The following is a 71,366-nucleotide window of genomic DNA, read 5'->3' as shown; positions in this document are numbered from 1 at the left end:
TTTGAATATAAGGTAGGAGAAAGATGCAACGCGCGCCCTGCATCCCTCGCTTTCCTTTCCGTGGGGAGGCCAGCAGCAGTCGTGTCGATGTTATCTCTTCACCCGCGATTTAAATCTGAAAGGACTTGTCAATTTAGAAGCTAACTCGTGTGTATGCTCTCTCTTTGGAGTTTTGTCATTGATTGAAATTGAAGATTTCTCTGGATGCGAGACAGAAAGTTTTTGTTGGTCTTTTTTTTTCTTTTTTTTTTTTTTTTGGCATACGCCAACCATTGATGTAATGCCTCTTGCCTCTCCCTCATTCTCATGTGTACCGTCCCGACAGTTTTTACCCCCTACTTTTTTAACCTCTGTATCTCCCGGACATGCTTCATTCACTCCAGCCATAGCTCCTAGTCGTGAAAACTCATGATGAAACTTTCCAAGCTGAAACGCTAAAGCCTTTAAAGCGTGCTTCTCCTTTCAGAAATATTTTTTCTTGTCAATATTACTCTTTTCTCTCTTTATTTTTTAGGGAGGACATGTAGTTTTTAAGGGCTTCTCTCAATCTGAGATATTTATTTTTCAGTTGTGGTAGCACAGATGAGTTTTGTTTTATAGCGGTATTTCGAGCAGTGTTAGTTTGATTACAATGTCTTATAAGTTAACTTTTTATGATTAGTCTCCCATTTTGTAGGAGGTGCCTCATTGTTGCGAAAGATTATAAATGGGGAGCTACTGCTTGGATTAAAGTATCGCTTCATCTGCTTAATTTTATGTTTTGGGGCTGTTCTTTTTTCAGGTCAGATAAAACTCTCCAAGATATTGTATACAAGCTAGTCCCAGGCCTTTTCAAAAGTAAGTAGTTATTTTTTTAATTATTATTCTAAGGAGTAGAAAAACAAAACCAGAGCTACTATCCTATATCAATACTGGGAATTACAGAGTATATACTAAAAGAAAAATCTATGCTTTTCTACCTAGATGAGATGAAAAGAAGAAGAGATTTTTATGCTGCTCATCCGTCGGCTGATGGTAAAAGCGTCTCATTCACAACTTTAATAAATTTAGCACTGACCTAGATGCTTTACTATTTCCCTTTGAACTTACAAATTATGTATTACCGTGACAGAATTTTAAGAAGTAAATTCAGCATAATAAAAGTTTATTGTTTAAACAGTTAGGTAGCATTAGTTCGTAATCTTACTAGGGAGTTGTTGGTTTTTTTTTTCTTGTTACTGAGAATTACCATTCTTCCTGATTTGAATTTCAAAATGTAAATTATTGTGGAAATTTCTGCGCAGCTGCCAATGGCTCTAATGAAGACAGGGGAGAAGTGGCTGACGAAGACAAAAGAATTATAACAGACGACGAGATAATAAGCTTATCCATTGAATTCTTTGACCAGAATAGGCAAGTTCCAAAATGGCAATATTTTATGTTTACCTGACTGATAGCCGCTTTATTTATTATTTGTTGTAATTGTTTCATTTCTTCTCACAGACTGGAACGAAAAGGAAATAAGGAGAAAGAAAAATCAAAGGAAGAGGTAAATAACTTTTCCTTACTCTAGAGAAAATGTAGCACACCCAAACATCTTTGGGGCAGGTTTGTAGCTGAAAAAAACTCACAGGTGTCTGTGTGGCTAGAACAAAAGCAGCACTCCTCCTGTTACGGTGCTAAGCATGGAAGAGGTCAAACATCTTCATACAGCTGTATATCTAAACAACTTTTTAAAATAAAAAAATACTTGCAGTGTTACTTTTAAAGCAGAATCTGTTTGGGTTTTTTTTTAATAAATAAATTATTTATAATTAATTTAAAAAATAAGTAATACGTGTGTATTCTAAAAAGATATTTACTGTGAAATAAAAATCTTTATGTATAAAATCAGTTGCATTTTTAATTACTTATTCTGGAACTTGAATTTACCACTTATTTCTGTTGCTCTTGTAAAGCAGCAGAAATTGTTATATTATAATTAATAACTTAATAAGGTGCATTACTTAAAAAATTAACGTAAAATGTTAGAGTACAATTTTAGTGGGAGTAATTGCTTGTTCTCAGTAGACTGATTTTCTTTATTATACCATCAGGTGAATGACAAAAGATACTTACGCTGCCCAGCAGCAATGACAGTGATGCATCTAAGAAAGTTCCTACGGAGTAAAATGGATATACCTAACACTTTCCAGGTACCTGCAGGGAAAAAGTGATTATTTTTAAGATCAGTCTTTCTATTCTAAGCTTGCTAATGCCGGTTAGCACTCATTGTCTCATTACAGCCAGTTCCAGCAAGTGCTAACTACCGAGTATTTCTGGTTTATACAATATGTTGATGGGGTTACAAACACTGTCTTTAAAATATCTGTCCAGAGAGTTTGGTGACACTCTGTAATTTTTTAATGCTGTAAACACCGAGGTATCAAGAAATTGCTCCTTAGCGTATTTAAAACACACCTAACAGATACGAAAATTCCCTATTCCCTGCTGAGTTTGGTATAGCATGTTTTCAATTTTCTGATACGTATGGCAGTGGGGCTACTTTCACCACAGAGTAAAGGTGGGCTAGGGGTAAACGCTTGGATGCTGCTTAATGCGTGGGTTTGTGTCTTGAACAGATTGATGTGATGTATGAAGAGGAGCCCCTGAAGGACTATTACACTCTCATGGATATTGCCTACATCTACACCTGGAGGCGGGTGGGTATCCCCGGTGTGCCTCCCCCGGGGGGGCGCGGGTCCTGGCCGGGGTGGGCGCTCACCGTGGTCTCCCCTTTGCCTTGCAGAACGGGCCTCTCCCCCTGAAATACCGGGTCCGACCTACTTGCAAGAGGATGAAGATCAGTCACCAGAGGGAAGGCTTGAATAACAGCGGGGAGCTGGAAAGTGACTCTGGGAGCGACAAGGCGAGCAGCCCGGCGGGAGGCATCCCCTCCACCTCCTCCTGTTTGCCCAGCCCCAGCACACCGGTCCAGTCTCCTCACCCCCAGTTCCCCCACATCTCCAGCACCATGAACGGCACCAGCAGCAGCCCCAGCAGCAACCACCAGTCCTCCTTTACCAACAGAGCGCGGAAAACATCGATAAATGGCTCCTCGGCCACTTCATCTGGTTGATGTGCCAACCAGGCTACCGCCCCCGCCCCTCCTTTATATAGATCTCTCCATGCCATTACAGCTTTATAGATGCTAATCCATGTGACTATCGTCCGAATTGCTTTCTTTTGTAGTGACACTGAACTTGGCTATAAAAGGCGGACTAGGTGACATTCAGGATGGACGTTAATGGAAACGCAAGATTGAAATGTAAATTGTTTTCAGAGGACTGGGAAGCAAACAAAAGTTACACCTTCATCTGTTCTCAGTGATGGGAGTTGTTTCCATCCCCATCATCTGGACTCTGGAGTCTCCGGAAGTCGATACGAATCCCGGGAAGTAGTTTGTTAATCCAGACTAACTCCTCCATTGCGTTCTCTTCGATTGTTATTGTTCTTATGCTGTTTTGTGAATCTGTAGAAAGCAAGTGCTTTTTCATCTTGAAATCCAACAAAACGGAAAGAATATGCATAGAATAATGCATATATGTAGCCATGTCACTGTGAATAACAATTTTTGCGTATTAGCCATTTTGATTCTTATGTTGCATCTTTTACTTCTCTGTTGCTGTGCAGAAACGATCAAAAGAAAAGTAAACTTCAGTTTTACAATCTGTATGCCTAAAAGCGGGTATTACCGTTTTATTTACTGACTTGTTTAAATGATTCGCTTTTGTAAGAATCAGATGGCATTATGCTTATTGTACAATGCCATATTGGTATATGACATAACAGGAAACAGTATTGTATGATATATTTATAAATACTATAAAGAAAATATTGTGTTTCATGCACTCATGATATGGTTGTTAAATTTCTAAACTGGTTCGACCCTTGCAGATGCCACCTGTTTGAGCTTTGCTCATACTGCAAGAAACACTTTGGGTGTGAAAGCTACAGTATTGGGAAAGCACATTCAAGTCTCTGATAACCTGGAGGCAATTGGCAATCTTAAACGGATTTTACTGGCTTTGTCTTTTTTCCAAGTGATATATTTTTACTTTATCAAATGTTGAAGTGATGCAGTGAAGAACAAGGAAAAAAAAAAAAAAGAAAAAAAAGTTAAGGGACATGGAAGTCTTTGACCTGTTTGATTACCTTTTTATTCTTTGGTGTGGTGGGATTGTGTTTTTAAAAGCACATGGAATCATTATAGAAGCCATAAACTATTTGGTATAAATTTTAAGGAACCAGCAAGTCGCTGGATGTGAAAGCATTTTATCTAAATTTGTTTTAATATATATGTATATGGTACAGTACTAACTTCATTAAAATTTAACAGGTACTTCAATATTTCCAATAAATTGTGGAGAATGCCTCCTCTTTAATGGCCTGCAAATAGGTGCATTTTATTAGAGGCTTCTAAGGGTATTTCTTTTTTTTTTTTCAGTAGAAGGAACTTTTCCACCATAAAATATGAACAGCCTGGAACACTTTTCAGTTTGTGCTTTGCTTTGGTCGAACTTTGTGTGTGTTCATCACCCATCAGTTATACATTTGTGAGGGTGTTTATTCTCTATGGATATTGTTTCATGTTTGTACGGGAAAATTGTAGTTAAACATTTCATTGTCTCCAGTCTGCAAAAGAAGCACAATTCTATTGCTTTGTCTTGCTTATAGTCATTAAATCATTACTTTTGCATATAAATTGCTGTTATTTGTCCTGCTCGTTTTTATAGACCAGGTATTTGCAAATCCTCCACAAGGTTATTGCTTATTGATGTATAATGTCTTGTTAAACAAGAGTTGATATTTTTTTTCCTGTAGTAAACATGTACAGTTCAATTTCAACAGTAAAAACTTCAGTTTTATATACACGAATAACTTTCATTTATAGCTGATCAAAGAAATAAACAAATAAAAGGGATAATTCATTGAAAAATAGCAAATGACCTCTGTTGCTAATGTGGGGTTAAACGACAGACGTCTTGTTCTCATCAGAAGTCTTTCTGGGTCTCCAAAAGATTTTAGTGAACAGAAAAGTAGAGTGCTAAAATAACAACCAAAAAAAAAAAAGCCTAAAAATCGCGATGATTTGTTTTGGGTGCCCACCTCGAAAACATTTGCTGTTCTTTATTTGACCCCCGAATTATTATTGGAAATAAGCAAACGGCGCAGGTTTTCCCTCTGGTCTGCTCCAGCCTTGCCCCCGTTAAACTGTGCTGCCTGGGGAAAGAGGAGCAGGATTTTTGTGGTGGTGAGTGCCGGGCTCCACCTGTGCTCTGGGTCATTTTTCTGAAGCCTCAGTGGAACCAAACACGTTTTAAGGTGAAGATGTCTCTCCATGCGACCCGAGTGTCTATCCTGGCACAATTCCTTCGGCTGCAGGAGTTAATGACGCTGTACTGGCTGCGTTAATTCACCCAAGGACTGGCACCGAACTTCAGCAGAGGGGGGTGTACCTTAGCACACTTGATCAAACTGCGCTTATTTATACTGGGAGTAGCCGACAATGACAACTTTTAGCATCAGATCGGAACTGTTCTCGGTCTTTGTAGAGTGCCCGGGAAGCATAAAGCAGTGGAACAGGAGGTGGATAATTCCCTTCGAGGTTTATTCAGCTCTTACAGCACTTTCGACGTCTCCCAATTTGACATCTCCCGTCTGAAAAAAAAAAAAAAAAAAAAGAAAAAACGTTTCCAGTAGCTCTCTTGCCGAGCTTGCAGAAGCCGCCGAGGATGTTTGTGCTGCCATGTGAAACTTTTCTTCAGCTGCTGGCCCTGGGCAGATGGCACTGCGATGCCTGTATGCTGAACTGGGAGGACGATCAGAGAGCATTTTCACGTCCTGCTTGCGAAGCTGCTGGGCCACCTCCCCGATTTCGCTGTATTTTACAAATGTACGGAAACCCTCCGTTTTTGGAGAGAAAGCTTAGCTTGGTATATGTAAAGAGGATCTGTTCATTACCCGACGTTGCGTTTCTAAGGATCGAGGGCTAAAGCCGAAATCCGCCGCGTTTTTTCTGAGCTTGTTCAACAAGCAGCCTGATCAAAGGCAGAGGCAGGGGCAGTCTGTGCCCGCTGGAAAGTTATGTTTTTCTGCCCGCGTCCGAACAAATTTTTCCGCCCTGGTTCAGCCACCCGCAGCTCCGAGGAGCACTTCTGTGCCCGGGCGGGGCGGGACGGGGACGGGGACGGGGGGGCGGGGCGGGAAGGACCCAGCCCCTGGGAAAGCAGAAAGAGCTCTCGGGGCTCCTGGAGGAGACGCGGGGAGAAGGAATGGAGGGACGTGCGGAAAGAGAAAGAGAAGGAGTACGACGAGCTCGCCCAGCCGGGGTGTTTGTCCCGCAGCGCGGCTCACAACGCCCAGCTCCGCCGGCCCGCAGCAAGCCGGTACTGGCTGGCGGGCACCGCCGAGCGACTCCCGAAAAAACCGTTCTCGTCCCGCGGGCGGGAGCGGAGAGAGCGGGGCGGCTCCTGCCGAGGGGCCGGGCAGCACCGGAGGGAGCTGCGGGGAGCTCCGCTCAGAGACGGCGTTCTCCTATTTTTGGATGAGGAAAGGGGAGCACGGAAACCCGAGGGCGGGTCTCAGCGAGCGGCCGGCAATGCCGCCGGTCCTTTTCGCCCTTCCCGGCTGCCGAGGACGCACCGCCTGTCACCTTCTCTGCCGCTCCGCTGCCGAGGATTCGCTCCTTTCGCCGGCGGCTTTCAAACGGCGGCCAAAGCCAAACCGTCCCGGGGCCGGCACTGGAGCGAAGCCTCCTCCCTGCCCCCCCACCCCCGCCACCGGCCCCGCGCCGTCCCGCTTCCCGAGAGCATCGCTCCTGGACTGCTCATCTCCGACCGCCCGGGAACTCCTGCAGTTCCCAGCTTTGCCACCAAACCGGTTGACGGGGATCGGGCTGTCTCGCCCGCGCCTGGCTCCGGTTTCCAGCCCCGGCGCGGGGCGGGCGGCGGCGGGAGGGGGGCGGCGGCGGCCCCGGCCCCGGCCAACACCTTGCGCCCTCCCGATTTTCATACGGTGAAATTCTGAGACAAGGTTTACTCAGATAAGTGTTTCCTGTTTCCGCTGTTAATTTTTAACGTTCTTGCTTCTACTCCGGGTACTTGAAACGGATTTCCTTTATTTTACTATAAACAGCCACTTTTTCATCTTTTCTGCCCGTCTCCTGCCCAGAGGACGCCCCGAGAGGGACTCACTCTCCCGTCCGAAGGGCTGCGGATCTCCGCTTCCCTCCCTCCAAAGTCGTTGCCCCGCTCCGAGAGCTCCGAGTCGCGGTTGCTCTGCGCTTTATTAATTCAAGAATGGGCGAGGATCCTGGCAGCCGGGAATTTTTTCCATCTCTGTCTCCTTCACTCCCTTTCCTCACGTCTAACAGAGGAGCGCCGCCGGGACAACAGAAAAACTGCTACAGCTCGGTGGGGGACTGTGGCGACTTGCGGTCTCACCGTCTTTGGAGATGGGGATATCTGTATTTATTTAACAGTGAGGATGCAGGATTAAAAAAAAAAAAGTCGGTAACGGGTGATGCACGACGGACACGTTAATTCCCACGGCAAACGGAGGGTTTCCCTATAGGGGTGGGCAGGGAGAGGGACTTCCATCCCCGGTCGCTGCCGCGGAGCCGAGCAGGAGAGCGGCGGCCGCGGAAAGTTCGCGAGCAGCGGTGCCAGAGGTAGGCACCACCGGAGAGGTGCGAGGAGCCCGCGGGCCGTCCGGCTGCCGCCTCCCGCGGGCTGCGGAAGGCCAGCGGGGAGCTGCGGTGCTGCCGCGCTTCGCTCGGCGCTGGCGGGGACGCGGGTCCCCGGGCGGGCGTGGAAACGCGGCGCTGGGCCCCGCCGGTGCCAAGGAGAAGGCCCGGCCCCCGCCGGCCGCCCCGGCCCCGCGCCGGCTCCGCGCCCCCCGCCGCACGCCCGGGCAGAGGCCATCTTGCGCCTGCGCAGCTCTCCCGCCTCGCGCCCGCGGAACTTCCCCCCGCGCGCCGCCAGATTCGAACGGGGCGTGCGGGGGGCGGCGAGCGGGGACCCACTCCTCCCGCACCTGGGCGCTCCGCGCAGCCCCGCGCAGCGCGGCGGCCCCCGCGGAGCGCTGCCCGCTCAGCCTCCACCGGCGCGGGTGGCCGCTGCGGGACGCGGTGCCCCGTTTCGCCGCCGGGCCGGGCCGTGGCGAGGGGAGGCGGGCACGCCCGGAAGGCAGCAGCCCCAGCCGCAGCCGCCCTCCGCCCGGGCGCAGAGATGCAGCCGCACCGCCCTGCGCCCCCGCCTGCCCTCTCCCCCGTGCCCCGCGCCCCGCGCCCTGCCCTTAGGGTGCTCCAGCCAGTCCGGGTATTTGGGGATGTGCGTGCCGGGAAGGGGGCACCGGGCCGTGGCTTTCTGACAAAAGCCGGCCCCCCCGGCCGGCTGCGGGGCGCCGCTGTCTCATGTTCACGTCCACTCGGGCTCCCTGCGAGGCTGCGCGGCCCCAGCGCTGCCCAGGGCACGACGGGGCCCCAGGGCGCCCCGACCTCCCCCAGAGAGAAGAGGGGGGCCGCGGTAGCCATTTGGCGCCGGTATTTTCATGGCACGCAGCTGAATATCGCACCTCGTCTAGGGAGACAAAGGGCTTGCACGCTCCCCATCGCCAGAGAAGGGCAGATGCTTGACCCGCTCCCCGCACCGGTGCTCTCGGCGGGGGATATTCCCCGGGGGGGTGGCCGGGTGAGCTCTCCCCGGTGGCGGGGAGGCACTTTCCCAATAGCGCGGGGCTGCCAGCAACCCTTCCTCCTCCGCGCCCACCTCCGGTGCTCCGCACCGCCGGTGTCTCCCGCATCCCCGGTGGAGGAGGCTGGGGTCGGGAGGCGCTGAGCGCGGAGCTCCCGGGCACATCCGCCGGCACCGGCTTTTCTCACTTCTCCCTCCGCATGTGCTGGGATGCTTGGGAGGTGCCGTTTCGACGAGGCACTGCCCGGCCTGTGAGGCAACAATCGGGCCAAAGACTCTGCAGCTGGCGGAGGCCTCCGAAATGGGCTGATCCTTAAAAAAAGGGAAAGAAATATATATATATATATAAACCACACACAAAAAAAAAAACCCCAAAAACCAAAAAGCAAACTCACCCCAAAACAGCCCCGCATACACAACCTCCAAAACTTCAAAGTGGATATGCGAAAAAACAAAAACCAAAAAAGCAAACCCAACCCAAACATAAAAAACTCAAGCAAAAAAATAATAAAAAAAAAACAACCCGAAAAGCAACGCGAAAACGGTGCTGGAAGGGAAGACGGCCAAGGTGCAGAGGTGATGTGGGAGCGATACCCTTGCCAGGTAGCTGTGGCTAAGCGGGGTGCGCAGCCTTGCGCGCACTCTCGGCAACTTCCCGGCGCCGGCAGCCCGCGCACCCGAGTTGGACTGCGCGAGGCGCGGAGCCGCAGCTCCGCCTGGGCGCTGCGGTGCGGTCCGTCGGAACGAACGTGTCCCATCCGCGGGGACGGGAGTTGGATTTCCAGGCGGGCCCCGCGGGGAGGGCACCGAGGGAGCGGCGGCCGCGGGGACCGGCGGAGGCCAGGCCGGCGCTAAGCGCCGAGAGGGACGCCTACAAGCCGGGAGCTGCCATTTTGTCTCTTTTAAGCGGGTTGCCTTTCCCCTCTCCCGCAGCTCGCTGCCCCTTACCCGGCCCCTCCCCGGGGAGGCGCGGCGGGAGGTCCCCTCGGGAGCGCGCCCGCCGGTCCCGGCCGCCCTAGCCCCGCCGTATTCCCCGCCACCTCCGCCCTAGGTGCTCGGGGTTTGCAGGCTGTTCAGCTGATTTGTTGCTAATAGCAACCACACGACAGCGATTTGCAGCCTTTTCTGCTGCTGGTGCCTCTCGTTACACCTTCTTCCGCAGACCAGGATATCGCCGGCTGGCTGCTGCGTGTCCCCACCCCACCGCAACCCGGGGGACAACGATGGGGCGGGGGGAAGGGCGAGAGGCGAGAGCGGCGCGGACCCAGCCCTTCCAGATCGAGAGCTAAATAGCGGCCAGCCGCAGCCGCGCAGGCTCCGCGTATTTCGCATTGTCTGGGAGCATTGTTGTGAGCTGGCAGGGCCCGCAATCCTGCCGGCGCGGGGGGGGGGGGGGGGGGGGCTGCCGGGTTTACATATGTAGATGCGGGCAGCGCTCAGCGCCAAGCCGGCACGCACCCTCCCCCGGAGCAACAGACACAAAGGAAGACCTCGTTCCTTTCAAGTCCCCAGAATAAATTAAGCTCCGGCTTTCAGTTTTGGAACGTTCCAAAAATATTTGTCTTTTTTTATTATTTTTTTTTTCAATGGCACTGCACAAGCGCTGACGGTTCCGCAGGAAACCAGAGGTGTAACCAGATGCACGTGGTAAAAAGGGCTCAGCCCTGCCAGCTAATATTTCCTGGTCCCATCCTGCAAGTCAACCTGAAGCGTTTTGCCCTTTCCCGGTTTTTTTATCTATCCCTGATCATTTTTCCTCTATCTTCGCGCAGTGCAATGGCGACGCACCAGTCTCCACGAGCCAAATCCACACCGTTTACGTATTTACGGTCACAAACGTCTGCTCAAATGCCAGCGTCGTCTTCTGAGGTGAAGAAAAAGGAGGAGTCTTCTTCCCAGTGCGTTTAAAGTGCCTCGACGTTTCTCTCTTCGCCTCGCAGAACTAATTAACTCTATAGGAAGGTGTCACAAATTAAACTCACTACCAAAAATCCAGAGAGAGGACCCCAGAATATTGTGGGTTGCTGGAGCCCCCAGCCAAAGCTCAGGGAAAGAGAGAGGGGGCTCTCCGCTGCTATGGTCCCTCTGACAGAGTTTTTGCTAAAATCAGGTAATGGCAGAGCCCAACTTAAATTTGAGAATTAAATTAGCCAAGGATTCAAATATTACTTTTTAGCAGAGGCTACACACGGAGACGGAGATCCCTCGCTGGGCACACTCTCTTCTAGAGGGCACTTCGGTTCCCTACATCCCCTTCCCTCCCACGAACCTTTCCTCGCTCAACCTCCCTGCCTCCAAAAACCCAGCGCTTTTCGACTCCAGTCCGCAGGAGTGAGCGGAGCAGCTTTGCGCGTTGCTCTGCCCACCCAACGCCCTCCGTCGTGCAAGCCCGCGATTAAAAAAAAAAAAAAAACACAAAACCCACAACCCACAACCCAAAAAACTAACCAAACAAACAAACAAAACCCCCCCAAAATCACAAACCTTCTAATTTCTGTAACCCTGTAAATATCTGCTCAAAGCCTCGAACGGTTTTCCGGGCGTGTGACAAGCGGGGGAGACACTGAGGGACAGATCGGGCCACCCAGTGCGGTGCCGAGGGGCTCGGGGGGCTCTCCCGGGGGGATCCCCCAGCCCATGGAGAAGCCACCGCACCGAGACGCGGGAAGACCTCACCTTTTCGTGAGCGTCGCGCGGTTTGAAGCCGTGGAGGAGCAGCCGGGACTCGGCGGGGCAGGAGCCGTAGAGGGGCGGCGAGCCCGGCCCCGACTCCGCCACCCAACGCCCTTCCAGCCGGGGGGGACCCACGGGGGGCCCGGCTGCTCCCCTGCGAGGGCTAAACCACCTGTTGCCTCGCACCCGCGGGGACGGGACCAAGCCGGGAAAGCCCATGGGAGGCCCCCCTCGGCACCCTCCCACCACCCCAAAAAAAAGAAACTCCAGGAGGAACTTCACCTCTCGTCGGCTTGGGGAACATGGTGCTTCCCCGCCCCATTACGGGCGTGTTTCCGAGTGAATCTAGGGCTGAGATTAAAGGACACCCACCAGAAAGTGAATGCACGTTGTTAATTTGGATAACTCTTGCCTATTCCCCTGATCTCCGGTTTATTTTTCAAGCTGACGTGTGCGGTAACGCAGTCGTTACTCACACCGCCCGCCTAAGGATACAGGTTTCCTACTGATGAGCACCACAGCAGCAGGCAATGAAGTCTCACAACTACGTCATTTCCATAAATGATTTTCCGTCTTCAGTACTTTTGCGAGAACCGGTGACATTTCCGTAGACCTCATTTGCATGGTCTTTATTCCTCATTATTTTTATTAACCATGTGAACAGACTCTCAGTATCAAGCAACGAAATGTACCAGCAAGTTTTGGAGGTACTCAGGGTGCCTTTTGTTGTGTCGCTTATCCGAACATTATACTTAATTAGACAGATAAATCAATTTATCTGTAATCGACACATCTGCTTTTTTAAAAAAACCCCAAACCTCTGGAAGTAATTCATCACCGTTTGTTTATTTTTTTTTTTATTTAGCTTAAGAACAGAAATAAGTATAAAGAAATGTGTTTAACAGCTGTTCCCTTCTCAAGTACACATGGTGATAATTTCCAAAAATATTTTCTGTGGCGAACGACCTTCTCACTAATCTGATTTAATTTGTCTAATTTATCTGTAAAGAACAGCACATCGCCTGTTTTGTTTGTTTACTTAAAGAGAGATTTTTTTTTTTCGCATTAATACTCCTGAAAACGCGTGGCTCATTTTAGACCATGGTATTGTTCACTTCTTTTCAGTTGAGCAAACCCAGATATGATTTATTAAATTTAGACGTCTTTCTTACACTTTTTCAAACTTTTAAAAGGCGGCTGGAGTAACTTCAGCCTTTCAACTTTAAGGTAGGAGGCAAAACTTTATGCTACTCATCAAATAATACGTTTGTAGAGTGCCAGTCGTCTGACTTTGTACATTTAGAGGTTTGCAGAACAAAGTACCAGCCTAGGAAACCCTGAAGCCACAGAGAGCTGGAGGGTGGCTACAGAAAGGGGCATTTTATTTTTTTTTTTTTGTCAATGGAATAGTAACTCTGATTTTCTGCTGTGGATCACAATTGCACTTGGAGCAGCCTGATCGATGACAGAGCTAACCAGTAACTTCACTCGCAAATATCCCGCGCCTTGGTAATCGCCCTCGAAAGATACCGGAGGAGCTGCAGAGTCCATTTCCATTCACATCCTGATAGCCCTGATTTCATTTTCCAGTCCCACCGTGCGCATTGGTTGCTGTGAAGACCTCCAAGGTTGTGTTTCCGCATAGACGTCCGGCTATGAAGATAATTATTCCTAATTAATCCTTCCAGGAGACATCGAGATGGGAAAAGTGGAAGGTAGCGCCTGGCGTATCTACCGGAATGATACTCTGTTAAAAAAAAAAAAAATACTGTTACGGAGCACAGCAGTAACCGGTACCTGTGCTTGGCAAAGAGAGAAGGCTGCTGCCGGACCGTCTCCGCCAGCGCTCCTTCCTGCGCTGCTCCCCACCCTGCGCAGAGAGAGCAAAACCCGCGGGTGGGTGCGCTCGGGCTTGTCATTAACTTTGCGCGGGGGCGTGGGGGGAGCAAAGCATTCCCCTCTGTCGGGGACGGAGCTCCCTCCGCGACACCACCCGCGTGGGTGCCGGCGGGGGCTGTAGCCCGTGGGCTGGTCCCTGCGCGCCCGCGCCACCGGAGATCCGCAGCGCTCCGCGGCTGCTGGTGGGTGGGGGCTCCGCGGCCCTGCGCGGGGTGAGTTTATTCCCCTTGTGGCGCCAAAAACCCCGGCGTGGGCTGGCGCGGCAGGGTAAGGCAGTAGCGGAGATCCCCGGGGAGAAATCTCAGTAGTGATAAGAAAGAAAAAAAAAAAAAAAAAAAAGGAAAAAAATTAAATCAAAGGACTCCCCTCCCCGGAGGATAAAGGCGGGGGCAGCTCCGGGAGCTCGGCAGCTGATTTTTCTTTTTTCTTCACCTTTTTTTTTTTTTATTTTTTCCCCTCTCCCCCGCCCACGGAGCGGAGGGGGAGCAGGAGCCGAGCAGGGAGACCCCGCAGGAGCGGTGCGCGGACTCCTCGCCGGGGCGGCGGGGTTCTCCCTCCGCGCCTGCCGGACCCCGGAGAGTTGCTCAGCACCGCGCCTCCCCCTGCGCCCGAGGCTCTGGGAGGTTGCGGAAAGGGGGAACTGGCTCCCTGCGCGGGGCGGAGGGGACCCCCTCGCCCACTCCGTCCAACCGCCGCCCGGAGCAGCGCGTCCCGCACAGGCACAGCGGGGGGGCGGCCACGGTACGCAGCCGCGTGTACACGATCTCAAGTAACTTCGTGTTGACACATCTCCACGCCGCTGCCCGCGTGTTCGTGGTACCCAGGCGTGAACCCTTCTCTGCGCAGGCCCTGAGGGTGCCCACACCCGCACCTATAGATAAACCCACGCGCGAAGCCTGCTGCCACCCCCCCGAGGCTGCATCTCGTCCCCGCCCGCTCACGGCCGCTCGCCGTCACGCACCGCCGGGCCCGCGGGGCTATGCGGGACGGGACGGGGCGGGGCGCGGCGGCCGGGCAGGCTGACGTACCGGGTGGCGTCAGCGCGGCCCCGCCCACACCCCTCCCCCCCCACCCGCGCGCGGCGGGGTTTCCGCCCGGTTGCCAGGGCGACGGGTACACAGTGCGGCCCTGCGCGGGCGCGCAGTCCGCCGCCATGAGCCAGAGGCAGGTTCTGCAAGGTAGGCCGGGGCGGCGGCGGCCGGGGACGGGGGTCGGGACCGGAGGGGCGGCCGCTAAACCAGTTCCCCAGGCGCTGACCCGGTGCCCCGGGCGCTGCCGCCCGCAGTTTTCGAGCAGTACCAGCGCGCCCGGACGGAGTTCGTGCAGGCGGTGGCCGAGCTCGCCGCCCGGCCGCAGAACATCGAGACCATCCAAAACGCAGGTACGCGCACCGCCGCTCCGGAACCGGCGGGACTGGGCGCTGCGCGGTCGGGGGGGCTTCTGCGCCTGACGGCCGGCGGCGGGGGTCGGGGTCCCGCGGGGGCTGCCGGGGCGCTTTGCTGTTTTTCTCCCCCCTCTCCCCTCGCAGCTTGGGCGGTTGGTTTCCGAGGATTTTGTTCCCTGTAGGAATCGGCCCGGTCCCGCGGCCCCGCGCAGGGCGGGGAGGGGGGGAAGTGACTTGCGCCGGTCAGCTGCGTGCGCGGGTCGCGCCGCTTGTCGCGCGGTTTTTTCTGTCTTTGTTCGGAGGTAGATGTCCCTGGCTCAGGTCTCACAACTTGCTTTTATTTCAGGGAAAATTTCTCAGTATAACCCACTTCTGCATGTATTTCCTCGTGCTCCCGATATAGCTCGATGTAGAGAAAACAATTCCCGGTTCGCCAGCACCGGCTTGCCAAGAAAAACCTACTTTAGAAGTAACTATTTTTATACTAGCTTTACGAGTTGTTCCTAAATTCTTCACCGCTTTTTTTTTTTTTTTTTTCCAGTGGAGGGAGGGAATCTCTCAGCTTAGGAGGGAATCGCTTTCGTTATATTGCTGTCGTGGGGTGTCGTGAACCAAATTGAGCGTTTTCAGAAACAGGAGCTGTGGGAGCGCTTCTGCCAGCTGTTGTGCTGCTGGCATCTGGCAGACCCACTCCACTTGTCCAGAATTCCTCAGCTTAACGGAGTAAAAAGAGGTGCTCAGTAATTGATTACCTGAGAGCCAGGCTGAAAAAGTGTGATAAATCTGTAGTTGGTTTACCATATGGTATTAATGAATTGATGATGATTTGGTCTGTTGTGATTTTGTTTTTAATACTTGTTTCCCAAATCTAGTAAAGCTGTCAGTCTTTCCTGAGATACAATGGGAACAAACAAGCAAACAAAAAGGAAAACCAATCGCATAAATACTTTCAACTTTCGGCTGTTATATTTACAGCTGTCTATTCAAATAGTTTTGTTGAAGACCTATCACTTAAATTCCTCTTAAATAAACATTTGCTTTGGTTTTGGGAGTGACACATTGACACCAGGCCTTTTGTATTGCCTTGCTATGCTTCTTTATTTTATTTTTTTTTCCTTTTCATCTCTCAGTAAGTTAATGCCACTGCTTTTAGTTTATACAAATAATCTGTATTTACCAAAGGAACATCTTAGCCATGGGAATATTTTATATCCTATTTGTAAGAAGAGGTTCCTCTATGTCCATGTACAGTTCTGGATTTTAGCTGTTCACAGACAGAGATCCCATTCAGGCAGCGTTTCTATTTTAAGAAAGCAAACAAAGTGCCAAGCTAACTGTAATTACATTGTATTTCTCAGTCTTAAAATAATTATTTGATGCAGTCTGGTTGGTAGCTTTACCTCAGAAGTGGTTTGTTGCTTCTGCAGAAGAAATAATCACTTCAGAGGCCTGAAACTTTCTTCTGCGCACAGCCAGCGATGGTCTGAAGGTTAACTCTACAAGCATCGTGCTCTGGGGTAGTAACGTGGAAATGTGAGTTTGTGTAGGATATCATCCTTCTTGGCTCGTTCCGGTACTGAGTTGCTTTCCATAGGCTTCAGCTTTTCAGATGCTAGAAAAGAGGGGAATGTCTGCAAACATAGTGTTTCCTATTACAATTTATTTGGATAGCTGAGGCCCACAAATGTTTTACCTTCTTCCCCAACCTGTGCCTTTAAGACTAATTGATAGTTCTATAATTAAAATAATAGCTGTTAGTTTTGACCTTTTCTGGATGTGCTAGATACAGGTTTTAAAACCTTATCCTAAACAAAATGTGCTTTAAAAAACCTCCCCCCAAATAAAATGCGATTTTGTACTATTTCATAGATTTTGTGAAAATGTGATTTTATCCTATTTAATTTTAAAGCATTTATACAGATATTTTTGAGACATAGCTGTCTAGCAGATAACTAGCTTACTTTTTATGGTCTTGATCTAGTGAGCAATAATTTGAGAAAGAAAGATGCCTGTCTGTATGTGTATCTCTGTATAAATCCATATATAAATGGACTGGGGGCTCATTTATTGGAGATCACTGTTTTAAGAAGATGTGGAAAGTCTTTGCTCACCATTTTTTTCCGTTAGCTTTAGGAGTCAGGGGTGCCCCTGACTTTGGTTAGATCTCAAAGGTTGTCAGGGTTTAGTCTTTTTCTGGCTGAAGCAGAAAGCAAGATTACAGTCACTTGAATTTGAACCAAATTGAGCCCTTAAAATACACTGTAGTGTAATCTTGTATTATTTGCCCTGGTTTGTATTCCTGGTATATCTAAAATTCAGACTGGCAGCAGTGGAAGATCAGTGCTCAAGGAATGAAGTGTTTGGTCCCATTTTTAGAAGACCTTTTAATAAATACTTAGTATCTTATAAGGAAAGAATGTATTAGTTCAAGACCTTGTTCTTTATGGTGATGTCTTTGGATGCCACGCTAACATAATGAAAGATGGAAGTGTGTTTAGAAAACCATTCTTGATTACACTGAGCCTTGCTTCTGTGGTATTAAACCAGGTACAAGTGGTAGTATGGTTGCAAATTAGGAGATGGCAGACTGCAGCACGAAGGGGAGCAAGCAGCCAGGATCAGAAATGGGAGTTTCTTACGCTGGCTTGGCTGCTGAGAAACCTTAAAGCACCACTATTGTGGAGACTCCTTTGTGTGACCTGTAAGGAAAACTGGTAGGAACTGGCAAGCTGGAAAGAAGGTCAGAGAGGGCCAAAGGAAACCCACCTTTTCCCAGGGCATCTCTGTCCTGAGGCTTCTGTATCTCATCAAGCTCTGGAGCTGCTTTTCTCCCTGAGCAGAAATCTCCAAAACGGTTGTAACCAGGAGACTGGAATATGGCCCTGGATTTTGACACATTTACATGGTGCTGTCCTGGGCACGAATGTCCTGGGGGTTTAATGCCTGGGAGCTCAGCAGCTTTCTGGTGGCGGGGAAGTGTGAGGAATGATGAGAGAAATTCCTTTGTCGGAACTCATTCCTGTGTGTTTTAAAGCTCTGTGGCTGGCTTTGATAAGGTTGCTTCTTATGATTAAATATTACCATGACTAATAATTGCAGGATTTGTCCTTTGAATGTTTAATTAATGGATACTTGGGGAAAAAAAAATCTCCTCCAAAACTCCTAAACATTTTCCATTTAGTAAATATATACTTGTAACAATGACAGACAATTAATTTATCAAATCTCTTTTCTGGATGGCTGTTGACTAATAGGAGAAGCTACTTTTGTAGTAACATTTTAAAACATATTCTTTAAAAACAAATCTATTAATTTGTCAGATACAGCTCATGAAGTTTGGTACTAGAAAGCATTATTGAGCTCCACACTTCCTCGTCCTTCCAAAACTGTAAATCCTAGAAACAGACTACTTTGAATTTATAACGGCAGATGAACTTGAGCTCTCTGTCTTTTAGAAAATTTAAGAGAAAATCTGAACTGGTTCCAGAACATTTCTAAGGGTGGTAGTCACCGAGGGCCTAATTCTTCTTTCCTCATCTGCCTTGAGAAGTGCAGCACACTGTAAATAAATAGTCCCTTTGAAATAATGTTTTGTTTTTATTTTTTTTTAAAGAGGCATTTACAATTCAGGATTAATAAATGTATTAAAATAAGACTTGAATTACTTCTGAGTATTTATGTTTGTATTCTCTCATAGTACAAATTATTAATTTATTATTTATTTTGTAGTAGAGCTTGTGGTGATGGGATTGTTGCATTTAATTTTTAAGTTATTTAAGGATATAATTGGGATTAAGAAACAGTTTAGTCTAGCAATCTTGCCTTTGCCTTCAAAGATATTACAAGATCAGCTCTTTAACTCCTTTCTTAGGGCTGATCACATTCTTCAGCACAACGGCTGTGGAAGTCCTGGAGAAAGCTGAGTCTGGAACATGGAAGAAGAAATTTCAGGCTGTGTTTTCTAGCAGCCTGTGTGTTGCCATGGGACTCTATGTTCTGGGACGCTGCACACCTGGGTTCCCTCCTCATTGCTTATGGGGTATTTTTAGCATCTCAGGCAGGGAACTTCAGTTTCTGTTCTTCTGCCTTACCTACGTGCTGCCTAGTTTGCAGGGTTCCAGGAGCCAAGTTTCACAACGTAAAGGAAGACCCTTTCCCAGTGAATCTCTTCCAGCTGTCCTCCCACTCCTTCAGCCCACAGCCCTGAGCCCAGGTCTTATTTCCATTGCCATCCGTGTTGGCAAGAGGTTGTAGCTTGGGGGCATGGCTTGCCTGCCTCTAACTAGGGCTCCATCGTAAACACTTGTGGCATGACGTTTTCCCCTACTTCATGGTCTGTTTTTATGCAGGTAAAGGATGATGTCATGAGCATTAGTTCTCTCTCGGATCCAGAGCTGTTCCACTGGTGACAGATTTTAAAAGCTGTGTTTCCAAATCTTTGGAGTGGTTTCAGGAGTCTATTCTTGAGAAAAGGCTGTTCAAATTTATTTCCCTCATCCAGTTACATTGAGTCTTTTTGCCTGTGCTTTTCTCAACTTCTCTTTCTAGTGTACATATTTTAAATATACATATTATAAATGCAACAGTTGGACACTTGGCCCTGTGTAAGGAGGATCAGACTTTGGCATGGGATTTCAGGATGTAGTTCCACATTGTAAATAACATTGAAGAATGTGCTCTGATAGTGCAGTGCTTTGTAGAAAGCCTGCTGGGAGCAGGGTGTGTAGGGAGGATGGCTGTCGAGTCAGTTGTGCAGATGAAGAGCTGCTCCTGTAAAGCATCTGTGTTCTTGCCCTGTCTGGATCTTGCAAGTGGGTATGCATGGACAGGCTCGAGTGCCACCGTAGGATGGTTTGAGTTGGAAGGGGCATTTAAAGGTCATCTAGTCCAACCTCCTAGCCATGTTGCCAGTTTCAACATTTGAGTTCATGTATCCTCTCTTGCGAAGGATGCATTTACTTTTTTTCTTTTGTTTTGTTTTGTAATTATTTTTATTTTGAGTTAAAAGCTTTGCTGAACCAAGTGGGAGAGAGATATGCAATATGGCATGAAAGGCAAAAGGTTATCTTTTGAGTTGTAGTAGATCACGTGAGGAGAGTGGCTTTCCCTGAGGCTTGACAATGTGGTGGTGCCTGAGGAAGGGAAGAAGGACTCTGTGTATTAAGGAAAGTACCAGACAGATGACAGAGAAGGAGAAAGTAAATGCAGCTGAACCTGGAGGACTGGCTTTTTCTGTAACTCAGTCAACTGAAAGCCCAACTGCTTCAAGATTCCTCTTCTTCTTGGCCTCCTGGCCTGTTTGGAGGAGATTCGGAAGTAGACATTTCAAAGCCAGAATTTGTTGGGAACATCTGTTTCATCTTAGTGAGTGGCCATTAAAAAGCATCAGCTCCTTGTGACCACCTTGGTTTTTGTGTGTCTGTGAAGGATTGAGTGGTGGCCACTAACTAGTCCCGTGAGGGGTGTTTTCAGAAATTCTGTCCTCTTGCAACAGGATTAGTTCTGCTCCATTAGTGCAGAGACAGGGTCTGGAAAATGATCAGCCAGATCAGCTTTTAAGGAGGAGAAACTTACTGCTCCTCAATCCTTCAGAAATCTCCAGCCCAGCTGTCAAACTGACTCTGTGTTATGTTCCACACCATCTGGTAATCGCCGTATGAATTACCCAGAGTCTCTGTTACCAAACTGTATTTATGTTCCCTTTGATATCTGAAGGACTGTAGTTGTGTTGTGCACGGAACCGTCACAATGAGGAGTCCTTTCTTGGGGTGAGTCACACTCGAGGAGTACGTACTTGAGACGTGCATACTGCGTTGTTTCTGGAAGAGGACATGTCGAGTGAGTGTGAAAGTTCTCTCTCTGTTCTTCTGCGAAATTTGTTTTAAGTCTGCTACTTAGAAGTCGCTGCTATGCTGCTTCTAGGAAAGGGTAGTTGAAGAGAGGGAGCTGGGGTGAGGCAGAAATAAATTTCCATTTTTTTTTCCTTGTTAAGTCAGCTGAATTTGACATCAAGACCCCCGAAAAATCAAGGTGGAATGATGAACATTTGAGTGCTAGTGTTAACTCGGTGATGTTCTTCGTTTAACAGCTAGCACACAAAAATGAGAAGACAACATTATATTTGATACAAAGCATAAATTAGAAGGATAGGATCTTCAAGATGAGAGTGTGTCCAGAGACAACACTAGCATAGAATGACCTTTTTCCACATTTACATTTTAAAACAGAAATAATTTTTGTTTTTAAGGAAGAAGAAATAGGGTAGGAGTGGCTATCTTCAGGTGCAGAAATAGAGATAATTTGAAATGTAGAATGATGTTTTTCTGACTTGTGACTATTCAAGTTTGACAAGGGTTTGGCAGGGGCAGGAGAAGGGTAGCGGAATTCTGCCTGACTTCCAGGTGGTTTTCTCCAAGAAATCCAAATGACCAAACGAAGATTGCTATCTCCAGAATAGCGACTGTCTATTTGGTTACAGAATCTTGGAATGAAAAAACTTGAAACCTGCTGCTGCCCTGAGTGTTGTTTTTTCTTTTTTTTTTTTTCCGGATAGGCATCAGGCAGCACTTGCTTGCTAAAAAGAAAGTGCATCAGGCCTGTACACAACAGCTCCACTTGAGAAGCGTGTATAAGGGTGATTCAGTTTCTAAAGTGTGTCATTCTTTGAAGCAAATCTGAGTGGAAAACTGAGGATAGAAAGAGGCATCATTCCTTGCCCAAGGTCAATCAAGGTTCTGCAATGCAAGAGAGAATATTTGGCAGTAATTCTTTGTTACTCTGTTTCTGAGTTACTAGTGGGAACTCTTCCAAAACAAATCTAGGCCAATGGTCTAAATGCTTTATTTTGTAGTTTATTTTCTGTGTTGCTGCCTTTGAATTAGAGTTAATGAATTTCCTACTTCTGTCACAAGAGGCTTATTTAGAAGACCACCAAAGCGTTCTAAAGTTTTCGGCAGCAAGACCCTGCTACTCCCTGCTCTGTATGACTCTCTTCACTTGAGTGAACGGTAGAGGTAAAAGGAAGTTGTTGGAAGGTTCTTACCTATTTTCCTGCCTTAACATAATGTTAAATGAATTTGAATGTAATTAAAAATGCTGATAGCAATCCTGGCTTGGACCTCTTTGGAGAGGAGGGGTAGAATTTGCTGCAGGCAGGACAGTCAAAAGAAATGAAGTGATCAAATAGACGAGCTCACCAAATACAGCTGTCTCTGGGAGAAAGAGCTGCGTTGGGCAGGAAAGCCTCCTCCTATGTCAGGCACATCTGTCCTTTCCAGCATTAGCTTCAAAAGTCATAGAAGGAAAGGTGGACATCTTGGTTTTCCTATAGATGTTTTAATGAAGACTGTATAATCTCTATGTAGATGTTTTCATGCTCTCAGAATTAATTGTTTATTTTTTCTAAGTGCTGTAAAGAGAGAAATACTCAGTTTGCTGAAGATGTAAAAATCATTGTAATGGTGAAAGCTCCTCAAGCAGCTGGTCTTGCAGAGGAGTCAGAGATGATGGATAGCATCTTGATGCAGATAAAGACACTGGTTTTAGAGAAGGTGGGAAGTAGAAGCTTTTAATTATGTTCAATGCACAGGCATAATCTAGGCCTATACACTTCTCTCAATTCTCAGTTTATTTCATGTCAATATAAGGCAACAGGAATTGATTTTTCTTTTTCTTGTTCCACCAAAGCTCTTGTCATGATAATTATTTGTTCACTGTCTTTTCTCACATGTGGATGTCACTTTGGGAAAAAAAATATTTTTCTTGGGTATCAGCACAGTTTCTATTATTTTGAAACTTTTTCCATCCATTCATTGTTTTTTCAACATTATTTTAGCATCCTGTGTCTTTTATTCAAACAGTAACTCTCATTTAACTTTTCATCTCTTTCCTCGCCTTCAGTTTCATCAGCTAAAATAATTTGTGACAGAATGTTTTGTCCTGATGCTTAAATGTCATCACCAAGCTTTACGTGGTTTATACTAATGAAATGAATGGTATTGGTCAAAGGGAGGCATACTGCTTGGAAGCATTTTCATACGCAAGGCTTCTTAGCCTATTCTAAAAGTGAAATCTGTATTAGCTAATCTTGAAAATACAAATTATATAAATCTCGTATTTGGGACAGCTGAAAGCATCTGTATAGGTAAACTTTCTTAAATGTGGTTTTACATCTTACAGTGTCTAGGTGCGTCATGCAGGCCAGAAACATGTCACGTGGTCTGGATCTAGCTCATGGGTTTCTCCTGGTAAAGTGATTCTAGTCTGTTTAAATTTCACTAGATTTTGAAACCATCACCAGAATTGGCCTGTCTGTGACAACCTGCTTGAATGTTCCACCCATCAGGCTCTTGTCTTTTCTAGGGTCAAGACACTGCACATGGAGGAACTCCATTTTCCCCCCCAACCACTTTTAACAGTATCATTTATATCAATAAAACTCCTTTTTAAATTTGGTTTTTTTTAATTGTTTCTCTTTATTTAATAATCTTATTTTCATATTATCTCAACTGTGCATTAAATACAAGTATACTACTTCTGACTGTTCCTGCTCTACTGAAATACCTTCAGCATAAAGAGTCAGCAGAGCACGAGGTTCCCTTAGGCATTTCAGCATCTGTTTGACCGTGCAACTGATGTTAGAGGGCAGGACAAGAAAATGCTCTCTCATAGAGTGTGCAGGTGACTTGCTAGAAGATAGTTCACTATAGATGATATATGGGATTGGCACCAACTGAGATGCCTTTTTAATTTTACTTTTAATTTGTCATATAAAGTACTTAATGCATTTTGATATGAAGCATAACTTCCTAATGAGACCATACCTGCTATTTGGGACAGTTTGTGAGAAGATGTCAATATGATGGCCACATTCTGAAGTAGTGATTTCTGCAAAGTGCTAAATGAGTTCCCATTGATTGTACAATATTGGAGGATCTAGCTTTTGTCTGTTGGTACACAGGAGGCCTCTTTCAGCTCCCGGTGGCTTTAATAGAAGTGCAAGCAGACCCCAGCTATACTACAGACCTATTTCCATAGGTTCTACATGTACGTGTTCAATTAATGCATGTTGCAGAGCCATTTTTGATGCTTCTGTAGTGCTATTCAGACATCACAATTTCATTTCGCTTTTCTCCTTTTAGTGTGTTGCCCCCCTGAGACCTGTTATTTTGACTTGTGAACATCCTGGGAGGCTGTACCTCTCCTGGCAGGGCAGCTTCTGTCTGGAGTATTGACCTTGCCAGAACAAATTCATTAGTGGTCAGCATGGCCTCCATGGTTGGTTTTACCCCCCTACCAATCTTTCAGAGCCACCTATAGATTATTAGGCTATTTTCTTCTTGCTGGGAGCAATTTGGTTTTAGTTTAAAATAAATGATAAATGTTCTCTGTGAGAATTACACTGCTGTTCAACATTTTTTTTTAAATTTTTTTTTTTCTTTTCAGAGTGCCATTCTATACAAAAGTACGCTGTATAGAATGTTATAGCCTATATCCCTTTGGACTATTTTTTGCTCTAGACCCTCAGCTTTTCCTTGTCCTGATGTGCCTGTTTGACACAGGTGCTAGGTGCTGCTAGGTGCTGATCCCACTGTTGTGGGACTGTTGCACCCAGTTCGGTGCTTATAACTGTGCCAGCCCTAGGGAAGGCTTTATTCCACAGTCAGCCAGCTAAATCTTTATCTGTTTTAGCAAAAAAAAATGTAGTGAAAAGAACTGAGACGGCTGACACAGAGATTTCTGACTGTAGTTCTATGTGTTTGGTGTTCCTCTTGTAGCACTGCTGCATCTTCAGAGAGCATTGCTTTCTGGCTGAGGTATAAAGCTCAGAAGCATTAATCCATGCAGCTAGCTGGTACAGGGACAGCACTTTAGAGGAGTCACAATACAAGTAATTTTCTCTTCCTAGAGCTTAAAAATAATATTTTTTATGTAACCGTGTGTATCTCATTTATATCCCTGTTGAAGAAACTTAGAATAGTTTGGGTTGGAAGAGACCTTTAAAGGTCATCTAGTCCAACTCCCTACAAGAAGCAGGGACATCTCCAATTAGATCAGGTTGCTCAGAGCCCCGTCCAACCTGGCCTTGAATGTTTCCAGGGGTGGGGCATCTACCACCTCTCTGGGCAACCTGTTCCAGTGTTGGGAACACCCTCATTTACACCCTCATTGTAAAAAAAAATTTTCCTAATGTCTAATCTGAATCTACCTCCCTCTGTTTTAAAACCATTACCTCTCATCCTGTCACAACAGGCCCAGCTAGTTTAACAGGCCCAGAAGAAAAGCTTCCACATACAGTGTGGTCATCTTTGATCATTCTTGTTACCTTTCACTAAATCTTTTCCAGTTCTAGTCTGGGAAAGAGTATTAAATGCAGGATAGATTTATACAGTAGCACAGTGATGGTCTCTGCTTTGGCCTCTACTTCTTTCCAAATAATCCTGAGTGCTCTCTATACTTCTGTGGGTGAAGTTTCTTTTCTGCTGCTGAGCAATGAGCTGGTATCTTAATGGAACTGTCTGTTCTAACATTGGGATCTTTCTCCTGCGTGGTAGTGATGTGTTTGGGGTCATAAAATCATAGAATAGTTATGATTCTATGTCCATCACTGCTTATGCAAGGTTGGGATTGGCTTCCCCCTATGTGTTCTTGACATTGCCATAGCACTTGCCATTTTGTTACCCAGTCATTCAGTCTCTAGTTCCTTACGGTTTCCCTCCTTGGTTCTACCTTGAATAACTCTGAGTCACCAGTAAAGTCTCACCTCACTGTTCATGCCCTGTTCCAAGTGATAGATGAATAGTGAATGGCACATGTCCTCATGGAGGCTTGGAGAACTGCACTGTCACTTCCACCCTCCTGTTGCAAGAATACAAAGTTTACTCTTCCCACTTCCTGTTTTTAGCCAGATGTTTATCGATGTAAGGACTTTCTTAGACCGTAACTGCTAGTAGTTCATGTCAGGGCTGCTTACCTCACCTGTAATTTTAAGTATCTATTCTAAGACCACTGTGGAGAATAGTTTTTAGTATTCTTTCATGTTTAACTGGTACACTGTGAACTCATCAGTGAAAACACATCATAAATGACAACATGATAAGAAAACCTTCAACTCTTCTAATCTGGAATGTAATGCATTATGGATATTGGCCAATCGTTGGTTATAATAGATGATATGTAATATGGAGTAATTCAACGTAGAGGTTCTGCTGGCATGGTGAATGTCTGACATGCCAATGTCAGCTCACCAGGACCTCCGGGTGGAATTTTCTGTGCATACTTTAACACATGCATTTTATATATGTTTGAATATACCTTATTTTCTTGTGTATTTTATAGATATTTGAATGTAGCTTCTTTCTACATGTAACATTTTTTATATTTCAGAAGTGTTTTGTACCTATCAAAAATGGACAGAAATATTGCTATGCATCAGCAGTTCTATCCAAGTGCTGACTTTGTTTCGGTGGAACACCTGGATTTCCTACAAGTTCTTATGACCTGGAAGTGTAATTTAATAGGTTTTTATGAATAAAGGCAAATGTTTAGAAAAAATTCTGCTTACCAAATGGACTTTTCTCTTCCTGGTGTAACTCAGGTGTAATGTCTTTGCTGAGACCTCTTTTGCTGGATGTCGTCCCAACTATTCGACAGACTGCTGCTTTGGCTCTTGGGAGACTTGCCAATTATAACGATGACCTGGCAGAGGCAGTCGTGAAGGGAGACATTCTTCCACAGCTCGTGTGTTCATTGTCTGAGCAGAATGTAAGGCATAATTGTTTTCTTAAGTAATCTGTTTTTTTAAATTTTTTTTTTGTAACTGTTGCACAGGGAAAGGGAAATCTTTCTGTATCAGCTATCTGCTGTTAATCTAATACAGCAACAAATGTACTGAAGTCAGAGACAGCATGTATGTTTGAACTCCTGAGAGATCAGCATGTGCTGTCTGCCTAAGTCTAACTTTAAATAAGTTTGACTTTAAGATATCGTATTACATTTTTGTGCACTATAAAAAAATCTATTTGTGTCACTGTTCTTGAAATGTTGAGTGATCCTTTATGAAAGGTCCCTCTTTAAAAATGAGACAATTTGAAAGCTGTAGTGATAATTGACTAGGATTTGTCGATAATACCAAACGCTTGTAAAATACATATAAAAAACTGAACTTCTGTAGTGAAATATTTAATATCTCCAAACATAGCCTTTTGGAAATCTGTAGCATGAAAAATATCAAATTGATGATACAGGAAAATAAACTGAAAGGTTTTAATTTTTCTATTTGTAAAAACAAAAAAAAACAACAACAAATTGTTGTCACAATTACAATGCAAATAAATCTGGCAGTCTCTTCTTCTCCCTGCTTGCAATTTTTCTTCAGGTTTTGCATATATTCCAGCTTTGATTTTCCAGTGATCCTAGCCTAGATTAACAGAAATACTTGCAAATAAGGTTCCTAATAACTGGAAAACCAGCTCATAGTTAATTGCGTTAATGTTACAGCCATACTTAGGTGACAGTTTTGATTTATTAGATTTAGGAGAAGTAGGATTTAAATGGAAATATAATTTAGAAAACTATATATTTTCATTTTCAGTCTTTTGAGTAAAACATAAATGTAAGTAATTATTGCAGATTTTTTGTGCATATCTGGTCATTGCCTATACAATAAATCTTTAAAAAAAAAAAAAGCCAAAGAAAAACCTTGATGTCAAGATACTGGTGTAGTATGAAAATAAAGTTAAGGTTTTAGTTAGACAAATTTATAACCATTTTGGTTATTTTATTTATATTTTCAAGGGAAAAAGGGGAACAAAACTCTCTATCCTCTGTTTTTGAGTTGGAAACCACCTCCTTGCTACAACTCAAAGCCCTCACTAAATTAGCTTGAGCACCCTGATTTATCTCTTCCATGTTACTGCCTGTGCTGCTGTTACATCAAGATGGCTGTAATTCAGAATCACTTGGGGCTGCAGCAATATTAGCCTGAGGTCATGGAAAGCCTACTATGCCTTGGTGACTGAGGGCAAGTGAAGGAAACTCATTATCCAGTTCATGCAGAGTTTAGCAATGCATGCAGTGTGTTGCTTCCCATAGGCAAAAAAAAAAACCCCAGATAAGTTTCCATTCCACTCACTCGTTGTGTATCTACATCTATATTTGAGGAGGAGATTCTCTGAACACACAATAAATACTGGTTCTAGTGATTTATGGAGAACAGTTACAGCGTCACCCAGATCAGTGTTTTGTCAATTAAACTGAGCAAAATACAGTTTTACAGCATGTTCTGACTGTGCCTGTGAATACAGTTTGTTTGTAAATACATATGTTTTGAATAATAAAAACAAAGAAGCGTTTTTCTTTGCCAGACACATAATTACTTAACAGGAATAACATACCCATACTTGCACAGACATGTCCTGGTATAAACAACTATAACTCCATTGAGTTCACCTAAACGTACAGTAACTTGCATTAGCTAGGGTTTTGACCATTTGTCTGTACTGTTTCCCTTAACTTCTGTTCCCCCTAAATGATGTTTAAGGCTTTGCTTGTAAAGTATATTTAATGTACCTGCTTGTGGACCGTAGCTTAGAAGGCTGGCTTTTTGGCATTAAGGAAATATATCAGTACTGGTAAACTAAGGAGGGCCAGGGCATGCGTTTGAGCACGGGAAGATGACTGTGCTCTGTAATCGTTCACGTGCTCTCTGATGTGGTTTTGGCCGATGCCAGCCATCAAGCTACCTGGCAGTGCCTGGACGTGGTTTAGGCAATAGCACAAGGCAAGGACAATTTTCAGCAGGATAGATGAGGCCATTGTGCTTTGAGGGAAGAGGAGTTTAGGTGGGTGGACGTGGTATGCTGTGTCCCTTTCCTTCAGGGCTAGGGAGCCGGCCTGGATCCGTTTCAGTTCCTGTGTGGTCATTGCAGAGACTCCGCTATTTGACATACCCTAGTGCTTTAGATCAGACTTCTGAAGGTGTTTGGACATCTTAACAGGATGCAGAAAAGCACTCACGTGGTTCTTTGTTTCTCTGGACTTGATCCAAAAGGGATGTGGGCTTTGTATTGTTTAAGTTTTGGGTACCTTGACAGTAGGAATCTAGCACTGTGAAGTGCCTAGGCTGCCTGTGCAGAGGAGGGGAGAATCGAGCAATTTGGAATGAGATTAAAGCCAGCTGGCACAGGGAGAGAGAGCCCTCTGGAGCTTGTCCATAATCTGTCAGCTGCCAGGCTGGAGAGCATACTCCGGGCACATGGACGTAGCAGTAGATTACGTGTGTCCCAGTGAATCTGGCACTCACTGCTGCACAGTGGCTTCATGAGGGAGGGGGAATGACTTTCCTCCGATACCATTGTCTCTGGCCAGAGTGCTTTAACTGGGCTCTGGATTTTGAAACTGTAAGGCGGGGGAAGAAATTTAATCTTCAGCTTCCACATCCCAATTATAGTTATGAAACTGCAGGAGGAGACTGAAATGTTACTTTTGGGGGGAAGGCTTTAACCATGCTTTTAGAAGAAACTACAACCACCACTGCAGTTTACATGGTACATGTAGATAGATAGATATGCTCAAAACATGTATTTGGTCCAGCACTGAGGGAGATGGGTAGAACGGAGACAAGTGCTTGGATTTTGCTTGAACTTATGATAGAGGTGCCAAGGTGCTCAGTCCTGTCAAAAGTGAGCTGTTTGTGGGCACATGCAGGAGTAAAATTGCAGGCTGCCTGGTCAAAACCGAGGGTCATCCAGTGTTGGTTGTTTGGTGGGATGGGTTTTCAGGATCTCAGCTGTGGGCCCAGGCATTTCAGGATTTAGGTCCTAAACCCTTTTGTTGGATCTAAGTCTCTGTGTCCCATTTTCCTGTTTGTAAATGTAAACAATGTTTTCTCATAGAGATGTTATAAGGGTGTATACTTCAGAAATTGTGAAACCTTGCAAGTATCACAGATGGGTAGAATTATTTTAGGAGCTTGCCCTGCTAACCTGTGTATGCTGGTTAAATATGTTAAGAGCTATTGTTTTTGCAGCTCTTATCATTCACTACTCACTTAAACAAACAGACTTATCTAGACTATTATCTTTTCCCATATCCTCTTAGCCCTCTCATTTTTTTCTGTTTGTTTATGCACTTACTGCAAATTTTAGATCATGAGCTGTCTCAAAGAAGGACCATAGGTTCATTGTTTGTGTGATGAGTAGTGGTCTTGATTTTGATCTGTAGGAGATATTGCTGCTACTAAAAAAGTCTTAATTTATGCATATCTGTACTGTATTACGCTTTGAACTACTTAATGTTAGTAAAAGCTTGCTTTTTTTTTTTTTTCCTTTTTCCTGATTTGTGTAGCGTTTCTACAAGAAAGCAGCTGCATTTGTGCTGAGAGCAGTTGGTAAACATTCTCCACAGCTAGCTCAGGCAATAGTTCAGTGTGGAGCACTGGAAACACTTGTGATTTGCTTGGAAGATTTTGACCCTGGAGTCAAAGAAGCTGCATCTTGGGCACTTGGGTATATTGCCCGACACAATTCAGGTAACAGGTTTCACGTGTGTTATCTTTCAGCTCAATGCTATGTGAGAGTTATAATAAATTGCATTATTGTAATGTTGATAAATAGAACAAGATACTTTTTTTTTTTTCTACTGTTATAAAATTTTAAATTTGGAGTAAAAACCTGCTCTAACTATACCAGTCCGACAATGCTGTACCTTTTGTGGGAAACTGGCGTATCTGACACCAGCAGTGCCTGGTTATGAGGCGTGCTTTAAGAGGAGATGCGCTGGGCCTGTGGCCAGGAAACAACACTCTGCTTTATTCTCCTTCATGAAGAAATTTCAGAATCTTTATGTATTGTATAACTGTTACTGTGGAACAAAGTTTTTTTTTTGCTTGACATTAGTTCTTATTTTACACACATAGTAAAATGGAGGAGCCTTGGCAGAACCAAGTTTCATTCAGCTGACAGTGGAGCCTGCAGGATAAATGTGCCAAATTCATCGCACTTACTGTTTTATCACTAGCTAGTAGACTACACTCTTCTCCGAGAGTCAGGAATAGATCCTAGGAATCCGATACCGAGCAGTTTGCTGCTGCTTCACAGGCAGTTGTATAACTCACTGGCAGTGTCATGTTCCTATTTAAAAGCTGATCCACGTGGTTGGTAATTCTTTTACCAGCTATTTATATAGTTCAAGTAAAAGTTTAGAGCTATGAATCAAAGAGCTGAGGGAAGAAACTGCTGAATGGAAAGAGTGGGAGAAATGGCTTGTGTTCATGTTGTTTAAAGGTAATTCTTTTTTTCTAGAATCACAATATTAACTCATGTATTTATGTTTGGTTTTGGCTCTAAAATGTACATAGACTGAATTTGTAAGTTATTTTCTTCTTCCATTTTTTTAATCAATGTGGAGTGCTGGACTGTGGAAATCATGGGAGATTTCCCCTTCCTGCTTAGAGACAGGGTTAACTTACTGGGACAGACTCCAAAGTTGTCAGCACGTTCCTAACAGACTGTTTTATCTGGGGAACAAATTCATTCTTGGGGCACCTCTGTGTGCTAAAGATCTTTTATCTTTTGGTCATGGAGTCGGAGTCCCACCCTTGGTGGAAAATAATTGGTTCTTCCATCAGAAAGATATTTAAGTGTCATTTGAAAGTGTTCTTTTGTATAAATGTGTGTAGTGTAAGTGTGTGTCTGTGTTACTCTTAACATAAACATTCCTGTAGTTTTGTTATGTCAGTAAATCAATATTGACTCACCTCAATTGCCCTTCATGCTATTCATTGCATGAATGCTGGCTGATCTTTAGGGTGATCCAGTTCACTCTGTGATGGCATTGTCTGCAAAGATGGAGATGATGTGGGGGTATTGAAGACAACAAACTCCTTGTACAAGCTTTTATTCCACAATTAAGAATTATTTATTCAAACAACATTTTCAGAAATTAGGTTGAAATTGCAAGTGCTACCAAGCTGCAAACATCAGAATGTAAACAGATCACTAGATGTAATCAGTTAAAAAAACCCCACAGAACAACAAAATCAAAACCAAAAAAGCCCTGAAAAAAAAAAATGTTCTTCCCCTGTCCAAGTACAGCCAATTTAGGGGATTTACCTTCCTCTATAACACAGTCACCGGAAGTCTCTGAAATGATTACTGAAAGTGGAGGAGTTATACTGAAGAAAGATCACTCTGTGTTTCTTACACTCCTACAAGCATGCCTTTGCAACAGGATATTGCTGGAGATGGGATACAAAGGTAGATAGACCTGTTCTTACCAACAGCTACGTTAATTGTTTGAGAAAGTCTGGGTTAGACTCACATGCTTGTGTGGATAAAATTTGGCAGATTTTCTCTCATTGACTGTATGTGGACACATATTGCAGTTTAAACTCTAAAAAATAGAGTTGAGTGTGAAATGGTTTTCCCCACCCACAAAAGATTTTTCAGTTTCAAAAATTGTTTCAGTTCCAAACTGGGACAACATTAAGACAAGATTTCGATTTTTTTTTTTTTTTTTTCTCTCCTGAAAAGACTAGGGAGTAGGGAGGCTTATTTGCCCCCAGTAAATTCAATAATTAGGGCATGTGTTTGGGATGTATGTGGGAGACAGATTAAAGTCTTGATCTTTCTTAGGCAGGATGTGAACCTCTGTTTCCCTGAATGCAAGCAAAGTCTCCCAGCATTAGGTGATAACTGTTTGCAGTGGGAGGATTGCTCTGCCTTTAATCAGAAATTCCATCCATGACCTGGTAAAACTGCTTTCTAGGAACTGTGGTGTGTGTTCCCATTAAAATACTTCAGTTTTGCGAAATCAAGATTTCCTATTTTTCCTGATGAACACGTTTCCTAGTTAGCAAGTTCCCTACTGTCTTCATACAACAATCTCTTAAAATGCAGTTCTTCTGTGAACAGATGTTTCCAGAAGGCCTATGAGATTTTAGGTCAAGACAGATGTCTCATGAGATTTCAAGACATTAAAAATCTTGCCAGGTCAGATTCCAGAATTTAAGAACAGCTCTTGCAGTTCTGCTCTTTCTTGAAGATCTCTTTGAGCTGAGTTTCAGACACTGGTCTTACTTCAAAGTATATAGATCAGTGGGCTGTAATTTTGCCATCTGTTATTTCTACTGAATTATTTCTACTATTTGTGTTTGAAAAGAAGTGTAAAGTGCTTCAAATACCATCAAAATAGCATCAAGTGCATGAGAAGTATTTTGTAAATTTTTACTTATACCATATTCAGTTACTTTTAAAGTGTAAAATTCTTATGTTTGAGATGTGCGGATAGCTTAGCTTTCCATTTACTGACTACATTAAAGTTGTAATTTATTATCAGCTCATATCTGCTTCAGTGTACTGTAAATTGGTAGGAAATAAAAAATAAACAACACTATTCATACTCGAGCATCTTGCTGAGAGTGGAGTTACACTCATTCTCTGTCGTACAGTGGTACTCAGGATCATAGGATAGCTCAGCTTGGAAGAGACTTCAGGAGGTCTCCAGTCAAGCTTCCTGCTCCAAGCAGGGTCAGCTACAAGGTTAGACCAGGTTGCTCACATCTTCAGTGATTTAAGTCTGTCAGTAACTTTTTCTTATTCCAGGATCTAAGCTTGCCCTATAATTAGTGACCTCCATCCTTCTCCTGATGAAAGCTTTTCCCACTGGTTCAAGTGGAATCTTTAACACTGTGGTTGTAGCGGTCTGCATAAACCTGTGATTTTGAAGTGCAGCCTTTGGACTACTTGTGGGGATTAGAGTCTTCCTATGTGGCCATTACATGATCACACAGTCCTCAGAAAAATACAGTATTGGTGGTTGTTTTGGTTAAAACATGTTATTTCCTGTGGATACACCTGCCACCACAGCAGGGTCTGTTTGAGAACCCTGGTCAGGACGGAAACTTGCATTTGTTTCCAAGCAAAGAAGGTTTTGCTGCTGCCTTCCACTATGTGAATATGGCATTTGTTCCCAATTCATGTTCCTTCTCTGGGGACTGCCTGCAGGTTTACTTTCTTACCTTCATCTTTTCTCCCTAATATTTTTTTAATTCCTACTATTATTGCCAATATGTTAATGCTAGTATGGATTTTTTTTTTTTTTGGTAGCCCTTTAGGCCACTTTAGATCAATCCTATAAGACTTATCATTGATTTCAGTGGGTATGTAGTCAGAATCTTATTGACTTCTCCTCATTCACTTTCCACTCTTCCTGATCACATAAACTCATGACTAGGCCTCAACTTACTTTGAATTAATTTGTTGGTCCTTGGTGAGTACTCTTGTACTGAGACAAATCAGTACAGCTCTAGTACAGCTACTAGTTGAACTGTTGACATTTTAAATGTCAAAGTCTTTCTTTATCAATCTTTCTTCTACCTCCATGTCAGTCTGTATTGATGTCTGCAGTATCTCCCTCTGCTAAAATATTCCTTATATTGTTCTAGACAAAAGCAACTAATTTATGCTGGGTTTTTAGTCCGAGTTCTCTTTTTCTCTGAGCATATGTAAAATAACATTTCCTACTTTCCCTCATGTAGGGAGAAGGAAGTCCTACTTTATCATCATGTAATTGGACAGGTTTCTTGGTCCATACCCCAAACTGAAGTTCCAAGCCCAGAGTTTTCATAACTTAATGTGGACTTAAATGAGGTTCATAAGGTATTTTTTCTCTACTTTGTCCTCTTCAGCTATTTGTCTTGTCTTTGCCCAGATAACACAGTCTTGGCATAGTCTTCAGAAAAGTAATTTTGTAATTTGTTCCATCTCTTTTAATTTCTTTTTAAAAATTATTATTGACAACTATATTTTCTCTTTTAACTCTTTCTCAGTGTTCATTTTTTCACTTCTGTCTGTGTTTTGTAATTGAATAGCAAAATATCATTAATTCTTTGCTGTATAGTCTGAATTAAAGATGTTCTACCAAGTGGGAAGGTTAATTGAGTCTCTTTTTGAGAAAAAAAAAGAATTGTAATTATCATTAATACTTAGAATCATAGTTTTGGGCTGAGTTTTCAGGGGAATGTAATGGAAGGATCTATATTTTCTTCTGTCCCTGCCTGTTTTTCTGACAATTTGTTTACTGCTTGACTGTCTTTTGACACATGGTCTAGCCCTCCATGTGGGAAGTTAGTAGCCTTGAACCTCATGAACACCACTGGAAGAGCAACCATTTAACTAACCATGACCAATGGTAGCCATCAGTATTTAAATTATATCAGACTTCTAACAGCAAGAGCTGACCTAACAGAATCGGATCTAGTTTGTTCCTTTAAAATAACTTTTGCATGCCTGGGCAAAGCTTTGACCTTAAAGTAGCTTTTTCTCTCCCTACTTGAACATAATGATTTCAGCTCATAAGGCATCAAAGAAACCCATTCTTGAGTACTATCCTGTCCCCTTGACATGATTTTCCTGATATTAGCATCTCCTTGCCAGAATGTAGGCAATTGAGTTGGTTGCTCTGAAGTTGCTTCTGAGGCACAGTCAGATGGATTAATCTGGACTGTTGCTCAGTAGTTTATGATGTGTTCCACTTGGTCAGTGTACAGCATCAAAATACCATTTGAGGAAATGAAGTATGGCATTTTCCATGAAAGGCTGTGAATGTAGCTTATACCTGTTATATCGATTAGCTAGTTTTCAGGTTTGCTTTCAGATACATTTCAAGTACATTTAATTTCAAATTTGTAAATTTGCAGATATAGCATTTGGCAGTATTTCAATATTTTGCTGAAATATTATGATTTGTGTGTGTTTGGAGCATGCACACTCTGCATTTTCAGTCAAGTAGTTATTTGAAAAGTGAACCTTGAAGGGTTGATTTCATATTAGTTTAAAAATTACTGCATTATTTATTACAATTTTGTGAGGTAATATTTATACTTTGTTTAAAATATATCATAAATAACATACAGTGTAAATATTTGACTTATCACATGTATTGGAGTGTCTGGCTATAATTCACTAATTGAAAACAAATCTGGTCAGGAACATTATTTGGATATTAACAACATAATGATGGCATGACTTACAGATTTCATGAAAAACTATATTAGTCTATGTATATTTAATGAAGTATGCTATATTTTTCTTAGTATGAAAATCTCTTTATGGATGGACTATAAATCAAAAGCTAAGTTAGAGTCTTGAAATACAACAGCCATATGTTGCCATGGTACTGTAAGTCAAGATAAATATTAAAGATAATAATGGATATGCGTAATAAGGTGTAGCAAAACTGAACTGAGAACCTAATAGACTATTGAATTCCTCATGATGTTTACCACTTTTCCAACACTATTTTAAAATAGCACAGTTTGGTTATAGTATAAATTTTGCTTCTGATATCCAGTAATTCTTATTTTAGGACTGTGATTAATGCTGCATACACAGAGTGAGCTAATATTAATTTCTAATAGTGTAATTTTTGTCCATGTCAGCTAATCATATGCTTGGTTGTTTTGTTTTTTTTTCTCTTTTTTATTTAAGGTGCCGTTAGTTAAGGGTATTGTACTAATCTCAGGCACACAATATCCCACTGATGATATTTCTCATTTGTGTAATTGTGTATGATAACATTTTAATGTCATTAAAGTATAAATTCTGCCTTATCCCATGTGTAGTAGCAAAACCTAGTTTTGATCAGCAAGTTCCATTTTTCCAATCTTTTATGTAAGATAAATCTTTTATGTGTGTTTTTTGTATTTCTGTTTTTGGCATTTGATCTATGCTAATGTCTGCTTATCACTTAAAGAGGGTAAAATGCTCTCTAATTAGGTGGTTGGTAAAATTTTGGTACTTTGGCTTTCTGTGTTGTTGTTAGCCATGCATAAAATGCTTTCCTATTGATCAGTGTAGAATAGCCAGGGTTTAAACAGCTGACATCTGCTTACTTTAAAAAAAGAAAAAGAAAACAGAATAACAAACCATTTCAGCCTAATCTACCTCAAATGTGTGCATGTAAATGGGGGTCCATCTATTGACCTGCATTCTTTTCAGTTGTGGATTGGTCCACACGGTTTATGAAACCAGGAGGGTTGATTTGAAATGCAGATGTCGAGACAGTGAACTACACCCTCCCCTTTTTCCTTTGCTGTATCTGTCAGGGTGAAAAATGGCTTGCACAAGGGTCAGTCACCCATACTCACTTAATTACTTTCCTTGGACCTACAGAACTGTCACAAGCTGTGGTGGATGCAGGAGCTGTTCCTCTTTTAGTGCTCTGTATCCAGGAGCCAGAAATTGCTTTGAAAAGGATTGCTGCTTCAACTCTCAGTGATATTTCAAAGCATTCTCCAGAGTTAGCGCAGACAGTAGTGGATGCAGGAGCTATCGCTCACTTAGCTCAGATGATCCTGAACCCTGATGCTAAACTGAAGGTACATTTAATTTTTTTTTTTTTTTAAATCTCCATTATACCAGTCATTACTTGATATTGAATCAAAGACACTGATGTGCATATTTATTTAGGAAGCTCTTGTTTCAGGCATTAACAAAATGTAATTACATAGGTAGCGACAAAGAGTTCTGAACATATTCACAGATGTAGCTACTGGATAAAAACTGCCGCTCTCTGAGGAACAGCTAAACTAATCTTTAAAGTGAATAGTATGATTTTTTAAAAAAATAATTATGTAGTATCTGAAGAATGCATGAGATATTTTTCATTGATAAAATTTGCACAATTCAGTTATAAAAAAAGGTTTTGCATCCTTAAGATTATACTATAAACCAGTTAATATTAAATGTATTATTGTATTTTAGAATGTACTATCTGATGTGAATAGCTGTTGTCAAAGGTTTAATCACTGGAGTTTAATTGAAAAAAAAGTGTTTCTTAATATAATTTTTCTGTCTTACTCTAACAGAAACAGAAGACACCATAAAAATGCCACTTCAAACAAATAGATAAAAATTCTTTAGTATAAGGTCTGACAGACCAAACTTACACAAATAAAGATACTTTCTATAGATTTCACTATATTTTACATTATAGTTTTAAATGGTATATATATATTTTCTCTTGTAATACATAGCAAGCTTGAATGGGATAAAACAAAGGATAAACTTTTATTCAGGAACTAGCGAATGTTCTGTGCCATTATATTCGTGCATGAATTGATGCAGTGAATTGTAAAATAGCTGTAATTGTTTTCCCTATCCTGCTTTGTTTTCCTTGATGCAATAGATTTTGTGTGCAGGAGGAGTGTATGTTGTGGGATGTTTGTATACTATTGATTTTATAACAATTTTTATTTACTAGCGTCAGGTGCTGTCAGCTCTAAGCCAAATAGCAAAGCATTCAGTGGATCTTGCAGAGTTGGTGGTTGAAGCAGAAATTTTCCCAGTTGTGCTCACATGCCTGAAGGACTCAGATGAATACGTCAAGAAAAATGGTGCAACTTTAATTAGAGAGATAGCAAAGCATACGCCTGAGGTAAAACCTTGAAAATGCAAATACAAGGTCATATCATTAGATTTTACACTTTAAATAAAATACAGGATTATTCTGTCATTTGCTTTTTGAAAGGGAGGGCAAATAGCTGTTTGGCATGTTCATTGGAAAAATATGGAAATGCTTGCTGATATTATGAGATGTGTATTGAATATGAATTGCGTTAGGAAATTGGGAGTCATATAATGTATACCTAGCTACTTAATTCCATAAAATATCTGCACAGAGAGGGAGTTTTAGTCTGACAGTATTGTCAGTCCTGGATATTAAAAATATTATGAGAAAAGCCTCACAGAAGTCATGATACCAGCTAATAAATGACAAGATCATCCTAAACAATAATAGGTAGTGTGAGTCTTTTAAAAAAAATCTTCTAGAGTGCTGGGATCACATTTTAATTATTTTTCCAGTGACAGTGAAGATTAAACATTTTCTTATTTATTATTAAACTGATGGTAGTTTCTTTTATCAGCTTGAGTTTGTAATTTGAGTCTCAGCATTTAAAATGTTTTTGCCAATAATTGATACAGGAAGGTGAGATCAATACGAAATAAATAGGAAAACCAAAGAATTGTAACTGTTAATCTGTCAGACCACTGAGATAATTAAAAGGGTGTAACTATCACTCTGGAATGAAATACAAGCAACATATTTGTGGAACACACTAATTCTGAGCACAGCCATTTAAAAATCGTGATACTAGCTTAACAATTGAGAAGTGTTTAGACATGAACATTGTGCTGTTTCTTCAGCCTGCTGGTCTTTAAGCTGCTGGTGGTTAAAGGTTGCAGGCTGGCCACATTTCCTGCTTTCTCTCTGCACCTCATGAACAATGCAACTTCACTTTCTCAAAAAAAGTGAAGAAATTGTCATTATCAAAGGGAGACACTAGAGTTGGAAGCCAGAGGCTGAACTCACAAGGCTGCAGGTAAAGTCAGAAGAGCTTCTAGCACAGGATCCGCCATGCAAGGTGAATTGGCCATTCTAGCAGCTCTCCTAAGGAGCTTGGTGATTCCCAGTGGGAAGTCATAATCCATATTTGACTTCAGAGTCACGGTGATCTCTGTCCATCTTTGAGCAACTCTGTTGCAGCAGAGACAGATCGGCAAATGATCTTTCTAGAGGAGTTGGCTGCGTCAGTCACGCAAGCATCATGGCTTTTCAATCTCAGCTCTCTATCTGCATCTACAGTAAAATTCATGTGAAGGTCAGGATCTGAGGGGGCTTGCAGCAGGGCTGGGGGTCACAGCTCTGGGGAGTGTGTCTGTGCAGGAGCTTTGTGCACATGGCTGTGCCCAGACATAGCACTTGGTCATCACTGGCTGCAGTTCACCATCACATTAAAGATTTTTCCTAAGTAATAACTTTAAATATCATCTAGCTCTTTCATGAAAAAAAAAACAACAAACAAAACAGTCCCCTTTTAAAGGCTCTAAGGCAACAGTGGATTTTATGTTTATGTAAGTAAACTAGATTGGAAGTCTGTATGCCTCAGTTTTGTTCATTTGATTTTGAGTTTTAAGAAGGTGTTTCTTTTGCTATGGAATCTTTGGGAAAAATATGATACCCCTAACAAAGCAGAAGAAAATAATCATAATATGAAATTATTTTAATTTCTATGCATTGTTAATATCAGTCATACACTACTACTGTCCCTCAAGTGATGTGAGAAGTGATGCCTTTTGGAAAGAAACATGTTGCATAGCTTGATACACATAGCATCATAGACTGTGGACAGGATTATAATTTATAAGCAAGACTATATAATTTGGCATTCTGGGGCAAACTCCATTGCCCATCCAGTGTGTTCCCTGGACACCTCCCTCAGCATACCCTAACATGGCAGGATGGTGTTGTCCAAGTCAGTTTTGCGCATCCATGACAGTTGCCTTTGGCTTCATGCTTCAGAATTCGCAAAGGCTTTTGTGCCACAGAGGTTATCTAGAATGCAGATGAGGAGTGGGCCTTTCCCTTTGTCCCTGCACAGAACATACGATGTTGGCTTGGGAATGAGTGGGCACTAGTATGAAAGAGTATCTGGCTCAGTAGGTGTGTCTTCAAAGGCTGTCATTTGCATGATTCTTTGGTGTGTATTAATGGAGTTGAGAATATGCTATACAGCATCAAGACTTCAGAGTCCTAATTTCCTTGCAGTGAAGTGAATCAAAAACAGAGTAGCAAAGTAACTTCATTCCTAAGAACTTCATGCTACACTTAGAGCCCAATAGTCTGTATGACACATCACTCTTATTCCAGCTTTATTTTGTAAATCAGGCACAATACACTTAAAGACTTGTCTAATGTCATGCTTTATTCCTGTTGATACTTCACAGTATCTAATCTCTTCCGTTTATCTTTTCAGCTTTCACAGCTTATAGTAAATGCAGGTGGAGTTGCTGCCATGATTGATTGTATTGGCAGCTGCAGAGGGACTGTCAGACTGCCTGGCATCATGATGCTTGGTTACGTAGCAGCTCATTCGGAGAACCTGTCAATGGCAGTGATTGTCTCCAAGGTTAGCTATCGCTTTGTCATCTTCCTATTATTCTTCAGTGGTATTCTGAGAGCGAGATACAAATTAACGTAGGCAGAGAACGTATTTTGTGACAGAATTATATACTTGCTGTTGACAAATGCACTTTCTCCTAATATTGCTGCTTGCTGTGGCTGAAATTATGTGGTAACCTGAGCAACGTGTGTCTTTATGAAGCTGAACCTTTTATAAAATGTCCTGGATTAGTTTGTGAGCATCCATCTGTATTACAGTACATTATTTTTCTCTATTGCAATTGCATGGGTACAGAAACTAAGTCAGTGAACTTCTATGGTCTGTTTCCTCTTAAAATGAATATTTGTGGCTACATCAAAACAAGAATGTTTAATGGTATGTTCTTCATTGCACTAGCATGACTCTGCTAGTACCACTAGAGCAGTCTTGCAACAGAAATCTTCAGACTTGAAAAGACTTCAGTTTCTAATGTAGTATGGTTTGATTCAGTTGTGCAAGTGACATTTCAAATGAGATAAGCTATACATTTTCAGGTTTAAATAAATTCTGCTTGGCAATGATACAGAAGGGAGAGAAATTGCAATATTCATAGGTGGAATTAGTGCCTGACATAATATTCTAATGTGAATAATGCTAACTAACGACAGGAGGAAGGAAGTAATTTCACTAACCATTGTTGGCCCATTTTCACACTATGTCAGTAATTTAAAATGTAGAGGTGGAAACAATGAAACAATAAAACAGAGAAACATAAATGTCTTCTAGTAGGGATGCAAGTTAAAAAACAGAATTTGCTAGAACATAACAGTAAGTGTTCAGGGAAGGTAGGAGTGGTTAAAAAAATGCTCTTCTGCATTTGAAAATTAAAGAAATAGACACTTTTTCCTTGCCCTCTCTGGAGACCTTTCTTCTCTAGATGTGTCTTTCCACTTTCCGGGATACCTAGAGCAAATATGGTCCTGCTGTTGTGTGCTCGACATTAAGGGGGATGAATCTAGGATTAAGTTAATGAGGAAGCACCTAAGTGATACATTTTTGAAGAGTAATAATGATTGCTACCGTAACAGAATGGGAGTGCAGTGAGAGATTTTGTAGGGATCTGTGCAAATTCTCATGAAATTAAATATTTTAATGAATGATCCACAAAAGAAATCAAAATAAACCCAAAACCCATAAAAAAAAAAATTGCTCCAAGGGGAACTCAACTTCTGGAGTGGTACATAGTGGTGAGAACAGGGCTTGCTAAACTGGAACCATTTTAAAGAAATGCACTGTGGCATAACCACATGCAGTTGCACATCTACGATGTTATGATGTAAAGTCATAGCTCCATTCTGCAGTACTGTATCCTGGAAAGGATGAATTTTGAAACGTGATTTTTAGGGTCTTACTGGACAAACAGTTCATTGTGGTCTTCTGCTGCAGTGCAGTGGCAAAAAAAAAGTTCAGTTCTTTGTGGTATTAAAGAGTTAAGAGAAGTTAATCTGTAGTACTAGTGCGTACAGTTCTGTTGTCTGTATTTGAAAAGAATCTTGGAAAAAAACGTGAAAGAGTGTACAGAAAAGACTAAAAAATGGTCCGTGGGATGGAGAAAAAGGTTTTCTAGTTAGAGGTTTAGTAGCCTTGCCTTACTTGAAGTAGCATGAAATGATTCCTGTTGAGGTATCCTGGGGTAGAATACCAGTTGCTAAGTAGCTCTATAATCCTGTGGAGAAAGGATAAAGACTGTGACCCTGAATGAGAACAACTTCAGTAACAGCTGGATGTGAGTGAGGTATTCTCCTTCTTTTGATGTCTTCAAATCAAGAGTTGAAACCTTTCCGGAAGTGACTGGATGAATCAAACATAACTACTGGACTCAATAAGGGTTTGATAATTTGAAATTTATTGCTGTGGGGAGAAAAAAAAAACCCAAACCTATATGATTGAGCCCTTCTGGTCTTAAACTGCTTTCATAGCTTCATAAACAATCAAATTCTTTTATTTTCAGTCTGACAAAAAGCCTTTATTCTTAGTACAGCCTGAATTGTCATGCATTTCTTTTATCCCTTAAATTTGTGTGTTAGCTCAAACTGCCTTCTGACTTAAAACACTGAATCTGTTTATCTCTTTCTTTAGATTTATTAAGATTTATTCAAAGTTCTTGCTAGTTATGATGTAAAAATACGACACCACTAGCATATGTTCTCTTATAGCTTGTTTTGGAAGAAGAAGAGTTTAAACAGAGAAACATTTTCTAACAATCTGTACAAGTTTCAAGTTGTCCTTCCCTGGTGTAGATTTGTAAAGTTTGTGCGGATTAACGCTACAGGGAATACCACCGCTCTGTGCCTGCTTGATAGAAGAACATGAAGATCATATTAAGGCAGCAGCTGCTTGGGCCTTGGGACAGGTTGGAAGACATACTCCTGAGCACGCACGTGCCGTTGCAGTAGCAAACGTGCTACCCATACTGCTTGCTATGTATATGGACACACACAGTTCAGAAGATCTTCAAATGAAAGCAAGTATATTTGTAGTATCTGCAGTATGAGATATTTGTTGTAATCGACAGGTGTAAGTGCTGAAACACTACTAAAGGGTATGTGCTTTTATTGATGTTCATTGAGTCACAGATTTCCTGGGTGTAGTGTGCCTGAAGGCTCTGTGTCATTTGTTAGGACTGGCTGGTCGTAACGGTATGCATGTAGTGCATACCTAATCATATGGTACAGCCACAGCAGTCTAGTCCCTCATTTTCTTCACAGTTTAGATCAGCCTTGCGTACACCCATAAATGCTATAATTTCTTGTGAATGACTAATTTCCAATTATCTGCTTTTTTTTTTTTTTAAAGCATAAGCTCTTGTACAAAATATAGTCCTTTTAGTAAATTTGTTTACTTTTAAATTATTATAATAAAACTGTAACAAATACTCAAACTTCTGCTTTTGAAAACATGCAACTGTTCATGTTTAGGGCCTTCCTTGTGTGGGAGCTAGTGGAGCTGCAGTTTGGTAAAGCGTATTTTTGAGGGACAGTGAGTGAACCGACTGAAGAGTATGATATGACAGGATATGGTCTCCCATGTTGTACTATGCTTCTGTACATTCCACTGAAGTATGACGTTCCAGATCTGTAAAATAATTTTTGTATGGTCATTTTCAGTGGTCATCAAAATGTCGAGGCCAAATTAGCTGGACCAATAAAGTCATTACTGCCTGTAGCAGCCGACATTGAGTCTGTTTTCAGAAACTAAGCCCTGACTGTTTCACTCTCTCTTTCCCTCCCTGCCTGGGCAGTAGTGCACTTTCCTATCCCAGGCCACCAGACTGTCCTAGTAAGCCACTTCTAAAATGCAATCTTTTAAAATGAGTTTTGATTTAGCTTTCTTATTATATTGCAGTACTTCAATTTACTTAAAGGGTCTACTCCTGCTTCCATTGTAGTCAAAGGAAAATTGCCATTACTTTGACTGTAGATAACATAATAAGAATGTGATGCACTGTAGATTTTGATGTTTAATAAATCTAAGTAGAAAATTGATTCTTCACTAAGTGAGCTGATAGATATAATAGTTTTTATTCAGAAAATACTCTTTGAGAATTCTGATCAATTTGCTTTTTTGATTAGACTTCAGTGACATATAGCATGAATTTTGTTGTTTTCATACCATAGAAATTTTATTTTGCATTTCAATAGACTAAAAAAGCCTTGAAGAGCATCCTTCAGAAATGCACGTATCTTCCAGCACTTGAACCATTGCTGCATGATGCTCCTCCCAATATTATGAAACATATTGTTGGGCAGTTCAGTAAGGTAAGAAAGGCTCCTCTTGATGAGTAATATGTTAGTTGTTTTCCATTTAGCAAGGAAGCTATTTTTCTGAAGATGAAGTCTCTCTAAAGGTCTCAGTTGTTTTTTCAGGATCCTCAAGCATCACCTGCAGAAGCAGTTTGGAGCATCCCAATCTTTTGTGTGATAAAGCTGGATACTGATTTGTCTGGAATCTGCCATAATTCATCCTAAGACTGGGAAAACAGTTGCTTATAAGCAAGGTGGTTTTTTCCTTCCTTGCCTCTTGAGATTAAGTGGAATATTAGTTCATGTGCAAATATTTTCACTGAGCCAATATATCACGTAAATCTCAGTCACATCTGTTTTAGATCAAGTACAAGCTGTCTGTACAGGAGTGACTTAAATCAGTTATTTTACAATAATTTAGAGTATAAAGACTTCACCACTTCTGTCCTCATTAATTTGCAGTCTCACTTAAGTAAGTGTAAAAATCCCAAATCTTTTCTCACCCCTCTCAAAATTTGAAACTGTTGCTAATTGTATTGCTGACTTTAGCGCAGCATGTAAAAAGTGATACAATTTAATAAAAATATTTGCAATTATTTAAGTAATTGCTAACTACTCAGGAGATTTCCAGTGTCTGCAGTGTTGGGAATCCTGCTCAACTATAGACCTTTCTTTTGTGCAATACCCTGCAGTGTAATTTGTTAGCAGGGGGTACCAGGCTCTCTTGGTGAGATGTTCTTTCTGGAAATGGTCAAGTAAAACACTTGTGATATTCAGTTCTGATTATCACGGATCTGGAAGCACTGCTGTTTGTAGTGTGGATTCCTGATTATGTTGCTGCACTTGTGTTTGTCCTGTCTTCTTGCTAAGTCTGTAAAAGATTGGAGATTTGTGCAGAATCCAGTGTCTTTTGCTTTGGTGTGCTGACTGGAGCTATTAATGAGCAGAGTGCATAGTAATTGGTTACCCAGTGATTTGGGTAATGTTGTTATTTGAATTTGAATTGTTGTTTGCTATTGAAGATTTGAATGTTGTTTGCTATTGAAGTGGTTTTGTACCCTTCATGTCAGCTGAAGTTTTGTTTTGTTTTTTTTTTCTTCTACATTGTATTAAACAAACTATATTTGTATGGCATTTGCTTTTCTGAAGTATACATTTAAAACTAAATTCTCTACAGTAAAAACATTCTTCTCTCCTGTACCATAGCTTGGGAACTTCCTATTCTTAGACCTGTGGTGTATTAATTCTGTGGGCTTATTTATAGCACAGTAAAAGCCTGATTTCCGAGCTATGCCTCAGAACGGGATGCTATCTGTTCTTGGTGCTGGACTGTGTCATTTTAGCATGATCCTTTTCAAAGTCTGTGCAATTCCGTGCTGTCTCAGTCTGGACTACGGGAAGGGACTGTGTCTCCAAGAGAGTTTTCTGCTGTCTTATCCAGCCTGGCAGTCACAGTGTGGAGGAGGAAGGCAGGGAAAGGGCCATATCCTGTCACCTTGCTAGTTCCTCCTTGGCAGTTCTTGTGGGAGATATGTGGAAACAGCCATCTTTTCGGTTCCCACAACAAAACAATCACAGTTGTTCCTGAGACTTCTGTGGAGCATATAATAGGGAGAAGTCTCTATGCTCCTGTTTTTTCTTTACCTGTCTGCTGATTTTGTACAGCCTACAGAGACTACATATATGAAAGCTGTTTGCCTACAAGCATGGCAGAAATCTCATCCTTTTTTTCCTTCATCCTTTTAGGCCATCCCTTCCTCCTTTGAGGCTCTTTTTTTACACTGAGATATGGTCAAATTTATGACTTGATTTGTCTGACCAGTGTGAAGGCTTACAAAATGCTTTTGCCCCCCTAGTATGTAAATCTGAGTTGGTTTTAAACCTGTCTGGTTTTATTGTAGATGCAGCTGACGTCTTACATTATCTCGCTCTCTCTCTCTTTTTTTTTTTTTCCTCCCCGCCTCTTTTTCTTTTTTAATATTATTGCAGCCCTGTGGGCCTATGGACTACATGCTGTCATTCTCCTTTGCCTGGCCCAGCCCCCATTTCCCTCCCTCCCTCCTGTCCTCTGGACAGAGCTGCGTATTGGCATCACTCAGGGAGCGCAGAATGTATTGTCTGATCATTTCTGCTTCTCATCCCCTTTGGCTGCAGAAACTTCACATTTCTTGCTTTGTGAGTGTGTGTGTTTGTAAAAGGCTTCCATGGCTACACAATGTGTTGTAGGATTTTAATATCTAGGAGTTTAATAGTAGCATGTAATGCTTCAAGGCTGCATTGTTCACTTGCAACAATTCTCAGTATTGTTTTCATGCTCTAATCTATACTAGATCATTATAATGATATAACATTCTGCTCTACAATTAAACTGTGGGAATTGACATAAAGACCTGAATAACTTGGCTTAAGTGAAACAGATGCTGTTGTTATTCCGTGTTAGTGTTCTCTTTTTATTATCTATTTAATCTCCACAATCATATTGTCTCTCTAGGAATAGTTCAAGAAATATTAGTTATGAAAATATAAATATTCAATTAATTATTTTAATATATGTTATGTATTGAAGTACATGTTGAATTATGTTATAACCATAAAGGGCTGGTTTATGATTTTTTTGCTATACGACTGGGTGTTAAAATACAGTAGTCATTCCAAATGTTGTATCTCTGATGTTCCATTTTATGTGTCCTCTGAATTAAAAAATAGGTAAGCAATACTTGAGCCTAGTAGCACAGAGATTCCTTTAAAAGAAAATATATATATATTTTTTTAATGTTCTTTTCTGGGTGTAGGTGTTACCACATGACAGTAAAGCACGTCGTCTCTTTGTAACAACTGGTGGACTTAAAAAGATTCAAGAAATAAAAGCAGAGCCTGGGTCACTCCTTCAGGAATATATCGACACTATTAACAATTGCTATCCAGAGGAAGTAGTAAGGTAGGGAAAATGAATTTTTAAAAAAATTTCATACTTGTAACATTGTTAGATGTTTTTCACAGGAACAACACAAAGTAAGGATTTAAAATATAAATTTAACTTGTACTTGAATTTTGTTTTTAATAAAACAGCATAACATTTGTTTAACTGCCGCAGTGGTAACAACCACTAGATGCATGCTTTTGAACACTTTATTTTTTCTAATTTTTTTTTTTTTAAATAAAATTTCTTTGTCTGTAAACAAAGCCCAAATAATCAGGCTGGGAAGAAAAGTCAGTCCTGCACTACCCAGACAGACTCTGAGGCTTCAGCACAACTGCTCACATATTAATAAATGTCTGTGGGAAGTTTAGGTTATTTTGGTAACTTACTTATGGATTACTCAGTCTCCAAAATACAGGTATTGGCAAATCTTTGGTTGCGTCCTTGACTTCCCTGAGAGCCTGTCTGAACTAGTGTGTTCAGAGGCTCCTTTGAAACTTCCTCTGATGTGCAGAGGGTCCAGAGGCTCTTCTGCACAGTTGCTCTGCCCACAGCTGCCCTTCCTCCCCCAGCCTCATCATGAGGCTTAAGTGTTATATAAAAGGACCATACACCAGCTGTCTGCACCAAGTTGAACTTTGCCCTTAATGAATACAGAAACACTATTAAATAGCTTACAGTCAAAATGTCACCATCCTAAATTGTAATAATGAGAGAAATGCCCTCCTAGATTCTAGATATCCATTTACTGGCCCTTCACTCCATCAGCACATCAAAACGATGCTGTACTCGTGCACTCCCTCTACAGGCTCTGAAAATCTGCATCATCAATTTTAATTATAGCAGCAGAGTTCTTCAGCTAATCGTAGCTACAAACTCAGTCACGCAAAATGAAGCCCCGTTTGTCTCCACAAGGAAAGACCAGTGGCTGTCAAGTGGGGAAAGTGAAATCATAAAGAAACTTTATTCTGCAGCTACAAATATTAATACTTCAGAGGGAAAGAAGACATTTGCTTACTCTTTTCTGGATATAATTAATGTTTCTTTGTTACAGCTGGTTTTTTTTTCCCCTGTAAATGAAACAAGGTTACTTATGTAGGCTGGGATGTAATAAAGAAAAGGGGCCCTTTGAGCATCTCTTGCTTTGCCTGATGTTGGTTGTGCTGCCCGAGGCACAGCTGCTATAATAGACTCCAGCTCTGGGTTTGTCCTGGAGACCTGTTATTTTAGGCTGTTTGCAGAATGAATATAATAATGCATTGAAAAGTTAGCTTTACAATCAGAGAACTAATATGAGTTTTAAAAAGAGTTACATTATGCAGAAATCATCCAGAAAGTGAAAATCAACAAGGTAAATGGATCTTCCTTCAGTGTGAAAATATTTGGGACATCGGCTTGAATACATTTGAGGCATGCATTACATGGAAGTGTGTTCTTCTCTATAGTTAAAGCTTCCAGGGCTCAGAGATGACAATTTGCATGCCTGCAAAACCAGAAATGTACTGAGATGTATGTTTTTAGAAAAACACAGTAGTAAATTCCAGATACTTTTAACCTGGAAAACAAGAACTAAATACAGTTTTGGTGATGCTTGCATATTGGAAGCATGTAGTTGGTGCATTGTGGAAAACCAACTGAATGACAGCAGGACAATAGTGGCACCATAGAGTCCTACTCTAATGAAAACCTATTGGATAATCTCCGTCCTTGAGTTGGCATTAGAGACAGAAGGTCATTGTGATAATATTTTTTTTTTTTTGTTCCAGAATCTCTTCCATTGATGTAGACTTCACATTAGCTTTGGGGTGTCTGCTTATGTTTGATGAACAGCAGTAGACTGTTGTCATCTGGCAGCCTATGGTTCTGTGTAAACTCATGCTTTTTTGTTAAAGGTCATAATTTCAAAAGAAGTTAATATCTACATTTCTCAGTAAAGACAATGCTTATGGCTGCTGAACCTGTCTAAAGACTAGCCACTTACCTACATGCCCTAAAAGAAGGTGCATGTATTTTTTAAAACCTGGCTTCCAAGAATAAATGATAACATAAGTTGAAAAGCAGGCTCTTAAAACATTGTAGGGGAATAACTGTAGAATTCCTAGACCAGTGTTTAACGCTAGGATTTTTTCCTGATCAATAGAAACATGAATAGTGTTTCATTCCTTAGCACAGAACATGCCTTGTAGTCTAATGAACAAAATGTTTCTCTTTCAGGTATTATTCCCCGGGATATTCTGAGATACTTCTGGAAAGGGTGGAAAATTACCATCCAGTTTTATAAACTTCAGGTTTTTATTAGAGCTGTATTTCACATTTATGCTTTTATGACTGTAATGCAAATACAGCTGTTGAAACTCTTGTTAGATTCTGAAATCTTCTTCTACTGCTTGAACTACTGAAAGAGCTCAGCAATTCCAGCAAGCTGTATTTTGTTCTTTATAAACTTGTTTGTTGCTAAGTTTTTGTTCCTTTTTGTTTTTCTCTAACATTGCTACCAGATATTGCAGCATATATGAATGGAATTTCATGCAGGGGTGATGATTTATCACAGAAGCTTTTTTAGAATCAGTCATTTCCTTTTCCTTCCACAAGAAAGGTTTGTTATTATCTCATTCAAATTTTAGCCTTCTCAGTACTGTATCCATTTTCCCCTTTTGTCTTTGCATATTGTTTAGAGCTTCCCAAGCTTGATGAGCGGGAAAAAGCTGGCCCCTGTGCTTTTTCTAATTATGGAATCCATTCTGCAGTGAGATATCTCCTACCGCTATCTTGCAGAAAGTAAAGTGATGTGATTTTGCATCTCCAAACATGTTAGTAGCTGCTAAATAAATAAATAATCAGATCTGATGATGATAAACAGGCTGAATTCTCCATGATAGGATAATGTGGTGATCCTGGCATGGTAGATAATAAGTCTTCTGCAAAAGTCCTCCTAATTAAGGCAGGATTTACTGTGGAGGGAAGGAGCAATATAATGTTTGGTGTATGCATCATTGTTCCTCTTGGAAAGGACAGAGCAAACTTAGAACTTCAAGGGCACAAAGGGGGAGAGGGACTCTGTGAGATTCAGCTCAGTTTGGGTCAGCAGCAAATTTGTGCAGCTCAGAAGAGAGAAGAATTGCTTGGCTGCAGGAACACTGTTAGCAAAGTTTTGAGCATGTTCAGAAGAAACCTGAAGATACTTGAGTCCCACTGACTTGAGTGATGGGACTAGAGCTGCTCAGTACTTATTCTTCAAGAGCTGAAATTTCTGCAGAATTGAGTTGAAAGACACTTGGAACTTAGTCCTGAAGTTGCAGATCACAGGGACATGGAGGTCACTGGAGGTATGAGCTCTTGTCTGTCTGTAGAACATCCTGGAAATATTTTTCCTTCTTATATAGAGTGAAAAGACTTTCACAATCTGCTTACACTTCTGGTGTACTAGCAGCATGGAGTAGCATACAGCCCTTTAGTATTCACTAACTAATATATAATTGCCATTTACTTTTTTTTTTTTTTTCTTTTAGACATTTTTGTTTTCCTGGTATGTAGCAGGTTTTTGTGTTCTTTTTTTTTTTTTTTTTGTGGAACGGGATGTTGAAATACTGGCAGCCACAAGGAAAGACAATATTTGAAAACCCCCACAGGAAAGAAACTTGTCTGCTTTCTTAAACTTATTAACTGCATGAATTTTAAAACAGGGATAGTTTCTTCTATTGCCCGTACAACAGAAGCAAAGACTTACTGCAGTTGGAAGTTATTTAGAGTGGCCTTCCTCTGCCAAATTCCAAATGACTATTTTCTTTTATTCTTGGCAGCATATTTTTCAACAGTTCACAAAACCATTAATGGGCTATCTTGTGTTAAGGTTTAATTCTACAGAGGGCTGTGCTTCTGCTGTGAAGTACTTGGTGCTCTCAGACTGCTCTTCAGGAGGAGCAGGGGATGCAGAGTACCTTGCTGTATGGAGCCTGAGATGGAAGCTGTTGGTGTCATGAATGCTAGTATAGAAACCACACCAGCTGGGTTCTTTCCTTAGCCCACATCACTGTGAGAAGCCTTGGAACTGACTAGCTTCTACCAAATGCCTTTTCAGTTTTGGTGTTGATATGCTGACATTATTAATGCTAGGACAGTAGTGGAAAAACATTAGATCTCTTTAAAATATTGTTGTAACACTCGATAATTTTCTCACATGCATTATGGGTATTTAAAAATCAAAACTTGTATGAAAAGGAAAATGTAATGGAAGGGCTTCCAGACAGTCTTGAAGGATCTGAAGCCTTTATTTTCCTTAATGGAACAGAAATGGTGCAGAGGGCTGAATGCAGTTGCAGCGCAGACGGGAGGCAGGGTAGGCACGGAGCTGCATACCCATAGCTGCATCATGTGCTTGGGAGCACACCCACACCACACAATGCTAATGTATATGTTTTGTGCGGAGAGAGCAAAGAGGCTTCAGTTCCCTGACAAATGTGCTCCTGCTGTGTCGCACTGTGCTACACTGTAAGGATTCCACAGGGTTAAATTTCAATGCCTAAACAATTTGTTCACAGTCTTTTCACAGTCTTTTTCTGATTCCTGACAAAGGAAATGATTGCACAAGGCAAACCTTCAAAGCGATCTGATTGTACAGAGCACAATCTAAATCAGACCTAGCATAAATACATCTTTACACCAGCTAGGCTGTTCTGCCCTAGGCCAGTGGCTGTTTAACCTCTTGTCACAGGACTCTCCTGGATGACGCCACATCCCATGAGGCTGTGGCAGTGCAAAGTCCTCTCCCGTGTATTTTGAGACCCCCTCAGCTCTCCTTTGCTACCACGCTGCTTCCCTGCATTGTACTTACACTTTGTGGCTGGAGGCTTCCATGGAGGTATGTACATGTGTGCACAAGGCAGATTTAGCCCTTTACAGCAGAATTATTGCTAATTTGTATTTTAGGCTTACATTACTAGGGCAAGAGTTGCTTTTTTTCCCTCTAGTGTTTCACAAGCTCTGATGTACAGTATTTCTATTCCATCCTCTTATCTGGCTTAAGTCATCATCTAAAACTATATTAATGTTTGTAATTGCTACTCTGGCAGGCTTCAAGTATGTATCATTTGTCTGAATTTCATAGAATAAAATATAGATTTGCATTTTAATTCATTGTGTAAGTGCTGTTTTCGTGCTAGTTTGTCACCGTGATGCTAGAGAAGACAAAGAACAGGCTCATTTTGCAGCTTGAGCCTGACACCACCTTTGGATGTTTGTCTCAGCTCACTGCTCAACAGTACCTACTTCTGAGCTTAGGACATACAAGCATTTCAAGTAAGAGTCCCTCTCAGAGAGGTGGCTTATTAAGACACACAAAGAAAATTAAGCCAGTGCTTTGGCAGAAATAAATGTAAGTAGAGACAGCCCTTAAATAATTTTGCCAGTTCCTTTGACTGCAGCATTGGGACTTTTCAACCCAAGTCTTTAAAGATCATCTCTGGGGGCCTGAGCCATGATTTTTGTCTACATTACTACAGCTATTATTACATCTACAGATGTAAACCAGGGCCTTGAAGGAACTTGTGGATGTGTAAAACTTTACCGTGTTTCATTCAGTGGATGGATTAACTGGTCTACAAAAGCTCCATTCTTTATCTGAGTGACTGGAAACCAAGAGGATCTGAAAAGGGGAAATTCAAGGAGTTCAACTCTTGTGCATATAATATGTTCTGCATTTCCAGAGGGATTTACCAAGAGATTGCTTTGTCTCATCTGAAGTGATCAATCTGCTGGAGATCTGCATCTTAACAAATAAATGAACAAAATGTTGAAGGAGCTGAATGGAACTGCTGAAGGAAGAAATCAATCTCATTTTGTGCAGTAAAGCATAAAGTTACTGTAATTAGGAAGTGGATGGAGTGTGGGTAGATCCTCAGTGTTCTTGATTTGGTTTAGGGTGTTGTCAATTGGCTTGGCCAAAAGGGAGTTTTAGGCATGGAGGATGCTGTGGGATAGCCTTCAGCTTCTGGTATAAACTGGATTCCTCTGATTTCTGAGCATATAGGGGTGGCTGACTATTGTCTGTTCGGGTGATGAATCTGTGAATGCATGCTTGCCTCAGTATCTTCCTTAATGGCTGTTTGGTGTCCAGTATCTTGGTTGTTGGACTTTTACATCTGTGTGACCAGGGTAGAAAGGAAATATGGAGTAGCACTAGACTGCAAAGCCAGTGGTTCTACTTCTTGCACTGACAGAGGATTGCTTTTATGGTCTTGGATAATTATTACAAATCCCTATGTATCATCATCTTCAGCTGTGAAGTATCTGTTATGCTCCTTTGTTAACTTGCAGAAGTGCCGGGAAAATGAAATTCATGTGAGAGGTAGATGCAGCAGAACTTAAGTTCTTTATAACTAATACTATATTCAGAAAGGAATATTGTTCAAGAACATAAAAAAAATAACCTAAGAAATCTTTGAGATGCTGATTTTTAGAATTTGAGTTGAACTAAAAGCCAGTGGATTTTGTGCATTTCCTCATCTAACACGGTTTGAAGGGATCTTGGAGAAAGAGGAAATTACAATGTGTCTCATGACTATACTAAAACTATTGATGTCATTTTGGTATAATACTTAACTGTTAATATTGATGCTACTATGCTGTATTCTGCAGTCAGCTCTATAATTTAGCTAGTGAAAATACTAATTACGTTATTACCGCTGTACTGTATTTCTAGATACTGCACAAAAGACAATGAGAAATACATATAAGCAATACTAAAGCATATTTTGATGATGAGAATGCCTTTTAAACCAGGAAATGGTGTTGTGCTCCTGTTCATAAGAAGTGACTCGGGTTAAACACATTTTGTAGCTGTTTGTGTTCCCTCCCACCCAGAGGTCCGATTATGAGGCTTGCTGAGTGCTCAGCAAAGTGCTGAGGACCATGATCTACTGTCTGTAGCAGAAACCAGTTGTGTTCACTATCATGCATCAGCAAGCTATGGAGAGGAACAATGCAAGTGTACTAATATCATAATCTTAACAGATTTCCACAAATATTTGAAAGGCTTCCTTTTTCTTCATAAAAATATGCTTGTTCCTACCTCAAAACTGAGTTGAAGAATAGGTACCCAGATTGGCTTTAGCTATTCTGTATTTTGTTCCTTTTGTAGCAAAAATTAAATTTTGAGAGGGGGTAAAATGTGTTAATGTCTTTCCTTGAAACAAAGTTCTTGATTATTTCTTGTGTCAAAATCGGCAACAAAATTCTTAATAATCTTGTGACAAGATCTGTGCCCTTTGCTCTCAAGGAAAGTTTTGTCTTCACTGACACAGGCTAGTGATGTGTTTTATCCCTGCTGTCCTCTTTACAATTGGGTCTGATGGCCTCTGTACATGTTCACCTTTCAATATTAGGTCAGTGTTAAAGCCGTTATCAACCTAAAAGGTTGGATTACTACCAAGATTCAGCCTCTGTTGTGCCACAGTGCTATAAATTATATTACAATCTATAATTAATTAAAGTTAAAAATTAATAATAGGCAACATAGAGGTCTGATGGAATCGTGTTAATGAGAACACTGAAGCTTCATTGACTTGCAATATCATTAGAGCTGAGACAGGTTTATAGCCTTGTGCAAAGTATATTTATGTTGGTTTAGACACAATATTTATTTGGTCACACCCAGCCAAATGTTTCCTTACTAAATTAAAAAAAAATGCTGGTTAGTTCAATGAGTTACAAAGATATATAGCATAATTTCAGGTTCTCAAGTCACAGAAAATACGCCCCAACAATGGAAATCAGTAGAGGATCGAAAATGATGGATATACTAGAGTGAATACGAACAAAAAGGGAAGGGAGTTTACTGAGTTGGGCAAAGTTAATTTTTTATGACTCAAGCAATGTATAAAATTCGGAAAGAACAGCTCCCATTTGTAGTCTGCTCTGATCTTTATGTAACCCCTTGCTGTATACACATACATGCACACTTGCAAGCACGGTCAACCAAAATGTAATCATAATGATTTCTGGCTTTATTTTCACAAGACTTGCCCCTGTAAAGCATCTCTAGTGGCTGGAGGAGAGCAAGTCAGAGAAGAGCAGGTCATTGACAGGTCCTTTGCTCTTATTAGTCCTCTGCACTAATTCATTCATTAGTGAATGCCAGCTTTATGGCACTAATTTCCATTAAGGTCAACAGCACCCACCTGATCTCCCCTGCAGAAAGAATCAGGCACAGGATCTGCATCACCTGTACTCCTTTGTGCTCTGAACAGCTCTGTTTCTTGCTGGAAACAAAGCAGAAGTGATAAAATTAATTTTTTTTTTTTTTTTTTTTTTCCCCCAACAGTGCTTCAAATGAGGGAATGGCAGGAAAATCTTTCTAGAGCTTTTGGGGAATGGCTCATGCTCTGTATTGGAGGCAGAATCCCCAGCTATGCAGGGCATGAGACAGAAAGGGAGATGAGAAGAACCAGTAACGTACTGGTGTTGCTGCTGTTACCTGTTTTGGGCAATGAATATCATAGAATCATAGACTGGTTTGGGTTGGAAGGGACCTTTAAAGGCCATCTAGTCCAACCTCCCCTGCAAGGAGCAGGCACATTTTCAACCAGATCAGGTTGCTCACAGCCTCATCCAACCTGGTCTTGAATGTTTCCAGGGATGGGGCATCCACCACCTCTCTGGGCAACCTGTGCCAGTGTTCCACCACCCTCAGGGTAAAAAATTTTTTTCTTGTGTCCAGTCTGAAGTATGAAATATGTAAGGAAGCTTCAAGTTTCCTACCTCCTTTCATGAGTAATACCTCCTGCTGTAGCCATCTCAGAGTTTGGTCATGGAGCTTGTTGTCCCTATCTCCCGCTTTGGGACCAGGTGGCTGTATCAGTTGGTGACACAGTGGCAGTGCTGCTCATGCCAGCCTAGTGTTGGCTTGTGATTCCTACAGATGTTTTTGTTTTATGGGAATGGAAAGAGCGATAACACCAGTGATGCTATAAGCAGTTTCATATTATTAAACTTTATTGCTTTCAGTCACTCCAAAGCAAATCCTACACTAGCTTATCTGTTAAGACTACATGGGCTTGGAGCAGACGAGAGACGGAAATTTGGCAGTGGGAGGCTGGGCAGGGTTGAAGGAGAGCAGGCCTTGTATGCCATCACAGCCAGAGAGATGGAGCTGAAATCAGTCTGTTCTTAACTGCATGGGTTAAGACCCCACCCTGCCCTGGAAAAGGCAGAGTACAGCACATATCCATAGGGCTTGGGGGAATTAGGGATTCCTCTCGCCTCCTCCATCCGTGTCCATTTGGCAGCAGCGCACGAGCCTTACCTGGCTGGGTCTGGCACAGAGAGGACTCCCACCCCCGCAGGATATCCCAGCAGTGTCGTTCTTCAGTGCTTTGAAGTCGAAAACTGCTATGAGTCCTAAGTGTTATTAGTGTTTACTGGTGTGATCAATTCTTAGCTGACCTTAACTCATTTTCTTGTGGTATTCCCTTGGTTAAAGTGGAGAAAATGAACCATTTTGATGACAGCGTTTTAAGAAGCTGCCATTTCAAGAAGCTGTAGCTATGCCTGTGATACATTGCCCTGTCTGACAGCAAGGGTGGAAACTTGGCTTTCTCTGTGAGGTGTGGAGCTCCAGTTTGGACCATTTCCCCCTGTTTATGTATCTTTTTATATCAGATGTGACCTACTAGTAACAAAGTTTATGCTAATGCAGTCTGCAATGGGAATGTTTGGTAAAATTGCTGTTTAATTTACAATAGAAGAATGCTTTAGCAGCTGTTTTATGGCAGTTTAACTACTCTGACCTAAATGACTGTTCTTATGAGATTGAAAAGTAATTGAAAAGGTGAAAAAGTCCAGGAATATCCTCTCTCTCTCTCTTTTTTTTTTTTTTTTCCTGGTTTGTTTTTTTTTTCATTTTGTGTGTTTCTTTTTAAAAACATCTCTGGAACAGCTTTATAAACAATTTGAGTTCCTCTGCATAATTCAGATAAGAGAGGAAAGAATGCCAGTTTACTGGGACTTGTTCTCTGACCACCTGAGAAAAATGAGGTTTTCATCCTCTTGAACATCATCTGGAGTTATAATAAAATGTGCTCTCAGCTGGATTCCTTCTGTGTGAAAATAGACAGAGCTACATCATTGCACACCTAAAGGAAGGACACAGAACTACAAAAGCGATCTGAAATCTGGATTTTTGCTGCTCCTTGGAGACCAAAAGTAATTTTCTGTAATCTTAATGAAAATTATTTGAATCTTGAAGGAGGGTTATACCTTTCCCTTCCCCTCAACCTGAGTTGTCCAAAGGACCACAGCTAGAGATCCTTTTACCCACAGCTAAGTCACCTGTCAGGATCACAGTGTGAGTACTCCTAGCAATAGCTAGTGAAGGAACTGAAAAAATCCACAAAACTGAAAGGTAATTCGGGAAAATTCCCTAGTAAGCTCATAAAACTTCAGCTGAATGTTCATTCCAATCTGTTGCAGATGAATGAAATGTGGTGCTAGTGTGTTGGAATCCTAGGGTGACAGACACATGAAGAATAACACATAAAAGATGGATGTTAGTTAACCAGTGCTGCAGACAGGCTGTCCTGCTTGTCTGGGGAGCTGGTCCTGCAAATTCTCAGCCAGGCAAAAACTTTCGTTGATTTGAGGGTGACTGTGCATTGAAGGAAGGTTCCTGGGCCCGGGCATATGGCAGTCAGATGACGGCGGCGCAGCTCCCGTGATGTGCTCTGGACTGGTGGAATGGTTAGATGACAAAACTCTGCAACTTCACACAAGCGCACTGTAATTTGAAGCCGTTCTGCAGGGAAAATGTAGGCAGTGAGTACAATTTCTAAGCCTGATATAAATTCCATCCTGTTTAACTGCCATCAGTTCTACTGCTGCAGATTAGCAAACCAAGTGAAAGAACAAAGCAACTGAGAGATTTGATTTGGCTTCGTAATGCAATTTAAAAACTCCTTATTAGAAGAGTAGTTTCCATAGCCCCAAAAGCACAGCACTGAGGTCTGTCTTCACTGTCTTCTGTTACCTTATCACTGGGTCCTGAGCAGGCAGCTGGTCCATTTGCTTCTGTCCCTTTCTCCTGCTGAACAAAATAGTGGTTCAATCACTTTCTTCTGGATTTCCTTCATCTTGTCTTTCTGTCCTTTTGGTTTTTAATTCTTTCATTTGCTTTAACTGATGCACATTATCTCCTACATTACTTTATCTGTGGGAGAGATGCAATAATCTCTTCTTCAGCTCCTTATGGTGCTTTTCCAGACCTCAACTACTCCCTCTGTTCCTTGATTCCAGTTTGTAATGCACTTAAATAATTTGTCCTGTGTTTTTGTTTATTTGAGTAATTACTCTTCACATCTCCTTCAGCCCTCCTAAGTTACCACTCCACACATCACTTGTCATAGTTCACACTCCTTTTGTTTGACTTTGCTTTTTCCAAGCTTAGTTACTGAGTCTTGGCAGAAGTGTTAGAGCTTCTCACAAACAGCTGGTTTTTGCTATGACAACAGGCTGATGTATGCCTTGAAAGCAAACACACAGGCCTGCATATTAAATGCTTACAGTGCCGTGACAAGCACACCAAATTTTTTAAAAAATACTTTTAAAAAAATTAAGGTGGAGATTAAAAATAGAAAATAATTGAAAAGAAACATTTCCAAACTGAGGAGCGGGCACGTTTGGGACAAGCCACACTGGATCAGCTGTGAGGAAAATCTCCAAGAAGATCTCTTGCAGCGAAAGACTTCAAGAGGAGGGGAAAACACCATGATGTCCTGCGCATAAGCAATGTAGCATGTGAGTGCCTGCACAATTTCTGCTGGGTTGTATCCCAGTAAAGGGATCATGGAGCAAATGCAGCTCTGCTTACCCAGCAAGACAGGGTGTTCTTATTTTCCAGAATTCATTTATTACTTCAAATAAACTGTTTTATCAGACAACTATATAATGATCACTCTGAGCATGTATTTTAATGACTGCTCTGTTGTAAAGCCGCGTGGAGTACGCTACTGCCTTCATCCTTCTCTCTGCTCTCCCTATCTTTCCTCCACCTTTCCGTTGCTTTTCCCCATCAACGTTCGATGCACACTATAAGGTAGGTCTGTCGGTGGGTATTACTTTCACCAGCTTTTCTTTGCAGTAGTATGTCTATAAATGGCAGACAGCATCATTCCTAATTACATGTTGCCCCCAGATGCTCCATCGGTGATGCTGATGGATTGCTGTGTGGGTGGTGTTGAAGGGGCTGGGGGAGGGGGACCTGGGATGCAGCTCCTCTAAGTGGTAGCAGAGGTCCCTCTTCGGGCTGGGCTCATCAGTCCTCCTGTAAAGTGAGCTCAGCAATCTCCGAGGTCGTGCAGCTGGGCATTGGAAAAGGGGAAGTAATGCAGGAAAGGCTTCAGGATACAACCTAAACAAACAGGGAAGCCAAAGGAGCCGGAAGAGGCAGAGAATTTACCTTTTACCTATCACTGCAGAAACCACGCAGCACCGGGGGCTGACAGACTACACAAGCTGTTAAATCTTGCTTTCTTGATTTCAATTCCTCCCCAGCCCTTGATTCTGTGCCGGGCGGTGTCAGCGCTGGAAGGCAGAGTGTTACCGTGGCACGCTGCAGCAGTCAGAGGGCGTCTGCCCCACCGGCCGCAGGGGCTCCGCTTCATTTAATTAATGGTATTTCTGACAGCGACCTTCTGCATGGATTAAGATATCCCTGTCACGGGTGAGGGCAGACTGTGCTTTGGAAATGAATCAGGCCATTTTTGGCTACCAAAAGCGTGCCTGTGGAGCTGGCAGACTGAGCCACTGACTTCTACCAGTTGCCTACTCGGAGGCCGGGTCTGTAGAGGACATGGGTAGAGGAGAGGCAGGAATAAGCATCAGCAGACCCTGCCTCTAAAATGGACAGGCCTTCCTGCAGCACAGGGGTGGACATGTCTGCACCAGCGAGCTGAAGAGGAAGAATGGAAAGCTGAGTGATCCTGGACCTTGAAACGATGCTCTCCAAACCCCAGAGAAATCCAAGGAAAGGTGAGGAGGTGGAAGCAGGGATTTTCAATCACGTGTTTGTCATTTTGGCACAGACCTTTACTCTTCAAGGGCTGCTAATGGAGAAGGAGGAAGTGAGAGAGTGCACATGTGCGAAAGCACAGCTGCAAAGTCTGTTTCCTTCTCTCTTTAACTGTCCTGTGGTCCTTGAAGGGTTTTATATTTAGTGTGCCTGGCAGGTCAGCCTGCCAGCGGGTCAGCTATTAGACAGACATGAAGGGAGGAAGGCACTACTGGCTTTGGGGCCTAAAGCAATTGGATTCCATGGGTTTATACATCCCAAGCTTAGTGCCAGGCCAGCAATTTGCCTCGTTGGAGTGTGCACTGAAACTAGAAAATGTCTTACAATAGTGTGCAGAAGCACATTTAAGAAGGTAAGCCATTAACTGCTGCATCAGACCTATGGTCCATGCAGCCCTGGGTCTGTCTCCAACAGTGGCAGGCAGCAGTGCTACCTACAGGGAGCAGGTGGGTCTGGTCACGTCCTGCTGCCTGCCCTCTCTGTACACCCTCAGCATCCCCAATTGTTTGATTTGGATGTTAGAGGTTCATCACTGCCTAAACCTTCTAGTTTAGGAGCTTATGGACCCATTGCCCACTCACTCAATTTTATGAAGTCCTTCTAGAGTTACTTGCCTGAAAGAGCTTACTGTCACAAAGAAACTTGAGGACTTCACTCTATGCTCTCCTCTTCAGGTACTCACTGAAAACATTGAGTAAAGCCAGTCCCACCATCCATCCCATAGAAGACCTTGCTGATGCCAGTTCTCCATCCCGAAAAGCAACTATTAAGTCTTATCTTTCGCTTGATGTCCTGCCTCCAGTTTTCCATCTGTAAGAATCTTTCCTCCCATCCTGTGGCAAGTTAGTTTCTCTGATAATCTTTGGTGTGGAACCTCATAAAAAGCTTTTTCAAAATTCAGCTGTTCTGTGTCTGCTGGACCCACTGATGCACTCCAAGGACTGCAGTGGGCTGGTGAGGCAGGATTTCTCTCTGCAGAAGCCACGCTGCCTTGTTCCCAACAAACCATGTTTATCCTTGTTCACAGTGACTTCATATCTTTAGACTTTACTGCCGTTAGCAAGGATGGATGGTAAACTTCCTGATCTGCAGTTCTCTTCTAAAGTCCTTTTTGTGGCTGGGAGTTGCAATGGCAGCTTGCCAGCCCTCTGGTAGCCTGATGCTTGCCACACTGGGTTACCCTCCCTGTCCCATGCAACCTGAGGCTGAGGGGTGCGGATGAATGGTAATGAGGGACAGAGGAGAGCTTTACTCAGGATTGGAAACCACAATCCATAGAAATGTAAGTAACTCTTTTTTTTTTTTTTTTTTAACTTCAAAACACATTTGTTTAACTTCTGAAGTGAATACTTAGGTGCCAGTTACTCTTTCCTGCTCTTCCCTCCACAGGGGCAAGGCATTTTACATGGCTTCTCATACAATGGTCTGCAAAATACACAGACGATATTCAGACGCCAGATGATAATACAATTTCTGTCATAGGTGTCATACCTACTGTTGATATATAGTTGGTAATTGATGGGATATTCCCTACGGTGTGACGGGAATATCTGCATTGACAATTTATTGGAGTAAAGAGGGGAAGAGAGACTGTAACTCTACACTGAAATCGTATAGATTAGGATTTAAGAGGAGAAATGAGCACAGAACAGAAAGGCATAGCTAAATGCAGACCCTTTGGGCTAGAGAAACACCGCAATGAGGAGTTTTTGGCCCAACTGTTAAACACAAATGTTTCTTACATGACATCTGATGAGGGACAAATACTGCTGAGGAGACTCTGAAAGGATACAGCTCATGAAAGAGGCTGGAGGACAACGAAGCGTTTTCTTGTATCCACTCACAGGAAATGCAGTTTTGCAGGTAATCCGCTTTACTGATCCTCACCAAGATGAGGAGAAAGGAAAACACAAAAGCAAAAAAGAAACAGTGAACAGTAAATAAAAACACAGGAGGCAGCAGTAAAAGATGTCAATTTTTTTTGTTGGGCTTGAAGCAACTGCCAAGGAGCTTTGTTCTGGGAAGAGAAAGCGCCACAGCAGGATGGGAACGCTTGGCTTGGGCAGGCTGTCATATCTGTCATCATTATAAGCACGGACAGATGATGATGATGTCTCCATTCTGTTTCTGGTTTTTCTCAGTCTCCAGAGATGCTCATCCAGCTGTTTTCACCACAAAATTTATTCAGCTAATTTGTCCACTTTCCTTTCTTCTTTTCTTACAGTGCTTCTTACCTTCATCAAGCTGGTAGCATCTTCTCTGTGCCCACTGCTGCTTTCAGCCTTCCCTGTTCCTGGAGATGCTGACTACTTTCTGGTGCCTGGTGGTGTGTTACTGCCTTCGTCCCGCCCTGCTTTTCAGCTTGTCTTTCCTGCACAGTGCGGCATCCCACACCATGCGAGGTGGGGGGACAAAAGCAGGCAGTGACCAGGGGCTGTTTAAGTGGGTCACTTCTCATAAATACAGGCTCCTTCCTCTCCTCTTATGGCTCCCTCTCTGCACTCATCCCTTGGGTATGGACCCCGTGTTTATTTTCTGGCCTGCAGCAGCAGTGTGTTTAAAACCAGGCAGCTGACAGCATAGCTCGTTTGACTCCTGCTGTAAGATTTTGGAGACAAGCGCATTTCACAAGGCAGCAGCTGAAGAGAAAGGATTTCTAGAAGCCAGTTCCTCTCCAGAGTTTTTGGAGAAGATCTGTGTGATCACTGATGTTCTCCAGTCTCAGTTTTTGGTAAGTGAATTGAATTTGAAGTGAAGTGAAATTGAATTTTTTTTTTCCCCCAAATGATAACTAGGGAGATTGTACTTTGTTATGTACTTCTCCGCGCCCTGAGCTTGTCACAGCCTGTGTCTGAGGAGGACAGCTCTGAATGAGATCTATGTATGGGCATTTGGTATAATTTGAAACAGACTGAAGCTTAATGTCAGGGCATTTCATGACATATAGAGCCTTAAAATGATGATAGAAGTCATCTGGGGACCTGCACTGATAGCATGCAACCCTTCTCACCAGAGTTGTTCCTACCTGCTTACCGCAGCCGGCAAAACAAACAACCACCCGTGCAATTGCAGTGCGGAGAAAATGCTGCTGTGATGGATGATGTCCAGGTGTGACCTTTCACCTGTTATGGTAGCCAAAAATCTTTGCAGGGAGAGTGCATGATGGAAGATTATGGGATAATGGAAAAAAAAAAATCAATCAGGTGAAGGATTCTGCTGTTAAGAAAGTATTAACTATTTTTAAAATATACACCCATCTGCCAGGCCAGGCCACACCTAAAAGGGCTGATGATAAAGCCACGGTTGGCTGGAATGGTTCAGTCCAAAGGGCAGGCTGGTTTGTTGGCAAATGCAGAGCATATCTTCAGTAAGCCGCTACAGTGGATGCAGGAAACTGAGCACGCAATCTATTATCAAATGCATGGTGGAAACTTGACATTTCAGCAATGTAATACACTTGTTTTTCCAGCAGCATGAGACTAATATACTCCTTTTCTGTGCTTGACGCAGCGTCATTCACATCTGAGAAAATAAATGGGGAAGAAGATGGTTTTGGTATCTATTCTTGGCATTGCTAATTTTAGTGCCACTAAGAAGAGGGATTTTTTCTTTTTTTTTTTTTTTTCTTTTTTTTTCTTTTTAAGATAATGTAAAAAAGCACATAAGTCTTAGAATAAAAATAATTGTGAGGGGCAATGTTGCTGCTGTTTCTTTGATATTGGCACTTTGATAGCTGCTGTACATCCCTTATGTTGTCTGGAATGAAAACCAGCCATCAAACTCTGACACAGTGGCGTTATGAAATCTTTCCAGCTCCTCTGAACCCCCAGAGCAAACCAGAGTTTGTGTAGCTGAAGTAAATATAGAGTGACCATGAATGAAAGCTTCTTAGTTCAGCCCCGTCAGTACAAAAGATTGCTTCTCTAGTCTAACTTTTACATTGCGTGCAAGAGGTTTTGAATCTCAGTTTTGGAATTAGTCACCTGTTTCCCTTTTACAACACCTACTGTTGTGGTAGTTTGTAACATAAAGATCCATGTATTGAAGAAAAATGGTGGAGAAAGGGTTGCATTTGTGATTTTTTTTTTTTTTTTGCTTACAGCTCTACTTTTCCTGAAATGCATGCAGACATATATATTTCCCTTACGATACAGCTCCTATTACGTGCTTTGCACCTTTAAATGTGTGAAGCATCCTGTCTGCCTGGCAGGACCCTGAGATTCAAGATGGAAGAGAGACAGGCTTTGTTTTCTCTCTCATGGAGATTTTGTATTCGTTCTTCCTACCATTGGTTTGTGGAGAGGCTTAGTAAACAACCCCGTCCTGTTTTCCAGCTCCTTTACATTTTCTGTACACAAATTGCAAAATGCACATTTTCCCCTGCACAGGGAAATGCCAGGAAGGGAAACGTACAGAATCTCAGCACGGGGAAACAGCGTCTCCTCTGCTGCAGAGCCTTCTTGCAGCAGACAGGCAGGCTGAATGCTCACATTTGAATCTGCAAAACAAAGAAAATAAACTAGCAGGCACGCATTCTTGATTGCCTAAGGACTATTTCTGTCCCTCACCAACCTGCTCGCAGCCCATACAATGACAAAGGTGTGCTGCTGCGTGGAGGCCCCGTGCATACGCCTGCATTTTGCAGATTAGGCATTTGCCGTTACATTTTCAGATTGTTTCCTTTTTCTATCTAGTTCATCCATACTCGAGGGCACAAGAAAGTAAGAATACCGTGAAGGTCATTCTTCACCTGTGGTAGGTTACCTGTTAAATTGCTTAAGCAACGATCTGATTTTGTGACTTGTTCCACATGAGCAAGCAAAGGGGTGGCAGGGAGCGAGGCTCAGTTGTCTCTGTCGGGGGTGTCTGTCCTGAGGGGTGATGAGTTTGCAGCCCTGAGTTTTTCAAGGATAAGCTTCCTTTTCTTCACTTTCACGCAGGCTTCTGAAGCTGTACGGCGGCTGCTTTCTGAGAGGAGGTGAGTCTAAGGCGAGCCGAAGTGAGTGAAGCCGCATTAGTATTCTGGTTTGTTTGTATGGTCAGAGGTTTACCCGTGCTGTCAGTTCTGATGAGTTCATGAAGAAGTTATAGCAATTTGTGGGAAGGCCTCCAGGCCTTCGGATGAGGTGTGGACTGACTGTGGTTGGAGCTGCGTTCTTCTTTTCCCCTCGTACAAGTGACCTCCTTGGAAAAAAAAACCCAGGACTTAATGCCAGAAGAGTATTCTGCATTCACTAAATAGAGATGCAGCTGCCGCGTGTGTAGATGTGTGTGTACATGGAGCAGCAGTGCTCGTACCAACATCCTCCCTCAAGAATCCTGTCGCGGGAGGACAGTTATAAATAACTCTGGCCACTATAGTTGTTCTGCCAGTACAAGCTGCCAGAGAAACACATTGACTCAGCACATGCCCGAGCAAGATCCATTCCCAGGCAGCACCTCCCACCATATAAATGTCCCCATGAAGTCGTGTCGGGGGAGGCAGTGAGCCGCTTCTGGCTGCTACTACAAGCTGGCATAAGCCAGGACTGAGTGAAAATTAATGTTTGTAAAATATACTGAAGATAGAAAAAGCACTGCTTAGGCACTAGTTAACAATTTCTCGGTATTCCCAGTTATAATTCTAACTGTTGTTGCAAAAACGGCAAGTGCCTCCGCTGCAGTGGTACTCCGGGTGTTTCTTGTAAAGAAATGGATGTTCTTTGCCTGCCGCTCGCACGGAGCCACGCTGGTCTTTACTGAGCCAGCTAAGATGATCTTGTACATGTTCACTGACAGTGGAACAAAATTGTCCCCCGTGCTAATGTTCATAATGTCTGCTGCTACAATGGTTTTTATGCCTCTTCTGCCTGCCACAGTCTTGCTAAAGAAAACTCCCTGGCTCTGTACCAGGTAGAAGGCTACAGTCCAATGTTTTGCTGCTGTTCCTGGAAGGGTGTTAATTCTTTTTGACAATTACATGGGAGATTCTTTTTCTTATTTTAAAAATTACCTTAAAAATAATAATTAGGAAGCTGTCATTATTCTTTTTTTTCAAAGCAGGTTCTACATGGAATAAAGAACCTAGAGCACCAAAATGGCTATAAATTAATTGAAATGTAATTTTCTTTAGAAAATAATTCCTCTGTTACACAGATCCTGTTTGATACACTTCTCAGGGCCTGTTGTACCTGTGTAATTTGAAATTATTCAGAAAAAAAAATCTGCCCTTTTTGTTTGTGCAAATCTCAGTTCTGCCTTTTTGTTCTGCTAATTCTGCCTTTGAGATTGCTTTTTCTACTATTATTAATTCCTACAAGTAGTTGTAAAAGACTTATATCTTCAGAATGTCACTCTAACTTTTCAAGACCCTATTTGAACATACGCAGTATGTTCCTTTAACTACATGGCTCCATTTAAACCAGTACAATTGCTTGGTAGGTATGTGGGTGTACTAGTGTGTTAGTCTTACACGGCTGTATCTCTTTCTTGAAATAATGATGGCATAACATATAGTAATGCATCATACCTCTGTATGAGTAAAGCTGCATATATAGTAAATGTTTTTCCAATATAACTACTTTGGTAGAAGAAAATTATACCCTGCCTAATTATAATGAAAGAAAACCAGGGTGTAGACCAAGACTCACTGGTTAATTCTTTATTACAGGATGTTTCCAGCTGCAACAGAATTTAGATATTACATTTTCCCTTGTGGGTTATTTTATTTTTTTTCCATAATGTCACATTTATTATTTCTAAATGCAATGATGACATGGGTACAATGGGAACATTTTTATCTTTGTTCTGTGTTCCAAAGAGACAAACCTGTAGAAGTCAAACAATGAGCTTTCAAAAATGAGCTTATCTCTGAGGTTAAACAAGGTGTGGCAACCCTGACAGGGGTCTCTTGCACCAAGAAAATGTCATTTTCCCAGCCCCTAATACTGGTCCTCATTCTATAATGTGTAGATAGTTTTATAACTGTCTATTTACATATTTTTAGCATCATCATATACTTTGTTTTCAATTGAGATGTTATATTTAGAAGTTTCTCAAAATGTGGAGCATGTGTTAAATTTCTTTTGCGTAATCCATCAAGGCTAATTTGATTTGAGACCAGTGCCTTTTTTTTCCCCCCATCTGTTTGGAAAACTGCAGTTGTAGAGACATCAGTCATGTAACACTTTCTGTGAAACAGCTTTACTGACAGTTGGGAGTTGTCAGTAACCATGTGGATTTCAAGCTTTCAGTCTGGCTATGACGAGAAAAACCCTCTGACACATAATTTCCACAAAGCCACAGAATTTAAAGCTGGAAAGACCCAGCATGATCATCTAGCTGACCTCCCGCCTAGCTAACCCAGGGATAAGTCAGGTTTCAAGCCTAATAGCTGCAGAAAACACCAGCTTTTGGGACAAACATACACTCAATTTAATAGCATTGGCTCGTCAGTCACCAGTAATTTATTTCAATAGTTAATGACTGTTATTTAGTTCCTATATATGTTGTGTACATAACTGTGGCTTGTTTCCTGTTTCAACTGCTCTAACTTCAACTTCCAACCCTTGGGAAAGCTTTAAGAGATGCTGAATCTCTGTTCCTTGTCTAAGTACGCAGAGACCAAAGCCCCTGTTGTGTGAGGATTTGCCTCAGGCAGCAAATTGCTGGAAGCAGCAACATAGATCTGCAGAGGGAAAACCATGCCCCTGCTGCCCATGCCCACAGCCCCCCTTTGAGTTTGCTCCCTCAGCGCCGGGGCAGAGGCAGGAGCAGGGTCTTGCAGGGCTTGCAGGGCTTGGCATGGGCTTGCAGCGCTTGACATAGATTTGCAGGGCTTGCTGGCTCTGCCTATGTGTGGGAAGGAGGTGGAGGAGAACACACTGAAGTGCCTGTAAAAGCTCTTTTCTTTTCAACTAGGAAGCGGGAAAACTCAGTTTTGCCCCTATGCCACAGAGAAATGTGGAATTGTCACTCTTCGAACCAGTGCAGAAATTTTGTTCACCTTTGAAAAGCTGCCATACGAAAATGGCAGTCTCTTGCCATAAAACGTTTTGTTCCTTCTTGGACTCTCTCCTGTTCATTTGTATTCTGCTCAGGAGGTGGCCAGAGCAGCCCACGAGGGCTGATGTCAGAGGTGATGTAACCAAACACGTCATACTTGATGTTTCCTTTTACCAGTGTTGGTGTGCACCGATCTTTGTACATTAGCTCCTTTTGTGACAGCAATATGCTCTGCAAATTCAAATTCATTTACTGTGCTCTCCAATTCATTTTCCCCAACCTCTGCTGATCAGCATGGCGTCTCTTCTGTAAATCTTTCATCCTTGTAAATGTCTGAGCTTGCTCTTGGCTGCATTGGAAAGCTTATGGTTTCACTGTGCCTGTGTAAATGATTAAGTTGACTCTTTGGGTTACAATCTTTCCTCCTTGTTATTTACTATTCCCCCAGTCTCGGAGATTTTTAAAGCATGACTCAGGAATCACTGTATAGTTTCTTGTAGTGCAGTGCATATTCAGCTACCTTCTTGCAAATTGGAAACAAATTAATCTTATTAATCTTAATCTTATTTATAATCATATTTGTTATCATTTCATACAGTTATTATTTCAATTAGTTAATCATAGAATCAAGGCACATCTGGTCCAACACTCTGCTTGAAGTGGTGCTGTCACCAACAGTGGACAAGGTCAGCCATGATCCAGCTAAATCATGAAACATCTCCAGGAGCAGGAGTTCCACAGCCTCTCTGGGCAACCTGTTTCAGGGTTACAGTGCCCTCCTGGTGAACATGTCTTCTCATGTCCAGACCTCAGCCTGTGGCCACTGGCCCCTTTTACAGCCTCTAGCACTAAGAAGACAAGTTTGTCAGTCCAGATGGTTTAAAACATCAATAAACCTGACTATGTCACCATCAAGGTTGCTGATGAAGATACTGAACAATGTGGATCTCAGTACTGACCCTTTGGGTGCTCCTCTGGTTTCTGGTGACCTGCCAGACACGACCTGCAAGTTTTCAGCCCCTCTTACAGCCTGGCTTTTTAGCCCATGTTCTCTGAGTTTCCAAATGATGGTGTTGTGTGAGATGGTGTCAAAGCCTTACTAATGTCAGGGTAGATTACACCCAGCTCTTTGATCTTCACACATTTGTTGATTTAATCTTAGAAAGCAGGCCAGTTGGTCAAGTTCAGTTTGCCATCAGTAAATCCATACTAACTGTTCCCAAATACCTTCTGGTCCTTTATGGCCTTGAAAGTGGATCCCAAGAGGGACACACTGCCTGATCTTCTAGTGACTGAGATGCTGCTGATCAGCAGATAGTTCCCCAGTTTCCTGTCTCGCCTTTTTAAAGACAGATGAAATGTTAGACTTTTTCCAGCCATCGGGGACTTCCCCAGTCACCGCAGTTGTCACAGACAGCTGACAGTAGTCTCACAAGCACATTGGCCAGTTCTTTCAGGAAATGAGTGCCATACCTCGTGTCCTCTTGTATGGTCCCTTTTTGCATCTGGTTTCATCAAGAAGATGCCGTAGCAAATCGGAACTGCTGAAATTCCGTTTTACTGCACAACGGGATCACTTTTCGGTGAGCTGTCAGTAAGATCTCTTTAAAAAATGTTCAGATCTTCTAGACATGGTTCCACTTCATGGTTGCAATCCAGGGTATTTTATTTAGCAACTCCCTGGGTAAACTGAAGTTTCTTCTTCTGAAATCCAGAGTCACAACTCTGCAGCTTAGCTTCCCAGCCTCCTTCTATATCTGGAATTCAATTATGGTGACATAAGCCCAGGCTGATACTGTGACCACATTCACCACTGGCAAGTCAAGTAGAGCGTAGCCCCTGACTGGCCCCTCTAGCATTCATATGATGAAATTACCGCTAGTGCAATGTAAGAAGGTCCTGGATTGCCTGCTCAGTGCTGTATTGCCCTTCCAGTAGAAGCCTGGATGGTTGAAATCCTCCAAAAGGACCAGGGCTAGTAAGAAGGACACTTGTGCCAGTTGTCTGTAGAAAGCCTGGTTCACAGGCTCCTCCTGGTCTGGCGTGCTGTCAGAGGCTGGCCCAACTCTGGCAGGACTGTCCCTTCTGCTCCTCACCCAGAGACTCCTTGGTCTTGACTTTCCTCCTGGAGCTTGGTACAGCCAGGGAGCTCCTTAACACAGAGCACGACTCATATAATTTACATTTGATTCACTGTGATTCACATAATCTTGACTGATTTTGAATCTCTTGATTCATATCATTCTTGTTTCCTAATCAAGATGTTGCTGATCTCTAACCTTACAGTCAAATGGAGTCAAAGAAAAGAAATATAAATCCTCTTCTTATTATCTGGGCTTAGTATAGAACTGTAATAATAATAATTACATATATTTCTTTATCCTCAAGCTCTTTGAACCTGACCTGCACAGAATTCAGTGTTCTCCAAGTCAAGACATTTGCATAGGCTGGCATCAGAAGATGAAGTTGTATTTTGCTATAGAGTGCTGCTGCATTTGCACCCTAGCACGCTGCAGCTGTGAGGGTGGAAGGTATTAGAAGGGGATGTGAGCAAATCTTTGTACTAATGAAAGTACCACACCAACATTAACATCAAGCTGAACAAGCAGAATTTTTTTCTTTATTGGTTAGTCTTCCAAAGCCCCAAACAATCACGCAAAGAATAGACTCTTTTGAATGAAAGTCACACATTAACTTTATGTTTATATTTTACTTCCACTCCAGCTGAGTGGTTTTTTTCCCTCCTTCTCCCACTCATTCATTTGACCAACATTTTGTATAAAAGAAGAACAGAAGCGAAGATTCTAACTTTTTTTTTTTTTTTTTCCCTTAAGGCAGAGAGCTTGATGCAGAACTTGGGCTGTTTCTGTTGCCAGAAGGTGCAGCAGCCTGGCTGCACGGTGACTCATGGCCCTGTGCCACATCGCAAATAATGCTCTTATTAATCTCTCCAGGCTTTGTTCTGGCCCCCCTCCTGGCGGTGTCTGATTT

The 71,366-nt window shown here is 42.4% G+C and overlaps 2 protein-coding genes across 3 annotated transcripts in view; both read left to right on the top strand.

Moving 5' to 3' along the window:
• The window catches only part of BMI1 (BMI1 proto-oncogene, polycomb ring finger), an 11,161-nt gene extending 6,197 nt beyond the window's left edge, over positions 1-4,964 (top strand). For both annotated transcript variants that reach the window (XM_086742171.1, XM_086742172.1), the window contains exons 3-10: positions 1-12; positions 782-837; positions 964-1,014; positions 1,284-1,392; positions 1,483-1,528; positions 2,076-2,174; positions 2,601-2,681; positions 2,768-4,964. The exon at positions 1-12 is cut by the window's left edge and continues 85 nt beyond it. In XM_086742171.1, the coding sequence (XP_086598297.1) occupies positions 1-12; positions 782-837; positions 964-1,014; positions 1,284-1,392; positions 1,483-1,528; positions 2,076-2,174; positions 2,601-2,681; positions 2,768-3,097 (784 nt within the window). In that variant the 3' untranslated portion in view covers positions 3,098-4,964. The remainder of the gene's footprint in view (positions 13-781; positions 838-963; positions 1,015-1,283; positions 1,393-1,482; positions 1,529-2,075; positions 2,175-2,600; positions 2,682-2,767) is intronic.
• A 9,414-nt stretch (positions 4,965-14,378) lies between these two features.
• On the top strand, positions 14,379-52,464 carry SPAG6 (sperm associated antigen 6). Its single transcript, XM_086741527.1, has 11 exons — positions 14,379-14,464; positions 14,572-14,667; positions 26,267-26,433; positions 30,016-30,199; positions 36,843-37,048; positions 37,933-38,106; positions 40,487-40,639; positions 42,945-43,136; positions 44,314-44,430; positions 47,208-47,353; positions 49,550-52,464. The coding sequence occupies exons 1-11, from the start codon at positions 14,440-14,442 to the stop codon at positions 49,614-49,616; spliced, it is 1,527 nt and encodes a 508-aa protein (XP_086597653.1). The 5' UTR covers positions 14,379-14,439; the 3' UTR covers positions 49,617-52,464.
• The last annotated feature ends 18,902 nt before the right edge of the window (positions 52,465-71,366 follow it).

Source organism: Chlamydotis macqueenii, chromosome 2 (genome assembly GCF_036417535.1).
Source record: "Chlamydotis macqueenii isolate bChlMac1 chromosome 2, bChlMac1.mat, whole genome shotgun sequence".
Classification (NCBI taxonomy): domain Eukaryota; kingdom Metazoa; phylum Chordata; class Aves; order Otidiformes; family Otididae; genus Chlamydotis; species Chlamydotis macqueenii.
Note: the sequence above shows the minus strand (reverse complement) of the source record. Positions and strands in the feature narration are given on the sequence as shown.

What these genes read in the sequence shown, in the direction of transcription:
- SPAG6 (XM_086741527.1), top strand. Translation starts at nt 14,440, where the DNA reads ATGAGCCAGAGGCAGGTTCTGCAAG. An exon ending in GTTCATTGTCTGAGCAGAAT is followed by an intron (nt 26,434 to 30,015) that starts GTAAGGCATAAT and finishes TGATTTGTGTAG; the next exon opens with CGTTTCTACAAGAAAGCAGC. An exon ending in CAGAAGATCTTCAAATGAAA is followed by an intron (nt 43,137 to 44,313) that starts GCAAGTATATTT and finishes GCATTTCAATAG; the next exon opens with ACTAAAAAAGCCTTGAAGAG.